Below are 60,948 nucleotides of genomic sequence, written 5' to 3'. Positions count from 1 at the left end.
ACATTTCTCAAGTCATCTTAAGATGCAAGACACTTTTGCAGTAGCAACTTCATAGATCAGTGAACGCCAACACTCCACAACCCTGTTTAAAATAATGAAGTCCATATGGAGTGACAGAAAGGAGACAGTACAACATTTTGTGCAGTGACTGGGATCATATTTCAAAAGTGAGAAAAAAAAAATCAAAGTTATTCAGCCATACCTCTCTTTCCTTCTTAATATTCTCCTTATGCATTCCAGCTCCTATCCAAAAATAATTACTATAATAAACAGAAAAGGTATCTGTAGGTTTTCCTATAAAAACAATGAACCTACACAAATAACAATTATTTATTTTTAAATATTCAAGGAAAACAGATCTCTATTTAAAAAAAGAATATATATATATCATGTAGACATGTTTCTTCAAGCCAAAATATCTTCAAAGTATAAATTCTTTCCAGTCCTTCCCAGTCCCCACATATTGCAAAAAATTGCTTTCATCAGGACAATTTCCATGGCCACCTTATAAGTTAAAATGCATTCCTTCAACTACCAGATACTAATATTCAGTAAAAAAACACTGACATTTATTTTTGATCACTAGTTATTATCCTGATGCTTCCAATTAGTTGAAACTGTGTTCCAAATACTTGCCAGGGCAAAATACATAAATTAGTCGAATTAAAATTAAGAATCCAGGTATTTATTTTCAATAGAAACTTTGAAGTTTGGGATAAGACCCTTATGTGTTTGAGCCAACTCAACAGTACCCTGCTGAATAGCTTTCCACTTATTTGATAAGACCCCAGCATTACTCCCACATCTGAAGAAATGGATGACATAGTGCTGAGGGATATGGTGTAGTTGGGAACTGTCAGTGTTAGGTTAATGGTTGGACTAGGTGACCTTCAAGGTCTTTTCCAACCTAGATGATTCTGTGATGAAAAAGTCCTGCTTCAACCAAATATAACCACAAACCAACTAAAACAGGCTTATTTGTGTATTCATCAGCCTAGAGCACTGAGAATTTAAGCACCTTAATGGGCTTCTGATTTTTTAATATCAAAAGTTTAATCAGAATTGCTTGCTGTCTCCCTAACCCCAAGCAATGTTTTTTTCCCAGAGCCACTCTTCCCTTCATGTGCTTGTCATGTCAGAGACATTTATCAAAAAAGTCCAAATGAAGAGGGCCCGACATGCTTGAACTGACTGGGGATATCTCTCTCCATCAGTTACATCTCATAAACGTCTTAATTTCTCACAGAGACCATGTATATAACTTGTCAGTAAAACACATAACAGTATTTCAACTGCTACCAACCATAAGATGTTCACTTTACAAGTGTACAGAAAAGAAGCATTTAGATCACACTAAACAACAAAAATGGACAAAGGCAGTTTTACCAATATTTTAATGCTGGCTACGTGTTTGCCAAATGAATCAGCTTACTATCTCTTAGCAACATACCTGAACTTTTGTTTCATCAGAACCACTTAGTCACAGCTTTGAAATTGCCAGAAATTCCATCTGTTTCCTGCTGATTTAGGTGTTATCACTTCATTTTAAAGCAAAAAACAAAACCAACAAAACAAACCCATGTATCTGAATACTGTTGCTAGTTCTCAAAACTGCAACAAAAAAATTCCCCCCATTTGCAGACAACCTAAAACAAAATGCAAGAAGCGAATATAGATTCTGCAACCGAGTATTTCAATATTAATTGGTGATTTCCTTACCTTCACAGGATTACCTTGAACTCCAAAACCATTTATTATGCTGCAACGGAATTCAAGTACCTCATTTGTTCCCAGTTTATATATCATAGGCTTGAGTTAACTTGAATATTCAAGTTTCAATTATCAGACCAAAAGCTCAAAGTATAGTGGTAGGTTTTAATTTCCATTTCTTGCAATCTCTGAGGGTCTTGAGAAGGTTGATTGTTCTGCACTTTGATTCCAGTCTGTAAAAAGGAAATCAGCTTCCTTCCCCACACTTTTTTCTCTTTCAAATTGTTAGCTTTTCACAGGCTTTTACTCACAGTTAATAGAGAAAAATGTGAATGTCAGTGAAACAGTAATACTCTTGCACATTGGGATCTACGTTGCACAGGTAATGATTTTACTATTTCAAACAGTCAAGCAACAATCACAAAAGTGCCCCAACACAACTATAGGTGGTTTATTTGAATGTATGCAGGTGTGAAGTTTTCAAAGTGAGCACAGGCAGTCATTATGAACTGAAGGAGGCAACATAGACTATGCTCATCTGATGCAGAATATTCAACAAAATATAGCTGAGCATGCTACAAAACCTAATTATAAGTAAAAAACTGAATCAAACATGAATAACCTTTTATTTAAACAATGATGTTTCTCAAAAATAGTCCTGTAGTCCTTGTAGCAACAACCAAAAAGGCACATAAGTACAAAAGAACGCAGAATACAGATCAGGTAGAATATCAAATTTTAAAACGGGCTTTCTTAAATCAAAATCCTGAAATACATAGCTATAGGTTTTATTTTATAAAAAGGTACAGCTTACTGTAATTTTTCCTTACCAGTTTCCTCTGACTGGTGCAATGTGTAACGTCCATCTGTGCTTATTGAAAATCCCGACAGCATAACCTCCAAATATTACCATCCAATTAACATGGGGATTTTACGTGCACATATTGAGTTGTGTTTCAGCAGTATTTGTACCACCTAAACTGTTATTAGATACTGTGAGCCTTCCCCTCTACGACATAGCTGTTTAGAGATAAAACTTAGCACACACCGTTTTAGTGCTTCAAAGTAGTTTGACTAAGCTATTATTTGGCTGCTATTTCAAAATCCTGGTTCATTCCTCATGTTGCTTATGACTCCTCTTTCAGACTGGTGCAAAGCCCCCCTGGATGAACATACTATTAATGGAATGACAGCAGTTTCACAGTTCAGAGGTTTCAATTTAGAAGTTTTAAAGTTAATAATGTGAAAAACTTCACCCATAATATCAATCATGCATATAATTACATATGAAATGCAGGAAGCAAATAGTATTTAATATTAATGGAATTCTCTGGCCAGGCATTCTTAAAAAACTATCTTCCAAAAATGGTTAGAGAAAGATATAAATGGAAAAAAAAAAAAAAATTGAAGTTCCTCCTATAGGTCAATAATAAATAACGTAATACAGCACTGAATTATCTCATAATGTGTTATTTTGTCCCTTATTGCAGTGTTATGAACAGCCTGTCTTCATTTGAGGTTGGGGGGGAAATAATTTCGTGAAATTTATTTCAAGTTCCTACATTCTGAGAATATGCAGAGAAAACAATACATTTCAGATGTTTTTTGGGGAAGAATGAATGTTCATATACATTTTGAAAAATGTTTAATGGTCTGAAGAAATAAATTTAAAACTTTTAAAGATGCAGCTTATGAAAGAGTCCTGTATGCAACAGTGATATCCCATTTTAATGAATGCTAGTAAATGGTAGAGTTTGAATTGCAAGTACAATGGATTATTTATTCACCAGTCCCAAAATTCAGCATTCTTCCCCTCACTGCATTTGTACCATTCTGGAACAATCCTATTACTCAGTCAGGTTTCAGTGCCATTTGTGGAAGAACTTGAATATCTAAAGTGAAGTCACTATAGTGTAAAACACTCATCCTGATAATTTGGGGAAAGAGGAATCCCAAACAACAGTCTAATTCAATACAGACTGTGCAGCTTCCTTAAGAAGTGATGCAGCTTTGTCCAGTTCTTGTTCTGTTTGTTCCACTGTTACCACTACTCGAATACTAGAAAAAGAAAACCAGAACATACATAGTAAACTTTACTCCTTGCCTGCAGCTTTAGACTTTTCTTGTAATTTTAACACATTAAGATCACTATCTCTAGGGAAATTATTATAAACTCAAATTCAACCAGAAACAAGACATATGACTAAACAGAAATAGTCAGACTACTCTTTTTCCCCCCCATACACACACCACAGAAATTTGATTGTTATCTTTTTCACCTGCAGATGTGCAGGTCATGGAAATACGCCTGGTAACAGGCAACATTCCAGTCACTGAGGCTCAGGGAATTTAGACACAGTTACTTCAGGGTATCAGCACTGTGTAACAGTCACTGAAAATGTACCCTAAAATGGAGCCTTTCCCATTTTTTACAGGACCAACTATTCAATCCAGTCTACTGAACAAAACCCCATCATTGTATGAAAAGATACAGAGAGTCATATCCAATCAAATGAAATAATGTATTGACTTTCTACTAACCTAGGTGGAGGAAGACATTTTTCTTCTTTCTCCAGATAGCGGGCCTGAGTTAACGCAATACCGCTATTCATGCACTATAAATAAAGAAAATACAGCAGTCATCAGTCTGTGAACTTCTGATCCTTTTGATCACCAAATACATACAACTAACTTTATGAGCCTGGTGTCAGGATACCTGCAAGTTCTTTCCCAAAGGGAGATTTTGAAGGCTGTGCAAAATCATTTCTAATTTTAATACAGCATAAACACATAAAACAGGTTAGGGTGTAGCATCCTTAGCTTTCACCTCCAAGTAATCAGACAAAAATGCTGTATTAAGAAGGCTATTATATCATATTTACGCATATTTCCAAGGAAATCAACTTCCCAGTTACTTTTTGTTGTGTAGTCTTGTCTACCTGCCACCTGAAATATAAAACTTTCTCATAAACCTTTATCTCGTTCATATGTGAGAAGGAGAACCAATGTGTATTGAAGACAGAAAAAATACTACATATAAAACATGAAATTCTTCACACAAAAAAACCAAGTTCGCAGATTCAAAACAAGCAAAATTACAGAAAGCTGGACCTTAAATGGTCAAAATACACCACCAGAACTCTGTTCAAATGATAGCCTTTATTCTTATAAACTTCATAAAAGTTTTCTAGGCAACCGTTCTATATGCAAATTTAACTTTGAAGTACATAACAGGAAATAATTATTTTCTGAAGTAAAAGGTCTAACAATATATTTTTTTCCACTGCTACTGACCTAAACATCTGCAGCAAGAAATGGTTAAAAGATGGTCTTTAATATAGCCCTATAGTCAGCAAAGAAACTGAGTTTCTTACAGCATTCCTGCAAGACATTCCAACAAGTTACCCAACAAGTCTCCCTACCCATATGCACTTAATTCGTTATTCACATTCAAAGGCAATGATATATTTTAGTTGTTATGGGGACACTTACGTAATCCACAACTCTTTTAAGTAACTTCACATCATTTTCTCGAGATCCACAGCTCTCTTCCAACTGTAGGTGCAATGCTGGGGAAAATGATTCTCCCACTACTTTTAAGCCAGAAATCCTAAAACACATAAAATGCCTTTAATGCACATCCTACTTGAACACATGTGTTAAACTTCTAGATAGTGTTCCCCTTTTCTGGGTGGTGAATGAGAAGAGTATTTCACTTCACTAATACTAATGCAGACAAAACATATGTGCATTTCAGTTTGCAATAGGTAAAGATAACAAAATTTATCAAGTGAATGTCTTTCCTAAGGAGTTTACTCAATGTAGTTTCAGCAAGTTTGTGTAACAATAGTGACTACTCACTCCTTCTGCAAAAAGATTAACGATTCAGAAATTTTGACAGGATCCTTATGAAGATGTAGGAGAAATGTTAGTGTTAGGCTTGTATATTGCTGATAAAAGCACAGCTAGCTAAGTCAAGTCTTTGGAGTCTATATTAAGAAAACATATAAATCTTTTTACCCACTTATGTGATAAGAAGAAACAAGGTTTATTTTTTGGCAAGACTTCTGATTTTAAACTATTTCTTGTAGAAAATCTTTACAACATCATCTGTCACTTAGAAGCTTCTCTAAAACTAGTTATATTACTAGAATTGCTCCCACATCTGTACATAAGGACAGTTGTTAATCGGGTTCTTAAAATTTGATTGAATGATTGCCATTTGATTGTCATTGTCCTGACACATCATATCATCATAGTAAGGACTGAGTTATTGCCCTCTAAAAAACTGTATCTAATATCCAAGCAAGATCTCTGATCTCCAAAATTAACAGGTCCTCTAAACACATGTGTACCATCAGCTGTAATTTTGATTTCCTGACTTTGATGAGCCTGCCACACACACACACTGTAAGTTTATGTGCTCATTTTCAAATAAGTTTTCTATTTTTACAATGTTCAAGACCCAGTCAGAGCAGAAAAGATGTTAAATACATAAACACCAGAACTAGAGCCTACAGAAGGAATTTGCACTACAAGCACACTGAATCAATTATAACCTTGGGAAAAAAAAAAATATACTCTAGCATCAAAAGCATCTTGCATTATTTCTGCAATGCTATTTCAATTCACAGTCCATTCGAGAAAGACAAATCAAACTGATAATCTTCTTCAGCCACAAAACTGCAAACATTCTGGTGTCATTCACCTACTAACCAAACACAAGGCAATTTCTTTAATACATAAGCACACACACTGCATTTGTCTCCCTACTGCACACATATCTAGGGATCAGGGATACAACATCTGATAGAAAGACAATACACAGTATAGCCGTATAACATATCTGTTCTTAGTTATGCTCCCTAGGAGTGACTTTTTAGTAGTAGTGTTCTACAAGTAGGGAGATAAGAGTAGAAGTCAGATGAAGTTTCACTGTAATTTAAATCTGCTTGCTGGAGAACAGAGTTTAAGATAAGCTACTAAAACAAACAATTGGGTTCTGTTTACAGAGACACAGTATTAGCTTCTAGTTATAAAATAGACATAATCCTTTAATTAACATAGAAAATCATAAACTGCCCCCCTCCAAAGATTAAACAAGGAAAGACAGGTAGGAAGCAACCTTTGTATCACTTCCATTCAAACTGAGTCTTTGCATGAACAACATGCTTTGTATTTGATATACACTTACTCATAGAGGCTGCTTTCAAGTTTCAAGCTTAATTTTAATCTTAAAACTTTTTCTGTCACTCACAGCTGTAGTAAACTGAACTACATAATTCATCTTACCCAACTATTTGAAGAAACCCAGGAGTTTAACATGAGATCTTCCAATGGCAATATATTAACTTCCATGTAAAGTATTAAGTAGGTTTTTCTGAGCCTCTGACAGATTAAGATTCAAGTATTTAAGAATCCAATGCATGCACACTGTAATCTTCCTGCAATAACAACTCACTTTCCTAAGAAATGCTGGGAAAGTTTCATTTTCTACCAGAAATGTACAACTTATAGAGAAAAAAGAAGTCTGAAAGATCTGATTTTGAAGTAACAAAGAAACAAAAGTAGCCTCCTGAATGCCAACACTCCTTTTAAGGTTAGTTCTATATTAATAAATTAAATGTGCCTTGGAATGTTTCCTGGCCCTGTGGTGAATGGGTATGGAAGGACTCACATCTATACTTTTAAAATCTAAGTCTCCACGTCAGGGTGGCCACATCCAAACTAACTACAGGGAGCAGCTCCTGGCTCATGCCAACTCTTGAACTATATCCAGGAGTCCTTTCAAACAGCGCTGCTTGGCCTGGGCCAAACCCATTCGACAGATCACTCCAACAATTTGACAGAGTAGACAATCAAGATCTAGTACCCAGGAATGCTTCCTGACATTAACGTACCAGTATGGATGTAGCCTCAGGGAGTTCCCTTCTCACAGCTCTCCATACCCCAGCTACAAGGCTGGGTTGCAGAACTAAGTGGCATGACCAGGCTCTTAACAGTAGGGAACCCTGTGTAGTCCGTTGCTCTGAACACCATAAACATTTCCATCAGTTTTGCTAACAGAAAACTAGAATGAGGTCTCATTGAAAAAAATCAAGTTTCTCTGGAAGGCAAAACCTTTAAAAATAAATCTGCTTTTCCCCAATGAAAACTTGTTTTATTGGAAAATTCTCAGCCAGGTGTAGGATATGCAATAAATAATGAACTATTTAAGGGATATTACCTACTACTGTCATGTTTTTTAAAAAACCCACAAAATTCCGTCCCATCTATCCTGTCTCCCTGCAACAGAGCTTCTTTGTTTCTATTTACTAAGACACTAGGTATTTTTAAATACAAGAAAGAAACCTAATTTAGATAAGATTGTTAAGAAATTTAAGAATATTCCTGATTTGTGTTAATCATCCTACTTGGTGGATAATTAATTGGCTGGATGGTTACACTCGAAAGAGTTGCAGTCAACGGCTTGATATCCAAGTGGAGAGCAGTAACAACTGGTGTCCCTCAGGGGTTGGTGTTGGGACTGGTGCTGTTTAACACATTTGTTGGCGACATGGACAGTGGGGTTGAGTGCACCCTCAGCATGTTTGCTGATGACACCAAGCTGTGTGGTGCGGTTGATACACTGGAGGGAAGGGATGTGCCATCCAGAGGGACCTTGAAAGGCTGGGGAGGTGGACCTGTGCAAACCTCATGAAGTTCAACAAGGCCAAGTGCAAGGTCCTGCACATGGGTCGGGGCAGTCCCAAGCACAAATACAGGCTGGGCGATGAGTGGTTTGAGAGCAGCCCTGTGGAGAAGGACTTGGGGCTGTTAGTGGATGGAAATCTGAACATGAGCCAACAACATGCACTCACAGCCCAGAAAGCCAACTGTATCCTGGGCTGCATCCAGAGAAGTGTGGCCAGCAGGTGGAGGGAGGTGATTCTCCCCCTCTACTCCATTCTCGTGAGACCCCACCTGGAGTACTGTGTCCAGCTCTGGGGCACACAGTATGAGAGGGACCTGTTGGAGCTAGTTCAGTGTCAGTGGAGTGCCATGAAGACCATCAGGGGGCTGGAGCATCTCCCTTACAAGGACAGGCTGAGAGAATTGGGGTGGTTCAGCCTGGAGAAGAGAAGGCTCTGGGAAGACTTTACTGTGGCCTTTCAGTACTTAAAGGGAGCCTACAGAAAAGATGGGGTGGGACTCTTATCAGGGAATGTAGTGATAGGACAAGGGGTAGTGGTTTTAAATTGAGGGAGGTTAGATTTAGATTAGATATAAGGAAGAAATTCTTTAGCGTGAGGGTGGTAAGACACTGGAACAGGTTGCCCAGAGAAGCTGTGGCTGCCTCCTCCATGTAAGTGTTCAAGTGTTCAAGTTGGACAGGGCTTTGAACAACCTGATCTAGTGGAAGGTGTCCCTGCCTGTGGCAGGGGGATTGGAACGAGATGATCTTTAAAGTCCCTTCTAACATAAACCATTCTATGATCCCACCTCTTACTGCATTTTCTTATGCTTTATAAACTGCTGTAGACAGTCAGAAGTTAGTTCTATGCATGATTCAGAAGAATTCTTCCACTTCTTCCACAAACTGGCACTTGGCTTGTACCCAGAACAGGAATAAACCCCAGTCATTCCTCTAGCTTACAATACTACAGTTTCTTCCCCCACCATAGTCCATATAAGACCAACATTTTTTTGGAATGCTAATCATGCACTGGTGCTTATGTATCAAGTCCTAAATTTCATGGATTAGTTACACTTTGTCTACAAGAAAGACTTCCTTTACTTTTAATTTGTTCCCCTCACTGTATTTGTTCCATTATGAGAAAGGAGAAAAGCTGTGTATTCTTTCCCCACTTCCTTTGTGTACAGTTCTACCATTTTACACTCTCTTTTAAACCAACAGTTAGTTTCACTCTGTCATAGTGAGAGCACTATAAAGAATTGAGTCAAGCAGCAGCCATGGTTAGGCAGGGAAGATGAGTGCATTTAACATTACAGGATTAAGAAAAGCTTCTTCTGAAAGCTGCCTCCTCTTCAAACCATCACACACTTTTTCTAGTGTGGTAATTAATTAGAACAAAGAAAAACACACTGCGCCCTGCAAATATTGGTTCAAATCTTCTCTCTGATACTGCTTTATGCAATTTTTAGGATAGTTTTCCTGCTACAGTGCTGCCCAGTTCCCTGGTGTTGTTAAATTGTTCAAGTTCTTTCCCAGTATGACCTAGAAGAATTATTTCCTTTGCGATTTTTTTGGACCTCTGTATTACCACACCTATTTTTCACAGGGCAAAAATACAGAAGTCCTATTACATACATTCAGGCATTTTGACTACTTGTTGATTTGTGACTATACTAATCGCTGAATTTAACTGGAAAAGTAGAATGCGTCACAGGATAGAAAAGTACCAGCCATGGCTTATTTGCTTCTGTTTTGCAGTGAATATTAACAAGTAATGTTAAAGTTGATAATTTTTCCTTATATATTTCTCCTGTATTTTAAACATATTTATAATTATCTCCTACAAAATGACAGGTAGAGAAGAACATTACATTTATTCTCCTTTTAGCTCAATCATAACATTCTATTACTAGCAAAGAAGAGATGCTAACAGTTTTCAAGTTACTCTGAAATTTTAATTTCAAGAGTAGAAGCTTGTGTGTATCTTTGACCTGAAAGCATATGCATTTTAAACCTGTGTTGAAACAGAACACATCAAAGGAGACAAGGATTATTTGATGGTAGGATTATTCTAAAGAAGTTGAACATAGCTAAAGTTCTAACATAAAACATCAGCTAAGCTGGAAACTGCTTATTTGAAATAACAAGCAACTCACACTGAATAACTAAGTGACTATACTACAAAAAAAACAGCCAGTATAATACACTATAATGTAATCATGCATTATAGAGTTGGTGTGTTCTTAAATGTTATTCATTTCTGTAATATGTAACAGAAAACTGTTGAAGAAAATTAATTGTAAAATGTCAGCTAACATATCTATTCTGCACATTAAACAGTCATTGAACAGTGACGGTAATTTCTATATTTTTTAGTATCAAAACCCGTCAGCAAAAAAAGCAATTACTCAGTACAGCCATCTTTTAAAACAGGATAGTGTTAGGAAATTTTAAAAAGAATCCTTATTTTTCAGATAAATTCTAGCAATTTTCTGTGTGCCCCCAGAAAAATGAATACTTTATTACTCTTTAACACTTAAGTCTCATATGTAAGAACAATATTGTATTAAAGGTGACTGCAAGGTGTATTGAGCTGTCTGAAATTCAGAGTATTTTCTAAGCTACACCCCAAACACTTTTACTTAGCCATCTTTTCAAAACGCTTATCAACACTTCATACCATTGAAAGCTGTGACACTCTCCTAAAGACTTATATGTGTAACAGCTTGCGAACATCCTCACTAGCATTAAGGTATAATCTCATTTCAATACCTGTAAAGGTATTTTAAAAACCTGGACTCTTTTTAGTAGCATAACAGAGACAATTGGAAAAGGATGACTTCATTACTTTAATACATACATAATTTAGTGTATATACCCCAGTCTAAGCATCTGTAAAACCAGAAATAGATTTGAGCAAGGAGAGTTCTTTAAAGTTGGCATTATAAAGACATGGTCAAAGCAAAAACAGGCAAAAAAGCCCCAAAAAACACACTTACCCCTGTAAAAGTTCGTGAATTCGCTCGCATTTAGCCCGGAGAGTCTGAAAAATGTCTATGCACAAACAAACAAACAAACAAAAAAAAAGGAAGCTGCTTAGATATCCTGTTTCTGCTTCACATTTCTGTAAGTCTAAGATTTCAAAAAAGCATTTGGAAGGAAAACTAAAATATACATATCTACTGAAGTACTAAGTCTCTTCACTACTTTTCATAATGTTCCCAACTCCCATTTCTGCCAGGAAATCACAGGCTTTTAAGATTTGACAAATGCATTACTTTCCTTTATCTCATTACTCCTGCACTGGTTCATGAACATATGGAAAACTCCCACCTGGAGTACTGTGTTCAACTCTGGGGCCCACAGTATAAGAAGGACATAGATCTGTTGGAGGTAGTCTGGAGGAGGGCCACGAAGGTGATCAAGGGCCTGAAGCACCTCCCTTATGAGGACAGGCTGACAGAGTTGAGGTTGTTCAGCTCTGGGGAGACCTTACAGCGGCCTTCCAGTACTTAAAGGGGACCTACAGGAAAGATGGGGAGGGACTCTTTATCAGGGGGTGTAGGGATAGGATGAGGGGTAACTTTTAAACTGAAAGAGGTTAGATTTATGTGGAGCATTTTGCTAACAACTGGCTACGTGAGAAAGGGCACAGCACCGAGGAACTGCTGACAACGGCGACGTGATGGGAAAATACCGAAAAGTATCAAAGAAGAACAAAGAACAGAAGCAAGACTATGTAGAAGGCCTTGCAGAAATCATAAGGGGTGGGATTGGTATTTAACCTTAGCAACCAAGGTATCTAACCTTAGCAACCTATAAGGAGCTCGCTTTTTGCAATATGTATGAACTAATTATTGTAGATATAAAAGAAGTGTGAGTACTAATAAAGTTGAGCCTTTGTGCATTAAATGATGGCTGGGCTCCCTCTGCGTTCTTTCAACAAATGGTGACCCCGACGTGATACGTGCCCAAGGACGTATAAGGCGCCACGAAGGATAAAGACCAGAGAAGGTGGTTCAGGTCCTTAAGCAGCGAGGACGGCGAAAGGCAACTGAAATAAGAGAAAAGGCCCGCGCCCTGGGTGTCATAAGAGGTGAACCCTGCTGATACGTGCTGCCGAGACCTGGAAAGGCTGCAACGGAAAAATTCAGGTATGGACAGGCAAGCAGCATACGATTTATTTGCATCCTGGCTTACACAACGCTGGGTTGAGGGAATAGATGTAAAAAAGGATCTTCAGGAGCTTTTAGCTTATGGGGTAGAGCAAGGTTGTTTTATTAATCCACATGTAGTTCATGAGTTATCGGAATGGAGAAAATTTGGAGATAAATTATGGGAATTAACATTGAACGATGATAAGACAGCAAAAAAGTTGGGAAAGTTATGGAGGGTGGTTCATAATGAATTGCTAAGGTATCAGGCTGAAAAAAGAGCTGCACAGAGCGCAGTTGCGGCAAAAGAGAAAAACACCAGATATGGGGAGGAGGAAACTAGGTGGCCATTACCGCCTACGTTTCGTGAGCTTGTTTTACCACCTTTACGTTCCGAAGAGACGGGACAGGAAAGCTCAGAACGAGCTACCGCTCCCCCCGCCCCCGCCCTGAGTAGCCCTGACGCGTCCAGCCACACTGTGACGCCGGAAAGCGAGAATTCTACTCCTGGCTCAGAAGATGGGCTGGGGATAGAGATCGCTAAAGAAAGGTGTCGGGCTTGGAATGCATTGGCACGAGAGGGGTTAGAAAAAGGGGATGAGGCGATGACTCAGATGGCGACAGCAATGGCTTTTCCAGTTCAGTTTCAGCCGAACCCAGCTGGTGGAATAAATGCTACTGTTACGGCATTAGATTGGAAGCTTTTGTCACAATTGCGCTCTACAGTGAGTTCTTATGGTGTTACTGGTGAACCGGTTCGTCAAATGTTAGATTATCTCTGGAGCACTCAACTTCTTTTGCCTGCAGATTGTCGGGGTATAGCAAAGTTAATTTTCTCTCCTAGTCAGTGGTTGTTGTTTAATGCGCATTGGCAAGCGAGAGTATTAGAATCGGTAGCGGTACAGCGGCAAGCAGGAGATCCATTACAAGGGATCACAATGGATGAATTAATGGGGTTAGGACCTTATGCTAGAGTAGAAGCTCAAGCATTGCTCGGTCCGGATAAGGTGAGAGAGGCAATGAGGTTAGTGAGAGAAGCCATAGAGCAAGTGAAAGAGCCAGGCGGAGCTCCAATGTATATGGGGATTAAGCAAGGGAGAGAAGAGACTTTGGGCAGTTTTGTAGATAAGTTGGTAAATGCAATTGAAAGAGCAAGAGTACCTATCTACATGCAGGGTGCTCTCTTAAAACAATGTATTTTACAAAATGGCAATCCTGCTACAAAGAGTTTACTGAATACATTAGGGGCAAATTGGACTGTAGAGGAGGTACTTGAAAAGGCGTCCTCGATACCCACTGGACCTCAGGCTTTTCTTGTAGAGGCAATAAAGAAATTAGGGGAAGGAATGAAAGAACAGGCTCAGGCTACTCAAAGTCAGGTTATGGCAGCCCTTGCGCCTCTCCAGACCTCGCCAGCAGGTAGAGTGCAAACACCTCAAAAGGGGCAGCTGCGGTGTTACCGATGCGGAGCTCCAGGGCATGTACGAAAGAGTTGTACAGCCAGAAATGTATGGTGTCAAACTTGCCGATCCAACTCCCATAATGAGGGGGTTTACCACAGACGGTCGGGAAACTCCACACGGAGCGCGTTCGCCGGCCGCCGCGCGACGACAAAAGTTGCAGCCGCAGCACAGTCCTTCAACCCGCCACCCGGGGAAGTCTCGGGTTGGACCTGGCAGCAGCAGTAGATGTTACCCTGTTAACAAATAATCCTCAAACAATATCTACGAACGTACGAGGACCTATCATCATTAATGGGAGAGCCATGGGAGCTTTATTATTAGGAAGATCATCGGCATCACAATGTGGACTATTTGTTTTACCAGGAGTTATTGATGCAGATTATGAAGGTGAAATCTATATTATGGCATATACACTGAATCCACCAGTAAAGATTGCACAGGGACAACGGATTGCACAGCTGGTGCCCCTGCCACAAGTGACTCAAACAATACGACCAGTAACTGAGGAGAGTCGCGGAAACAAAGGCTTCGGATCCACAGGAAGCCTGACCCTGCTAACACTGAATCTGAGTACGAGACCCAGAAAGACTGTTCACCTGTCATTTCAAGGGGATATCTTTGTGTTTCTACACCAACAGGCACCGCATGGGTTCCAGCGAGATGGGCGAAACCTGCCGCACCTCCCAATGACGCCGGAAGAGAGACAAGCTCATCGACAGCGACTGAAGATTCAGCCGGTTCTAGCGGGGATTGAGAGTCTACTCGGACATTCACTTTACTGGGCAACGCTGTCAGACGTTTGGAGAATTATTGAATGGTTAAATGTTAGGGTGACAAGTGTTAGTCATGTTTGCTTAGGACAGATGCAGAGACGACATCTAACAATAGGGAAAAAGGTAAAACAATGAAACAAAGAGGTATAATTTGTCTTTACATCCTCACACTAAGTGGAGCAATAGATGCATTGATGAGGTTTAATCAGCCAAGGGAAAATGTGTGGGTAACGTTGGCCAACTTGACAGGACAGTCATCACTCTGTTTGGCTTTAGGAAGTATCAGCCATCCATTCCGTACTTGTTTGGTTGGACTTCCAGTGTGGAAACCTGGAGAGTTTTGTAGTTATGTTGTGAATCAGACACTATGCAGTGCGGCTTATACAGAGGATGATGGGAAACATAAGTGTGAGCTTATATTATCACTAAATACAACATTAGAATCCCCACCTGAGGAATTAGAACTTTTTGGAAGTGCAAATGCTAGCATAACAACTGAAAGAACTGGAAAATGGGTCAGCTTTCTGCCAAAAAGGCAGGAACACCTTAATACACACAGGAAGATGTGGGCTTCATTAGATTCAGCATTAGACCCTGGTAGTGTGTATGAGCAACTATATTCAAGCTGTAATGGTAGCAACATAACAACAGCAAGAGAGCTACCAACAGGAATCTTTTTAATATGTGGTGACAGAGCCTGGAATGGTATACCGATACACCCACAGGGAGGTCCCTGTTACCTGGGACGACTAAGTTTATTTCACCCGAATATGTCTGCCTTGATGAAACTTACTAACAGAACCAGGACGCAGCGGTCCATACATGAACTAGATTGTAGTGGGATAGGAGAGCCACGATTCTGGGCAGAATTTACACAGGTGTTAGTTGCAACTATTTTACCAGGAGGAGCGGCTAATAAAGCCATGAACTTAGCAAAACAGATAGGATGTTGGGCAAAAGATGAGCTTAATCGCACTTCTGAAGTTTTAGATCGGCTTACAGCAGATGTAGAAAGTGTTAACCATGCAGTATTACAAAATAGAGCAGCTATTGATTTTTTGCTTTTAGCACAAGGCCATGGATGTGAGGAATTTGAAGGAATGTGTTGCATGAACCTGACAGACAATTATTCTTCAGTCCATGCAAAGATTAGGAAATTGCAAGAAGGCCTGCACAGCTTGAAACAAGTAGATGGATTAGGGATTGAAAGCTGGTTAAAAGAATGGGGACTTTCAGGATGGTTAATATCTCTGATCAAGTCTATAGGGGTAGTGATCTTGGTAATTGTGGTTGTACTTTTGATGTTGCCATGTATTGTCAGTCTTCTGCAAAGGGCCCTGCAGAAGACTGCCTCTGCAATATTTTTAGCACAAGTGCAAAAAGAAAACGGGGGAGATGTGGAGCATTTTGCTAACAACTGGCTACGTGAGAAAGGGCACAGCACCGAGGAACTGCTGACAACGGCGACGTGATGGGAAAATACCGAAAAGTATCAAAGAAGAACAAAGAACAGAAGCAAGACTATGTAGAAGGCCTTGCAGAAATCATAAGGGGTGGGATTGGTATTTAACCTTAGCAACCAAGGTATCTAACCTTAGCAACCTATAAGGAGCTCGCTTTTTGCAATATGTATGAACTAATTATTGTAGATATAAAAGAAGTGTGAGTACTAATAAAGTTGAGCCTTTGTGCATTAAATGATGGCTGGGCTCCCTCTGCGTTCTTTCAACAGATTTACATTAGATATAAGGAAGAAATTCTTTAGCATGAGGCTGGTGAGACACTGGAACAGGTTGCCCAGAGAAGTTGTGGATGCCCCCTCCCTGGAAGTGTTCAAGGCCAGGTTGGATGGGACTTTGAGCAACCTGATGTAGTAGAAGGTGTCCCTGCCCATGGCAGGGGGCTTGGAACTAGATGATCTTTAAGGTCCCTTCCAAACCAAACCATCCTATGATTCTATGAAAGGATGACACAAACACTTGGTAATGGGATTGAAATGGCAACTTACTTGTATCTATAAAATATCTACAGCCAGGCAGACACTGATCCTTGATCCTTTCACCAACTCACTGCAGATTCTTAAACAGGAAACTGACTCCTGGATCTGCAAACCTTGGTTCTTTTCCTTGGTAAATGTTGACCCTCAACTACAGCTAACAGTCCCATAAGTTACTCTTTTTTGTTTTTTGTTTTTTTTTGTTCTTTTGTTTAACTTCTGAGGACATGGACTACCCAGTAGTTTTTATTTATTTGTGACAAACTAAATACTGCATCTATCTGCAGATTTCCTCCAATCTGCTGATGTTAATGAAGGTCAAAAACAAATACACACAGATTTGGCCAATGTTGTCTCTCTGATATGCCTCCCACTCCCACCACCCCCCGCAAAAGAAATCTCTCTTAGGTTCTAGCAACTAGGGCAATTCTCCGACTCCTAGAGAAGAAACTCCTGCCTGCCAACTTTATCCAAATGTCCTGTACATGGCCCTGCCAAAATTGCACGTGTTTGCACCATGATAATTCCTGAGATTCTTGCCTGGATGCTTACTTGGAGAAGAAAAAAAATTATGTAGTGCAACTGGAAAGGAAAGGGTTGTTCAGGCCTGCAAAAATTTCCATCCATTTTTCTTTAACCTTGCCTTCCTCCTTTTTTCTTGAAGGAATTTGTTTTCAAGGGAGAAGCATACCACTGGTCCGTAAAGCAAAACAGTAATTTCTTATTTGCTTAGTGAAAACCATCTCTGTCCCTCCTAGTCTGAACCAACTTGCTCATTTTCAGCTGGAAGAAGGAAAAGGGAGGAAACACTGAAGAAAAGCAGGATGGGAAAGTATATGAAGAAAAAATCATGCATATAAAATTAATTAGCAGAAAAAGAGAAAGGACTTAAGAGAGTAAAAAGTGAGGAATCAAAGTAGGGAAAAGTAGGAGTTATTAGTTTTGTTTGAAGAAAGAATGAAGAATAAGACTTTCCTGAATTAAGTACCTGGATTATCTTCCATAATATTCAGAGCCTCAATAGCAGCAGCAGCTAACAAAGGAGGTAGGGATGCAGAGAAGCAGTAGCCTTGACCAGACAATCGCTGTGAGGGAAAAAGAAAAAAAGAAAAAAAAAGGCACTTTTTTGTTTATAGCAGTATAGGCAATGTTTCAAAAGTTAATTCACACATATTTAAACTACCTCTCCTCTACACTTACAGATTCATGGAAGGATTTAAAAGTAGGTATCTAATTCATCTACATTATTTCATAGAGCCAGATAGTTTCTGTATGGAATCAAATGTTGCGTACTGATTTATATAATATCACTCCTTGCAAATTGAGTAACTCTCATTTCTAACTAATTCTGCAACACCAAATAAAAATGAGACCTGGCTTACCTGATGGTCAATAATAAAAGATCTTCCACAACAAAATCCTCCAATAGAAGCCAGTGAATTTTCCATGTTTGCACTGATAAGATCTATATCATCAATCTGCCAGTTAAATTAATAAGTTAAGAGATATTTTTGATTACATCAAAATCATTTATAAGACAAATCTATTAAAGATGTATCGCTTCATATTATCATGAATACTAGAGAAGATACACCAAACTATCACATATTAAAATGAAGCTACAACTGAAAGTTTTAAGCAATACAAAAGGACTTTAAAAATTGAGATGTATGGATCTGTAGATAATTTACATAGGATCACTGTTTCAGGCCTTGCAGTTTGAAAACCACAAACAGAAAACACAAAGTATATAGATACTGGTGACAATTCCTCAGAGCAGTCAGTGTCCCAGTATCCTTTAAGAATATAAGTAGTCCCACTGCACTCAGTAGGAGTCAGAATCTGATTAAAATTGAGCATAAGCCTTGTTAAATCAGACTTTGAACCTTAGAGTCACAACTATCCTATTTCATGTTAGTTGCAAATGTATTTTTTGCCAGGCTCTGTAATGCACGCTGATGATCACTGCTACAAATTCCCATTCTTAACAGACAAAACTGAAGGATTATGTTTGTAAATGAATTTAACATAGAAGCCAATTAATCAGATGGTACTTGGCAAGCATCACAGTAGCACTGTTTGTTTGCTTTTCTAAAGCTGTTGAACATTCATTTTCTCTTTTCCACATTTCGTATTAAGACACTTAAAGTGGAAACAACAGGAGATAGGGGAAGACAGAATGAATTCTCAGAATTTGGTATTTCACTTCCAAGCTGAACTCCAACACTATCAGAATGTAGTGGGAGATGGTCCACACTAAGACACTGGCAACCAAAGGAGTACTTCTTCCTTCCTTCCCTAGCTCAGGTGGCTGTGGTATTAAACAACTGTAGGATACCCTTTTGGATTCCCAAAGTACTCCTTAGCTGAATGAACACCACAAACAGTAGACTTGGAAAAACAGTTTGGCTTAATCTGCCCGTGAAGTAGTAAGACAACATCTTTGAAAGGACCATCAAAAACTTTATCCTATTTTTCCCCACTGGAGTAAAAGTCAATAGAGAAAAGTAAGTTGGCTATACGCTGAGTAGATTTTTTTGACTTACCCCTAGCCCCCACATATTTCTGTGTAAGCATGACACTTTTAAGTGTATGTGGCTGTACATATGACAATCATCATCTCACTGAATGTCCAAAAAAAGGATCAAATTATGCAGTGTAAAAATTCTTTTGTTATCTTCCTCAATAAAGATAAGTAAAATTATTTCAGGTAAGCATGTGAAAGAAAAGTGCCAAGACCTGAACACTTTAAGACTGATAATGGAAAGCATGTTTAAGTTTCTGTCATACACTATTAAACATTGTTAATGCCACAGGTATAAGAAATCAATTGTGCAATTTATTTCTGTACAAGTCTCTTGTTCACACCAAAACTCACAAAAAAGGCACTTACATTTATTCCAAAGTGTTCAGTAATTCCTCTTCCATGTTCTCCAAGGACTCCAAAGGAAAGGCTCTCCTCCAAAAATATTCTAACTTTGTATTTATACTTCAATTTTATCTAAAACAGAGCAAATGATATAAAATACAAGTCAAGCCCATTAGAATTTGTAACAAAATGGGTGGGGGAGATAAGGTAAAGACAGACAAGTACAGTGTGCTGAATACTGCAAAAATGTCAGCTCTAGGCTTGTGTTCTGTCATTAAGACATTTTAAAAACCATGCAAGACTAGAGTAAATGTCATAAATGTTCATGTACCCCCAAAAAATTTTAATTTTTTTAAATAGGCTATCAAGTACTTTCAAGTTGATGCATCTTCACAGCACTTCTTCCACTACTAGAATACAGCCTGCACAAAAAGCCAATTTATGCTGAATAGCAAATGGTTTCCTTGGAGTCACTGTTTATGACAGCTGTGTGAGGGTTTCTTTGAAGCTTCCTTTTTTTTTTTTTAGATATAACTTAGTTTAACGATTTAGTATGACACAGCATAGCTGAAAATACAGTATATTTTACAAGTTAAAAACTAAGACCATAACCAGATATTCATTTGCAAGTCTTGTTGCATATAGCTTCAGAATCCTAATCCTGATCAGAAGTTTCAAGACAGTGTAAGACTTGGGATTGCCATTTCATGAACATTTGAGAAAGCAAGAAGGTAAACAAAAAAAAAACCACATGCAGAGCTTTTCTACGCAGGCTTAACTATATGATACTACTATTTAATTAGTCACAAGTTTTCATATGCAGAGTTTAAAAGTTAAACTGAAATCACTTACCAATTCTGGAAGAGGGCAAACATCTCCTGTGTTCATATACAATCCTTCCACTACAATAAACCTTCGAGTTACACGGGCCTTGCGAGGATTCTTCAGAAAAAGATATGATGATTTCAGTTCATATCAATTGTTACCAACAAGTAAAGCTCTGAAAATTTTTTTATGAGGAAGGGCAGTAATGCGAAGGAAAGGCAGATAATGTCTCTTTTTCAAGTAAGCTTTTACTTTAGTTTAAACTTAGTATTTATCATTTGTAACAAAAGTTGAAATGCCTCACTGGAATAGTTCTTTATTTTGTAATAATTTTAAAGCTTTTAATTAGTACACAAGGTTTAAGATGCCTTGTTTTGCAACAAATCATAATCAATCGTTTTGAACTTTATGAATAAAATACAAACAACTACAGAACAAGTACTACAAATCTTGATCTCTATTATATTCATCATTAGTCTGAGCATTAAGAAGGCTTTTCAACAAGTGGTTTTGTGCATCAGGATTCTCAATGCAGCACAAACCTCTGACAAGTAGTTTCTTCATAAAACACAATCCAAAAGCATTCATAACATTTAAGTTACAATTTCCTTGTCTGATCTCTGGACAATATAGGTCACAAGAAGAACCTGCGCTGGTTTCTGTTTAAACTTTAATGGTATGATTTGATTTTTGTTGTTTTAAAATGCCATTCCCCTGGTATTTACTTTAAACCTTATTGATATCTTCTAGTCAAGGATATTACATCATGCTTCTTACCTTTTCCAGTTCTTGTCAAAAGATTCAGAGAACAGCTATTTGATTCTTCTGAGTGGTAGGCACAGACCACTCCACAAGCTGGACGAACTCTAGTGTTAAGATCTATCCCTTCCTAGTCACTATGTCTTAGTTATACACACATGGTCTGTATTAAACTATTGGCCACCAACTTCATGTTCACATTCAGCTAATTACATTAAGAAACTTTAACCATGTAGCTAAATTAAAGCACTCTGCTCTAACAAACCAAATGTGTTACACAAATTGCATCACTAGTCTGTCAACCACATCTAAAACCTTTTGTAGATTATCTGACAAAATGTATTTTCTATGAGGTATGTTAACTAGCATGTTGTCTATAAATTTGCTATTAATCAGATCCATTACTGATTTAGACTGATGTTAAGATGATTGGTTGATTATTATTCAGTTTATCTACTTGAGTTTTTCTATGGATTAGCATAAAAGTAATCTTTCTTACAATTGCCTGAAACCTTCCAGCATTCTGTCAACCAGGCACATAATGGTGATAGCTCTTCAGCTAACTCTTATAAAATTCATTTAACCATGTTATCTGTACTTGCTGATCCTGATTTTAGTAGCTGCTTTTGGACACCCGTTTGTAATACTGTCAAAATGAAAAGCAAGCCATCCAACTGACCCAAATTTTTCAAGAGAGAGAACATCTTAAGAGTTGAGTGCAAGATACGGGAAGAGTCTAAGAAAAAAAAAAAAAAGAATCACATTGATTCCATAAATTGAAGTCTTAATTAGGACTAGCTGCTTTTGTGTTGATTTTACAGTGTGGCACGTAAAAAAGCTCTGAAACAGTATTTTTAAAAAAATAAAATAACCTCACACTTTAGTCATCTGCCCATAAAGATATTCCTCTGTTACCGATGCCTGTGAGTTCGCTTCCAGTGGTTATGCAAACAAATGCAAATAAATAAATGTTCTTTAAAAATAATCTGTCTTAATTACATAAGCAACATTAACTGCCCAACAGAGATTTATGAAAACCAAACAGCTGCTTATAAGCACTGCATACATTCAAATACACAACCCAGTAAAAAGAAGTGGAGGAGGAAGCACAAAAGAGTACAAATATTTCTTCAAAGGAATGGTACCTTTTGATCTTCAGTCTCTTGTTCTTTCAACAGTCGTTCAAGGTCAGCCATATCATTATGCTTAAATAACTTGATGTTACTACGAGATGCTTGTAATCCCTTCTGAATAGCAAAGCAGGCAGCCTCATCTCTGTAAATACAGCAAAGCCCTTCTAAGTTTGCACTCGGTTTAACAATTATTCGAAGAAAGATGGCTATTAGGACTGTCCTGCTTTTGAGCAGATATCTGTACTTCAGTGTAGTTAAAACCAGATTTATTAAAGCATCATATATTTTATTTACATTTTGAAAACTCATTTCCAAAGCTTCTCAACTTTCCTATGCATTACAGGCACTAAAAGCAAGCCAAGAGGTTTTTTCTTGAAGTGTACACTGGTCCTTTTGTTTGTACGTGACAACAGTTTATTGGAGCACAGCATTCCATGGACTGGGTACAACTCCATGGTAATCATCCCAGAACCTCTCGCTCCATTTACTCTGGGTCTTTGAAAAAAGCCGCAAAGATGTGCCTGTAACATTTACAGTGGTTCTCCAAGTATTCAAAATGTACTTTTTAATATCCTTTGGGAATTACTATCTCAGTCTTCAAAAAACTATCCGTCATTTTTAAGTGTTGGAAAAGCAAATCTCTGAGCATGATGGCATATGCAATTTCACAGCTGCTTAACTTGTGTAATCTTTTAAAAGTGGCAACTAAATCAAACCTTCTGCACATGTTAAATGCAGTAATTTCAACCAAGCTGCTTTTAAATATGGTGAGATCTCAACTTGTCAGTGAGAAGCTGAATCAGTACAAGATAGCAAAATCCAGTCATTTTGAATAGCATGCACAATCCTGGCCGTTCATCTCAAAAAAGCTGATCCAGAAGACGTTCAAAGATGACCAAAGAACATAATCAAAGTTACAGAAGAACTTCTGTAAAAGAAGTTAAATAGGTTGCAAGCTTTACACCTAGAAGAGAGCACTGAAGAAAGATTCTGGAAGACAAACACAAAAGCATCAGCGTGTTGTGACTTAAGGCAGCTAAGCCCCACATAGCCACTCACTCACTCCCCCCATGAAGAAGATGCATCAGTTCACTGTCTAAAAACAAATGCATCAATTGAAATTAGTAGGTGTTATATTCAAAAGAGGTATTTCTTCATATTTTTTCATAAAATGTTTAAGTTAAACTGTGAAATTACATGTCATAGAAGCACTGTGGATATTAAAGACTTTGACACTGTCCCACACAACATCCTTGTCTCTAAATTGGAGAGACATTGATTTGATGGATGGACCACTTGGTGAATAAGGAATTGGCTGGACGGTCGCACTCAAAAGATTTGCGGTCAACAGCTCAATGTTCAGGTGGAGACCAGTGATTAGCAGCATTCCTCAGTGGCCTGTATGGAGACCACTATATTTAATATCTTTGCTGGCGACATGGGCCACTCATGAATTGAGTGCACCCTCAGCATGTTTGCCAGTGACACCAAGCTGTGTGGTGTAGTCGACATGCTGGAGCGAAGGGATGTGCCATCCAGAGGGACCTTGACAGGCTGGAGAGGTGGGCCTGTGCAAACCTCATGAAGTTCAACAAGGCCAAGTGCAAGGTCCTGCACATGGGTCGGGGCAGTCCCAAGCACAAATACAGGCTGGGCGATGAGTGGATTGAGAGCAGCCCGGCAGAGAACAACTTTGGGGTATTAGTGAATGGAAATCTGAACATAAGCCAACAACATGCACTCACAGCCCAGAAAGCCAACTGTATCCTGGGCTGCATCCAGAGAACCATGGCCAGCAGGTCAAGGGAGGTGATTCTCCCCCTCTATTCCACTCTTGTGAGACCCCACCTGGAGTACTGTGTCCAGCTCTGAGGCCCGCAGTATAAGAGCAACATAGACCTGTTGGAGCTAGTCCAGAGGACAGCCATGAAGACTAATGGGAGGCTGGAGAACCTCCCTTATGAGGGGTGGTTCAGCCTGGAGAAGAGAAGGCTCCAGGAAGACCTTACTGTGGCCTTTTCTGTAGGCCTTAAAGGGGGCCTACAGAAAATATGGGGAGGGACTCTTATCAGGAAGTGTAGTGACAGGATGAGGGGTAACAGTTTTAAACTGAAAGAGGTTAGATTTACATTAGATATAAGGAAGAAATTCTTTAGCATGAGGCTGGTGAGACACTGGAACAGGTTGCCCAGAGAAGTTGTGGATGCCCCCTCCCTGGAAATGTTCAAGGCCAGGTTGGATGGGGCTTTGAGCAACCTGATGTAGTGGAAGGTGTCCTTGCCCATGGCAGGGAGCTTGGGCCTAGATGATCTTTAAGGTCCCTTCCAACCCAAACCATTCTATGATTTACAAAGGTTCTAAAAGAATAGGAAGACTTAAGAAAAATCCCATGAACCACTACTAAATCCAAACCCTCCTCTTTGGCTCAGAAAGTTTTGAGTATTGTTATTTGTTTCTCCTGGATTTTTGTTCTTCCCTAGACAAATTATGACTGGCTACTCTCAGAGATCAGATACTGGCCTTGCTGAATCCTTAGTTTGACCCTGCATAGCTCTTCTTGTGTTATTTTAATATGTACCAATACTTATCCAACTAATCCATTGCAAACATGCATGAGGGGAACAACTGTCCTGCAAGAAAGGTGAAAAGTCAGCAGTAAACAGAAGTAAATATGACTGTACAGTTTCTTAAGAAGAAAACTAGGTATTAGACTTCTGTTAGCTTTGGCATGCACACGTTTGGGTTTGAGGTTTGTTTTTTTTTTTTTAGTTGAGTGCTCAAGGCCACTCTTCCAAGATAAAAGTAACTGATTTGATTCAGAGTATTTGGCAAAGGAAAGATATCTGAGGTTTGTACAACAAAATACTTGACCAAAACCAGTACTGGTTTCTATGTGGGTAACTTAATATGATTAACAATAATGAAAAAGAAAAATTGAAAGGAAAACTCTTTAATCTGGATTTTCTCAGGTAGAAAACAATACTTACACAAACACAATGTCCCCTCTTTTTGAATATGCAGGAATAGCACTGGCAATTGTTGCAAATCCATATGAGTATATAATAGCTTCCTCTGTCCTCATGAATTTTGCTAGTCGTTCTTCTAATTCTAAGTGCACATCTATTTGAGAGAAAAAATGAAGAGATCTTAGACAGTTTACTTGTTTGCATCAGAAAGGCTATCATTGCTTTTAGCAATCATCTAATTGAAGCAAACAAAATGTTTATTTGTAGGAAGAGAGTTACAACAAAAAATTTCCCAAAAAACAGCTGTAACCAATCCAGTCTTACTTAAACTGACAAGTAACCCAATATTAATCAGAAGCTTTGATAGCTCTGAAAATATTTGTGTAATGTGGTTCTCTCATGTTCTTATGCAATGGTAATTAAAATCTACTTGTGATTAGACCACAAGTAAATGACATAGTGTTCCTGGACTGTAACTAGGGAGTACAGTTACTAGGCAACAAACAGATATGTAATTTATAGCAATTGATGAGGTCCTGTTGGCAGACTGTCAGTTCTTCCAAGCTGATGCTTCCACGGCATATAGCACAGCTATCATTATAACAGAAAACTGCTCTTGTCAGGCTGCAACCACGTATCTCCTGAACACACTTCAGCCAATTGATAAGGTCACCATCTCCATGCCAAAGATTACTCACCCTTAAGATAAATGGACACAATTACACACACAAGCATTTCCCAAACCAATTTGGTCAAAGTGACCCATGTTAGAAACAAAATACCACTAAATCAAAAGATTAAGAAGGGTAATACCACATGGTGAGTAGATTGCTGCTGCAGAAAGGTGACCACAGTGTTAAAGTGTTCTGCCTAAGCAAAATAACCTGTATCAGACAAATTGTTATTTTAATTGCCACTACCTGCTTCTGCTAGCAAATGTTAGTCAAAGAATTATGCCTTTTATCATCTGGAAATAAACAAGATTAAAGGGTCAATAGAGGTCCTTAATGTATGACTTGTAACATTTGGCCAATGATCATCTTACCTTTTTGCAATTATTGAAAGTTCATTGAAACTAAAATCAAATGAGGAAACATCAGTTCAAAATACAGATTCTTCAATAGCCTATGAGGCATGGTTATGTCAATGATGCTACTTCTAGCTAGGTACCAGGGTATAAGAAGAAAGGGCTTTGTAAAAATCTTAACTTTGCCATACTAAACAAATATCTAGCATAACCTTTTCCCAAAAGGGCACATCCACCTGATACATGTATTTATACAATAAAAGCATAAGGTATGTCTTCAAACGACAGCCTCCCACAGTCAAGACCAATTTTATCCATAGACTGCAAACTATAAATCTTCAACAATCCTGTCCCAATGTTTACCTGAGCATCAAAAAATTGAATGGAAAGGAATTCTTTTATTTGGTTTTCCAGTGGGTTTAAATTGAAACAAAAAGTTTAATCACGTATTATTTGAAAGTTTTCTTTTGTTACCTATCACTTTGATCCAGCTGTATTAAGACACACCGAATATTCGGAGAAACCTAGAACAGCCTTTGGAAGGAATGATACTGATGAAAGTTATCTTATAAAATCTCTATCAGAAAGTAGAAGGAGTCCTTCTTCAGAATCTTTGTATCTTTTTCTTTATTATTCCTGGACTTCAGGACCAATGAAACAATCTCCAGTCAGGTTTCAACAGGATGGATGAACTTTGATTCAATTATTGAACAAAAACCCCAAGAAAGATCTTTTTCTGGCAGAAAGCACCACAAAAAGAGGCTGGCCACATGGCACTTAAAACATACAAACAGCCAAAAATGTTCCTTCTTGAAGCACTGCCAGTAGAGAATAAAAAATTATGGGAAACTAGGACTGAACTACTACGTTGAGTGCCTAGCTATTGATATTTAATGGGGAAAAATGTTTTGTAGTGTAAAACACCACCTCAATCCTTGAACTAAAAAAAACTAGAAAAGATGATGAGACTATCACAACTGAAAATGAAAACTTGCAGTTGAAAACCACCACCACTTACACTGAGCAAGGGCTAGGTGAGAACAGCGGGCAAAAAAAATACTGTCAGCAATAATAAACTAAGAAATAGAATCAGATTTGTATTAAGGAGAAAAATTTTACAAGTCTAGTAAATTTTGGCAAGGGCAAGAACATTTAAGTTCAGAATGACATATAGCATACACAAGTTTGATACATCATTACGTCAGGGAATGAATGCTTTGTATAGTTGTGAGGTTGAAAAGCTTAAGACTATTAATTAAGGCTTCACTACCATTCCACCACGATAAAAACAGAATACTCTCTGACTCTCCTTTATTCCAATGACTTGCTTTGTCTGGTTACATCATTTGGAGTAGCCTAGCTTAAGTGAAAGCTGCAAACACCACCTAGAGTACCACTGCACAGAGGAAGATGTAACTGGAACAGCTTTCTAGATAATTATGAAACCTTAATAAAGCTATTATTGTCAAAAACTGCTATGAAGTGACAGTTTAGTGCCTAGCATGTGCTTGCATACAAGTCAAAAGCAGGAGAACTGAGACTAAATCCCACATCATCTTTTATATATTTTATTGGGAAGCCAGTCCTGATCTTCACAGTAGTACTGAAATTCTGGCTGCTAGGCAATCAACAATAGCCTGGAAAAAAAACTACCACCGAAAAAAAGTGATACACCCCTCAGTTGTCATTATGGAGAAAATAACCATAAAGCTTCTGTTATGTGCAAATATACTAGTATTTCAAACTTACCACAGGATAAAGGCATGGATGCAGTTTTCAGGGATACAGCATAAAGCAAAAATGTCTTAACAGGGAGTTGCTAAATCTACAAAATCCCTTCAAACAGGCAGACATGAAGAATCAAATCTCCATTCAAAATAAATTACAACATGACATCTACATTTCCAAATAAAGAGATCACTAATATTGATATAACAACCACTAAGAGGGGATAATTCTGAGTGACAACAATTGACAAGCATCAATTAAATCCTGTACAGTTAAGTAAGAGGAAACTATGTAGTTCTGGACACAACACGACTCGTTTACCAGTCAGAGCACATGAAAAATTGTGTGCAAAGTTTGAGGCATACAACATTACTGATGTAAGAAATGTTTCTTAGAGATTCATAATCCTGGAATACTCAAATGTTTAAAGGCAAGGAAAAATGGAAAGACAGTTTGGGATCCAACAAGAACAATATTTGTCTCAAACTTTACACCAATTCTCCACTACTTTATCTGTAAAAGATGATATCTCAAATAGGTGAGTATAATATAATTTCTTCACTAGTGATGTCATGCTGCAATACCACAGGTTATATCCCCTGCTTTGTGAAACAGAACATTTACCCAAAAAATTCAGAAGCCAATGAACAGCAACCAAACTAAATGCAAAAACTACACAGTTTGGATCTTAGAATTAGACCTCAAAAGAGGGCAGGAAACAATCCAAAGAATCTCTCACTTATCAGAGAAAAATCAACTTTTAACCAGTCTGTTTTGAATAATTACTGGAAAGAAGCAAAATGAAAAATTTCACAAAACTTAAAATCAGTCTGGACAAAAAAGGCAGGAGGCATTAGTCCACAATCTTCTTTAAGCTTTTCAGTGTTTTTGAGGAAAAAAAAAGGGGTCTGTATGAATTCTAACAGATCACTGCTGAACTGTGATTGGAGAGGGAATATAGTTTCCTAAAAGCTCTCTACTAATCAGTGGGCTACAATCACCTTCTTTATAAATGAGTTATGGTTCTAGGCTAATGAAGAGTATATAAGATTGATATCAAAGACTCAACTTTGTTCTGATATATAGACTTCTAACAAACCAAAATAGGTACAGTACCTGTTGATCATTTAAAGGACTAAGAAAAGTTCAAGTTAGTCCTGAATTTAAGTCAAAGATATAGGAAACTAACGCTATTAAATCATTTGAGTACAAACATGCTGTGAATTCCATCACGTCTGGGAAGAGACCGAAGAAAAGTTCACAAGATGGTAAGTCGATGGTTTTAGTCTGCAATCATGCAGCTATTCATGTATTGCTGTTTGGTTTCCATGCAGTATTTCAAACTATCAATGCTTGCAAGTAACTATTTACAGAGACTGATATTTAAAAACTTAACTACTTCTTAAAAAGAATGAAAAAACCCTTAGTAACAAGTTAACACCTACTTGAATCATAAAATCTCTTGTTTACAACACTAAAGTTATCAGTAAAGGAAAACTGAATTTTGACTACAACATTAGATAAACTTAACTTTTAAACTTAACCTTTACCATAGAAATCAGACTGCCCTCTTGTGGTCTACTTAGAAACTTTTACTAATTTCACTTATTTACTAATTACACTTAAATTTGCCATAAATTATTACATGCTAATATGTTTGTTTTCTTTTTCTACTATGGTGACCAGAACTAAAACAGATTAAATTAACTTTGCAACTCTCCTCCAAGACCAGCATTAGAAAGAGTAGGAAAATACATAAAACAAGTAAGAAACGAAGCTACCAAGAATTACAGTAAAAATTATGTTACAGGGTAACCGTTCTTCACAGCAATGGAAATAATTTGCTGCTTATATATAGAACTATTTTGGCTGACCTAACAAACCAGTCTGAACACCTTTAAAGGCAGATCAAAGAGTTACTCACCAAAAGTACCATAAAATCCTCTAGGTCCACAAGTGCCAACTCCGTATTTCTTCAGAGATGCCTGAGCAGCACTCTTTAACAGAAAATAATTACATGAAATATTTATTCCTACACTAGACATCTAACTCTTCTGTACACTGCGCACTGATAATTTTATACCAACGTACACAGGCCAGTTCTTGCATCATGTAACATGACCTGCTTTACAGAAAGTATAATAAGGTACTGAATTCTATAACTAAGCCAAATCAAAACTATTTTAAAGTGTTTAAGCATCATTCACTGTATTCTAATGATTAAGGACATTAGATACTAATCTAACTTGATAGTCAGCTACTACACAGTAAGTACACCAGATAAAACTTTATGAAAAAGACAAAATTAAATAGCACAAAATTACAAAGTTTGTGCTTTCTGAAGTCATTCTTACTTTCAAGATAACATACAAAGTAAAAGAGGAGTAATCTCACAAATACAATAACTGAAAGAACTCACCTTAACCTTTTCATTATCCAAAAGTCCAAGAAAGTTAAACGATGCAAAGTTTATACATTCTTTGCCATTAACAGTGATTATATGGGTGGGAGGTCTGAAAAAAAATTACAGACCTACTGTTATGAACGAACAATCACCATTTTCATGAACAGTCAAACAGTACAGGAGTTTCATTTTTCAACAGTAAGCCACACAGCTTTTAAGATTCCCTCTTTCCACATCTTCCTTTGCAGCTGCCAATCAATACTTATGTTCAGTCTCAAGTCACAAATATACTACCATACTCAGCAAAAACTGTATTCCTGTAGTTTAATAAAGAAACCGTCAATACATTTAATGATTTCTTGTTGAAAATTTAATTCATGCAAAGATGACTCCTGAAGAGATAAATAAAGCTTCTCCCTTAAAAGTGGTATCTATTTGAAAGAAGGAATACCACAAATAAAAAGGAAATTTCATTGCTACTTACTTCCATGATAAAAATACTTTAAAACCAATGTTTCTGTCATAAAGCAAACCCACAATACCAATCTTGCACTGAATAGGGCTCCTGAAATATTGGTACTAGCTGTAAGCAGACAAAAGTATCGCATTATCTGTCACCTCAAGTTTCCAATTCTGTTTAATCCATAACGGTTTGAATAACTCATGTAATCAGGAAACACAGAAAGTGTGAAAACACCCAAAACTAACAAATGAACAAAATGTCCTGGTTTAACCAGGATAGGGTTAAGTTTCCCCAGCAGTGGGGGGGAGCTCTAGCCGGGTTATTCAGATACCATGCGGACGTCACATCCTGGCAGGTCACATTTTCCTGGCGCGGAGCGCGGTGCACTCGTGGTTTTGTACATCGTGCTTCAAACTGCTGTATTTGGTAGCTATTTTGCTCTGTTCATTGCTATCACTATTACTGTTATTGTTATTGTTGTTGTTTGTTGTGTTGCTATTGCACTGTTGTATTAAACCTTTCCTTATTTCAGTCTTGGGGCTTTGTATTTCACTCCCTTTGTGGGGGAGGGGCAGCGGCCGCGTGGTCTCAGACCCCGGCAGAGGCTAAACCACCACACAAAAGCACAATATATATGAAGCAAAGGGCAAAGAAATTTTCTGCGCTAAAAAATGATGATTTAGATAAACAGTTATTAAAAAACTGAGGATAAAAATAGCTTTTACCCCTTTAAACGCATGCATCACATCTGTTTGCTGTACTCTAAAAGCAATCCTGTTTTGGCTTCAATTCTACAAAATCAAAAGTTTCAAATAATCACTCAGTGCGTTGAGAAGTCTCAAAGCTAAGCCAAATACAAAACCTTAGGTCTGTCCATTTCTGTATGCATTATCAAATATTACAGTTGAGATCCTATACTATTCCTCAAACACAACAGTTTCAACAAGCTTTTCCCATGTGGAAACTCGCACCGCGTAATTTTCACAATCAAAATTAAACAGGATGGCTTGAATGTCAAATGCCTGCGCGCTGCTGCTCCAAACCTGGTTGCTGACAATATTTCAATGGGTACATTCGGTGTGCAAAGCAAATAAACTTTAAATCCAAGCTTTTCACTATAAGTTAAGAAAAACACTGAACTGCCTGAACTTCACTTAAAAAAAGCAGTGATTTTCGTCTATGTCTGTTCACTTTAAAAATTAAGTACATGTTGCCTCAAACAAGCAATTGCAAAGCTTACAAAACAGCTTTAGAAAGCTTTCTACACAGTGCATATGCTGTGCACCTTCATCATTGTCATTCCATGACATTAAACTAACACAAGGTGAACCTGGCCCCACAAAGAAGCAGTCCTGCACTACTGCAGTGCACCTTCTGCGAAGTAGTAGCATTATACAAATGCGCAGCAAACTGTCTTGGGGAGCTGACTGCCATTAAAAATGTACCTGGATCCGTTCCTCTGTCGTGCTCATTAACAAGCTGTACCAAACACTGAAAGTCTATTAAGTGAAACAACTACTTAGCTTCACAGATACAGGCTCACAAGAGCAGACCTATACCTATGTATTTTGGCACTAACACAAGGTTCAGTATATTCCCAGCATACTATTAAACCTGTTAAATTTACAGCAGTTTGCCCTCACGGCTCCACCTTTCAAACCTAGAAAACACATTAATGTTCACCAACAACTTACCCTTGACAAAGCTGCAGTCCTTATGAAAACATGGCCACACTATTGCTATCAGAATTGTACCCAAATTTCTAAAGTAACACTCATGGCTAAGCAGAAAACAGTTATGGAAAAGCTTATTCCAGTGAGTAATTATATCCAAAACATGGATGCTAACAGTACCATAAAACCTTCCTTGAAAATCAAAACCAAAGTCTTTGGAAAAGGAAAACAGTGAAACACCTTATTTCCTTATAGTTTCACATATCTCCCTTTCCCTAGTATAACAGTTTGTTAGGTATCATGGTTAGGGACAACAGTTCCAAGATACTGAGTGATCCAGCTGAAACCATAAATGACAAGGTAATTTCAAGTTATATTCAAAGAACTTGCAAGCAAGTCCTTCAGAAATTGTGTCTTTTAAGAACCAAAAGTACTTCATCTGTACTTGGACCTCTTACTTATCTCTTAAAATGTGGCATATATTGAAAAAAAATCAGTCACAGAAGATGATAAGAGTTAAAAGCCAGATCATTAGTGCGTTTTTATTTTAAAGCAAAAAGAGAATCAGCATGAGAATTTTGCAGACATACTGTTTTAGGAAATAGGTTTACGTTTTCTGAATGAGATGATGTACAACCGTCTTTCACAGATTAATTCACAGAAAGGCTACCACAAGAAGTAACTAATTTCTGGGCAGTGACCAAGCCTTCATCGGTAACTTCTTCATTGCTGATTCAAGATTGATCACTTTTTTTGATTGGACAAGTCTCTGCATTACTGGCTTTGCAACGTTACTGGGATTATTCAGCATAAAGGAGCATACTAACATAAGGCACGAACTGCCTTGCATATTGAGGAAGGAGAAAGTCTGCCTCCCCCACACAGTGGGTCAAAATTTTTACTGAGATATTTAATACTTCCTAACTGGTTATGTGCCTATATAAACCCTACCCACACATTACTGCAAATATGCAATATTAAACCACCACATACTAAGATAATTAAATTTATGTAAATCACCATTCACAGTAGACATCAATACATAAAAACCATTGAAAGAAGACTACCTTATTAGCATAAATAGGGTCCCCCTAAAATACTAATTGAAAATGCAACAAAAATGCTCTTGAGCTGGAATTAGAATGCAGACACTTTCAATTCTGTATTAATTCTGAAACTTGGGTTAACTTTATAGGCAAAGTTACAATCTCATAGCTGTTGAGCAACTTACGGGAAGGTAGTTGGCAGTTCAAATCTCACAAGACAAATGCCAAGTTTTCCCCATAGCCACTATTAAGTTAAACAGCCACAACACATTAACATTCTGCCACAATACATTCCCTAGCATTTGAAAGTTCTAAATAATTTAAACATTTTCTGAATCAATCCAAAAGATGTATTTGTTCAGATTTTTTTAAACATCCAACACTTCCGTACTGCTCCACAGTATTGCTCATTTCAAAATTCCAAACAATAACAGAAGGATTGTTCATGTCACAGTTGATTAAAACAGGCATCCCTCTTCTAAGGCAGACTTTTCTGTGGAGGCAGAACCATCAAAATGGAGCTCCCCATGACAGCAAATAATTGTGCTTTGTCACTAAATTGTTTTAAATTATCAGTGTCACTAGAAGGATCTTAAGAATGCTTGTATCATAAAAGTTACTGACACAGACAAATCTGAAGCTTGTGAAAGAAATTTAAAGCAATTTCTGAAATACTGTGACTCTTGTCTCAGTCAGTACACATTTCAAAAGCCTTGTAACACACAAGAAAGTAATACTGACCCATAAGTTCCTCACAAAACAGCTTTGCCATCAAGCATCTCCACTTCTGATTGTCCAAAGAGGAACACCTTTTCATGAAGTTCCAACTGTCTAGTCACAAAATCAGTTTCTTGTGAAGTGATTTGTGATGACACAGTCTCCACCCAACCCCTACACAGAACATGGTAACCACTTTTGGAGGTCTAAGTCTATTTGAGTTGAAATAAAAATCAGAATTTATTTTGGTTACATTTACCCTGAAACAACGTTGTAGTTGAGAGCTGGGTGATCTTTTGGTACAGGAGGTACAAGAGGTTCTGGCTGCCATTCTTCAATCAACTCTTCTTTTTCCTGAACAGGAGAAAAGAAATACTGCTCAAAAAGGATTTCCATTAGAAAAGACATTATGTGCTAATAAACAGCTGGTAATAGTTGTATGAGAAATGATGCATGCTAATATGTGTCACCTTAGAATTTACATTATCTCAGTATGTCCAACTGAGGGGCTCTGAATTCTTTGAAAGGACAGAGATGTAAAGATAGTCCAGCTGTACCTGTTTATTAAAGATCGCATGATATGATAATCAAGAGAAGAGCTACTAACTTGGTGTACCTGACCAATTTTAATCAATATTGTTTCATTCAATCTATTAATTATGAAAATACTCCTCTACAGTTTATGTAACTGAATACAAATTACATAATAATTGAATATAAATTCTCTCACTTTACATTCTCAAGTCTTCAACAGTGCTGTTTAAACAACTGTGGCATTATAATACTTAGCAAAGTAACACATATGTGAGTAAGACACAATGGAGAAAAAATGTCAAATGCTCAAGAAATGCTAACAGCAACTACTAAATCACATATCCCCCACTTAAGCATGGAGGAATACTGAATGCACATTAATTTTCAGAGTGCTTTAAACTATTCAGAAAACTTAATTTGGATGATTTTCCAAAGCACATGCAGTGGACCAGCATAACAGGTGCATTAGAGTAGTTCCACATAAATTAGGAACCACTCACACAAATCACCAAAACCATCCTTCATACCATGAAAGCAGAACTTTCCTGGAGGATTATTTACTAGTACATCAATACACACCTAATAACATATTTGTTAACACTAACTTTGAATGGTATGACTACAATGGGTATATATTTCTCTATTATTTCAAAAAGCAGCAGAATATTTAAGGCTACTTATTTCAATACCAAAATAAAAATTCCACAATCAATTTTTGAAAACACACCAGCAATACATTTTTTTCCATTTTTATTTATTCCAAATACACTTTTCAAAGCCTTTGAAGTACAAAACCAAATTAAGATATGAAACCATCCAATGGAAACTACATGCAATTAGTCTCCTGCATTTTCATCACTTTCCTTTTACTAAGCTAATTAATATCTTGTACTTCCAGAGTACTAATTAATATCCCAGGAGCTCCATAAAGGTTGATTTCAAAATGGAAATTTCAATAGGCCTGTATTTCAGAAAAGATCCTTTTTATGTGAGCATAGTCCCTTGTGTTTCTAATATATTGCAGATGCACTTTAAATACTTTTTTATTTTTCTCATGTTAGATTTCTTACTGAAATTTAACTCATGGGGCATATATTTTAGAGGAAATAAAGTGCCATCAATATGTGCAACAGAACTGAAGATATTCAGTATTTTGAAAGGGCTACACTTATGTCAGAAAAAGTGCTTAGTTTCTTTAGCCACGGTAGGACAGGCCCCAGGTGGAGCCTTGCACACAGCTGTGTGTGCGCTGAAATGCTGTTCCACATATTAAGAAAAGCATTACAGTAGGGGGTTTTATTAATTCACTCCGTACTAGTGCCATTCACAGCATGTCAAATAGCAGATTTTAATGCTTTGATTGAAAAATCCAAACAGATAACTGAGCACCAGAGAACAGAACAGTAATAAATTAAGCTGTGTGTAAATACTACTGACTACTATTCATTACTGCATTCTATTACCAAAGCTCATGTTTGACATGACTCAGCAAATACCTCAAGAACCCTATGGGAGATGATTACCAGCCAGTATATCCTATAAAGATTAACGTGCAACACAGCACCAATATGGTGGAAAATTAGTACCCAAATCCAGGTTAATCTCAGAGTAGAACCACAACCATAACCCTGAATGCTAAACTCCATTGATCCAAGCCAGAAAGTGGCAATTCCATCCTTGTCTCAGAACACGTACTAGTATGCATCTCTTTACCATACTATTTGGGAAAAAAAAGAAAAAAGGACAATTTAACACTAAGTGTGCTGACCCACAGCACTGCAAAACAGCATCTGCTACAGTAGTCCTCTCCCAGCCACAAATACATTCCTGTTCCTTGTGTTGGCATAGGCAGATACAAAACCAGACAATAATCTTGTTCAGAAAAATGATCCGGATGAAAACTTAACTCAGGAAAAGCAGGATGGATATACAGCTAAACTACATCCCACAAAGCAGTCCCAACCCAGACTGACTGACACTACTGGGAAACCATATCCTGAGTTACAGTTGCCTAGTAGTATCTTACATGTTTTCACAAGAGTTCAAAAGGACTTCTGAAAATCGGCAAGCAGGATGTAGGCTCATGCATTGTTGAAAGGCCCAAATCCCTGATGTACAGTGTAGCTTGCATCAACAGTTTTGTGTGCATTTTAGGCACTGGGTCGGGTTTTTTTTTGTTTTGGTTCTTGTTGTTTTTTGTTTCAATTAGGAAGCAGAATGTATCAGGTGAGAAGTGGTGCAGACTGGCAGCTATGGAAAGATAAATAAGAAAAGCATTAGATGACATCGAATGCCTACAGGGGAAGGACCTGGGAAGCATTTCTTCTGTTTAAGATCTGAATGCAAAGAACATTTGTACAGCTTTTATACAACATAGTTCAAATGCAGAGCAGGCAAAGAGGGCAGAATTAAAGCTGTGCAAGCATGTGCTTAGCTTTTTCATTTAAGTCTAATTTTTTGAACTAAGGGTACAAAATATCACCAAGCAGCTTAGCAACTGATATACAAATTTAATATAAAATATTTTTGCCATGGAGTCTAGCAGAAAAAAAAAATAGTATTTATAGAAGGACACTGTAACTACAGTAAATTATCATAATACAATTGCAGTTAAGATATATGAACAAAAACATAATGAACAATTCCTAATTAGTACTTCTCTCCCCCATTCATACTAAGTTGTAAGAAGTTTCCATTCTTTTTGAGATGTTTGCAGCACACAAACTAACAGCATAGGTGACAAGCCACAGATGAGATGTGGCAACATCCTATTTTATTAACACAAAATAAAATATACAGGAGAAGACTAATACTCACTTCAAACAACACCGTTTCACTAATTCTAGCTCACACTGATTCTCGTCATCCTTTACATGGTGTTTTGCTTTTTGATGGACACAGGAACACAAACAACAAACAACTGCATCTTCACATCTTATGTCTTCCATTTCCATGTGAATTTAGCACAGGTAGTAGTTTACCTAAAGCTTCTGTGATAGAAGTTCCTTTATTATGGTGGGGGATTGGAGATATTGGTGATTAAAATGAGTACCAATCTCAATCTAAAATGGCCATACACTCTGCAGACGAGACAGTCCATACCCCTTCCTCCTTCATTTCACCAAATATGTCAGTACACTGGCCTCTTCTGCTGATTTACACGGTAAACATGACCATCTCCCTCTAACCAAAAAGACAGAGCAGAAGCAGGCTTTCATGCAGTGACCCCATATTCAGAACAGCACTTTTACCTTCTACATCCTAAATAGGCACCAAATATCAGACCAATATCAAGAATAAAAATGTTAGCTTTCAAACACATAAAGAAACCAGATTTTAATTCACAATGTAACATCCTCAATATACAGTTGATGCACGCACTTCTCTTCAGTTCACTGTAATGAAAATATCCACTTGATGAAAAGAATGAACTCAAGACTTTCAATTTCCACTCTCTTTGGCTGTAATGTAAGTGAACTCATCTTTCAGCTCTCCCTCCTTCCTTTTTATAATTCTTTTTAATTTATATAAACATAAATATCAATATAAAATGTATATATTTTAATTTTATGGCTAATATAAAATATACATAAAATATAAGATATAAAATGTTTAAAGTATTTTTTATAAATGACACACATTTATTTTATAAATCTGTGCATATATAAACTTTTAAAATATATTTATCTATACACACACATATACATCTATCTATAAAATGGTTTTGTATGGTTTATTTCCTTGGTTGTAGTTTTTACTTTTTAAATGTCAGATACCTTGGGTAAGAGAAATACTTGGGTGTAAACACATCCAGCCCAAATTATTTAAATAAGCAGCCTTGTTGACTCTTTTTTTTTAAGAAAAGGTAGCAATTATGTTCATGAAGACAGTACTTAGCTAGCACTAGTGTTTGGAAACAGTGTCATACACACACCTGTGTCAATATCCAAATATTATCTCTATTTTTTTTATTTCCTGGTCCTCAAATAACAGGTCTTTAATTTCATGGTATTTATAGAATCATATATCAGCACAGCATAAATTGGCCCAAACAACGGGCATACTAGTTAGAAATCTCTCTCTTTCAAACTGCTCTAACACTTAAGAGAACGTTTACCTACATAGAGTCTTGGCTCAAAATGACTAAAAACCTTTACAAGAACAGACTACATCTGCTCTTCCCTGCAGAGCAACATCTGATCAATCTCTGAATGCTGTTCCTGCAAGAAAGTGCTCTTATGGCCTACAGTATTTCTCAGACACGCATTAAACATCCTGTCTCTGACAGGAACTTTCCAGACTCCTGACCAGTATCGCTCTAATAAAACTGTTCCCATGCTACTACTGCAGTGAAAATTCTAAAATCAAAGAAAACAACTATTCCTCCCACCCACAAATGGTAAGACATGGTTCCCAGCAGGACTTCAGAGATTTTGAGAAAAGCTCAGTATTATATTACCGCAGAGTGAAAGACACATACATCTGGAGGGCACCTTCCTTTCACACAAGTGGTTGTTCAGAGAGTGAGCTTGTAGCTAAATGATGCCACACAATCTCCCACAGCCCACTCCAGTCCTCAGTGGCATTTTGCTGCTTTTCTGTAGATTTTATTTTGGGTAAAAAAAACCCTCTCTGGCCACAGACTTATTACTTCTCAAAATCCCAAATTATCAGGAACTTATAGACACAGAGAAGTACTCTACCTTTTTAGTTAATGATTTGGGAGATTACACTGTTTTGGAATAGAACCAACAGGAATACCTACAAACACTGTTATTAAAGGATGACAGACAGACAGTTGAAAGCTGATTCCTGCAGCTGATTTTGTAGCGCTCTTGTACATTTGACTAAACCCAGAAGCCACCATTGGGGTGGATTTCTTCGCTGTTCTGGAAGTGTGACTCTGAAGTACACTACGTGGCACAATATATCATCTACCTCTGGTTCCCCAGGATATACTGGTCCTGACAGATCACATCAAGATGGCTGTGCAATAGTGGTATTCTTCAGCAGTATTTATTATGCAGAGCCAGCTCTGCTCTGGCAGCATTCCCAACCATAATTCACAGAGAAACTCCAAGTATCAGTACATGAGTGGCTGACATAAAGGAGTGCCTGAGCAACACTTCCTGAGCTGGCCTATTTCCAGCGTCTGTACCTGAGCAACGTAGTATTTCTTTATGGTGTGGTAAAGACTGGACACCACAGCATGAATCAAACTAGAACAAAACAGAAGGCAAGTCAGCAGTCTCCTTGCTGAACTGCTGGCATGTTACTACATGCAGCTCAACATGCACACTGAAGCCTGGCTGTGTGCAATCCCATATTGTATGAAACAGACCATACTGCGTCTGGCTGGGATGGTGTTAATGTTCTTCATAGCAGCTCAGGTAGCACAGTGTTTTAGATCTGTGACCAAAACAATGCTGATAACACACTACTGTTGTAGGTCTTGCTGAACAGCATGTGCACAGTGTCAAGGCCCTCTGTTTCTCACTATGCCCCCACAGTGAATAAACTGGGGGGTGCACAAGAGGTTGGGAGGGGACACAATCAGACAGATGACCCAAACTAAACAAACAGATATTCCACACCATATAACATCATGTTCAACAATAAAAGGGAAAAGTGGGGGGTTAGCTATCTTTTGCTTGGGAACTGGCTGTGTATTGGTCCACCCATGAGAGGTGGTGAGCGATTGCCTTTGCATCGCTCATCTTGTTTCTCTCTTCTTCCACTTTTCCTTTGTTTATTGAAAATTCTATCTTCACTCACAAGTTTTCTTGCTTTCACTCTTCCTTTCCTCTTCCCCTGTCCAACAGGGGGTGGGGGAGAAAGCGAACAAGCAGCTGTGCAGTGTTTAGCTGCCTACTGGGGTTAACCCCCAACACAGACCAGTGTCAACTCTCTGTGGATTTCTAGTGAAGATTAAGGTGGGGTGTTTTCTTCCCCACAGCTATTCCCCTACACAACATAAATAAGTTCTTTTCACAGCAATTACCTACATTGTAGAAAAAGAGATGGAATCACTCCACACCTCTGATGTATCAGTCTGTTTAAGTCCTCTAACTGTAGAAGACTTACTGACACTTTCACTTCACTGCTGTATTTATGCTTACTTTCAATAAACTATCTGTAGACATCATACTCCCTTCCAAATACAGTTCTTCCTATGGAAAACACTGCTTCCATCTTCAGAGGTCCATGGTAAAGCCAACTAGACTAACTTAAATCTCCTTCATCGTCAGTGAACCTGAAAATACTATCAGACAAAAAGAACATTCCCCTGTATTATTCTTTTTGCCATCAAGATACAGGTAACAAAAAGCTAGAAGTGTTGATGTCTTTAACATCTCAAGTTAAACCATTTGCTGTAATACAGCTCTTAGCACTTTGCAATTTTTTTCTTCTGTGCCTTGCAACTGTGAATGAATGTATCCAGTAGCCATATAGTGCAATTCTTGGTCAGTTTGGATTTTTGCTAGTATTCACATTCTTCTCCACCCCTCAAGCTCAGTAAAGTTTGTATAAATCTCATCAAGTATCATGGCAATAATGTATTTGCATGCTTCTATTCTTCATGCTACTGCTGTCCTGCCAGTGAACTCCTAGTAATCCTTGTAAGTGCAATCCTTGCTCTGTAAGGAAGAGATAGGTTTCAGCCTTCTCAGGTCACCAATTATACAAGAGTAGCAAAGACCCTTTTCCCACCATCTTCCGCAGAGAGAATGAATCTTTTAAAAGAAAAAAAGTTATCCTACAAATTACCAGAGATCAAAACGATCTGATGCAGAAAAACTCTGATGTTTTTCCTAAATAGAACTATCATAGTTTCTGAATGGACGATCAGAAGTTACTTTAAAGCTGCAGAATGTCTTCCTAGATGACCTGACCATTCAGTGTTTCACCACACTGGACTTCCCTTTGCGTTCACTCCTCCTCTGTATTCTTACCAGAGGCAGTAAACTTCAAGAATCCCAGAATCAATTCAAATCCTTCCAAGGACAAAACTGAACAGGCCTTTCTTGATTCCTGCTCAGCTAACTTCTTGACTCCAATATTAAATGCCTCCAACAAATACATGATAAAGTATTCCCTAGAATACTCTAAGCTCATTTAGTAAGTAGTCCCCAAAAGATGACACTGCCTGCAGATCTGCTCACATTTACAGTCTTGCGCCTGCCTATAGTCCCTGCATTCTGTTCACTGATGCATTACACTGAGCCCACATGCTTAACATGTATCTTGTCCTGGTTTCGGCCAGGATAGAGTTAACTTTCCTTGGGCTGTGAGGGAGCACAGCTTTAGTGATAGAATAAGATCAAAAAGCATGCAAGCACATGATATAGACAGGAATGACAAGGTAAAATACCCATAAATCTGTTTCACAAACCTTCCTCGGTACCACGAAGAAATTCCAGTGTTTTATCCCATTCATAAAGGATACCATTCCTCCAAAGCTCGTTTGCTATCTGGGACTTCAGACCATTCAGATCAACTCACATACGCAAGCTGGTTGTCACATTGCAATACATTACTATAGTTTATCTTTGACTGAGAAAAATTAGTGTGTCCTTGTTCACCTCATGATTTTCACATTCAGAGAGGGCATCCCATCATCCTTTGAATATCCAATGACATCCTCTGACATTGTCCATCAAGCCAATTACAGACCATGTCTCAGACAAACTGGTCAGGGACATCTTCAAAACAAACTACTCATTTCTGAGAGTCTCCAGCCAGAAGTCAGGGAGAAATTCCAATCTTCACAAACAATTACAGCTTTTTTTGAGACAACTATGTTGCAAAAGAAGAAAACTGCCGCTAAACTGCAAAGTTTTCTGGAATCCACTTAACACTGTAAACTCTCAAAGTTATTACTCACAGATATCACATGTACAGATTGACCATTTTCCTACTCTCTACACTCTTATACTTCATTTTGTTTGGCGTGGTTTTTTTAGTACAGTTTCCATTTTTAAAACAAAGCCATCCATTGAGCACAGCTAATGCCAGCTTTTCACAGCTTAGCAGTCATGGTCACATCAGTTCTATTTCTCAGACTCTCAAACACAGTGTTACTTTAAAAGCACAAACTAAAGTTTTTAAGCAATAAGCAGCTTCTCAGTCCAAAGTAAACTTACCCTTCGAAATCCTAAGAAAAAACACCACAATTTGCAATGCAGCAGTGGTTCAACAGCTAAGATCAACAGCTATGAAATGTTTCTCTAAATAAAAGTATTTTTTCACCATACCTTAGGTGTTAGATCAGATCGCTCTTGAAGCTTGTATGTCTTGGAGAAAAGAAGTCTGATTATCCATAGAATTAGAATTCCTTCCAAAATTAGATGGTAAGCAGGAGCCTGAAAATATAAGCATGAAAATTAGTCTACACAGAATTCTATTTGAAGCAGTGTGACACTATGTAACAGGTTTGCCTCTACTAGCACACAAAAAAAACCCAAAGCTGATCATCAGCTGCTATGTATTTCTAAGTCAGTAAAAATTATAATTACATGAAAGTGGATTGCTTTACAACTACTACTTGTAACTGTTAACTTCAGTTGGAATTGGTTTATTCTGTTGTTAATAAACAAGGCACACTCTAAACCGATAAGCAGCTTCAGTTCCACAGATGCACATCAATTGAATACTGAGCATAAAGACAGATAAGCTGTACGGGTTCCACCAGTACCTGTGAAGGCAGAAAGCTTTCCCAAGAAGCGGAAGTCTCCCGAGAGCCTGAAGGTGTGTATCATCTATACACACCCACTTCATTCTTAAAACTTACAGTCCACCGGCGGCAACAGCTACTATTATTTACAAAGAAACCTAATCCTGTTCTCATAGCCCATCTTTGTTAGTTTCACAGGCACTTTGAGCAGGTATATCCCAACACAGTCACCAGAAGCAGTTTTGCCCCTGTGTTGTTTACTTTCTTGTGTGGACATGATATTTAAGAATATATACACCCAGCCAGAACAGGGAGCATATCCAAGTTAAAGTTATCCTCTGTGGGTACCTGGAGGGAGAAAAGTTAGCTTCCTCTGGCAGCACAGCTAGTTTAAAGTAGATGTGGAGTTACGGCATCAGCATTTGACACCAATTTTGAATGATGGGTTTAGTTATTCCATTTCAGAAAGGCTCCTACGTCCCCTGTGGATGTCTGCTACTTTTAAAAGACTCAAAGTGTGCACACATACTAGTGCATGCCCTCTTCAACTCAGTGGAAGAGCTCCCACACATCAACATTTTCTGGCAGCATCTGACCTGCCAACAAGAGAAGTGGAACATCCAAAAACTACAGGAAATTGAACCCAAGCTTTTAAAACCATTCAGGAGTCCTATGGCTTATTAAACTGTAAATAACGACTTTATCAGAGTACTTTTCAGTTCACCAAACATAGTAAGAATACATATGTACACCATGACATCTAAAGAACACATAGTATAGTAGCAGTAGAGGTCCACACAAACTACTTCGCTGTGCTTTTCAGAGCCTACAGTTATCCTGAATTTAGTGTACTAGACTGTGCTACCAGCTGGCCCACAGGCAGCTGCCGATTCGAAGGAGGAAAGGCACTGCACCACCCTGCGAGCCACCACCTCCCATCGCCACCGAACGAGGCTCACCGGTGACCAGCCCCGCGCCAGGCCCGGCTCTTGCGTTCCCGCTCCCTGCGCCCGACATCAGCGGCCCAGGGACAGGGCGCCCTCACACCCATCGCCCAAGCTCCGACAGTCACGGGGCTCTGGGGGCCCCGTCCGCCCGGACGCGGCTCAGCTCGGCGGCGAGACCCCTTCGGCACACCGCCCCCCCCCACCCCGTCTCCAACCCCGGCGGCGGGCGCCAGGCGCCCAGCTCGGCCCAGGACAGCACCCAGGCCCGCCCCCCAGACCGCACCTCGTAGAAGGCCTGCACCATCTCTACCAACACCCACTGCTGTCCCATGCCCGCCGCCATCGCCGCTCCTCCCCGCTTCCGCCTCTGCGGCCCGCCCGGGCGTCGCCTCCGCCGTGCGCCAGCGTCAAGGGCGAGGGAGCAGGCCCCGGCCCGCGAGAGAGCTCCCCCTGCGGCCCGGCGGGGTCACGGCGGGCGGCGGCGGGCCCGCTGTGCAGCCCTAGCAGCGGCCCGGGGAGCGGCGTGGCTGCTGGGCACCGCCAGGGAGGGCGCGGGAGGAGGAGGAGGTGTGTGCGCCTGGGCCGCTTTTCTGAAATTCTGCGAGGGCGGCTTATAAAGAGCCGCCTTCTTTGGCAGTGTGGCTGGCCGTCCCGTGCTCCTGCGTGGATAACTTTAGAGTTGCCGCTCCCCATCGTCGTCACAAACTGCTGCTTTCTCTGGCGGCCCTGAGCAGGGAGCAAGGCCCGACTGGGAAGAATGTGCCTTTCAATGTTAAATGAAATTAGCTACAAATTGAACTAGCATAAGAAGATAAACTGGGGTGCGTTGGTATGTACTTCCTCACTACATTTCAAACCCGGTCCTGTTTGTTGACCGTGCTGGTGTAATCTTGGTGTTGCTTTTTTCACACGCATAGGTTTCCATGGCCCCATGATGTCCCAGGCTGGCAAGGGCCGAGGGGCAGGGCCTGGGCTTTGGGACCTCATCAACACACGTTACACTCTCTGCCTCTGTACCTGTAACTAGTGACTTCGTTGCTGTAGGAAGCAGTTGTTCAGATACTTGGATAATGAATTGAACAGCAAGAGCAAAACCACAGTATAGTGGAAATGAGAACATTCAAATAAAAAGAGAAATTACAGCTTTAAGTACATTCAGATAAAAAGAGAAAATACAGCTTTAAGAGTCTGTCTAAAGTGAGCAGCCATAACAGCTGGATGTTATGGGGAGAGAAACCCCATGAAGAGTAATGGTGAAGACCTTGCACAGATGCACCTGAGCGTGGGGAGGTGACTGAGTCCCTGTGCACAGCTGCGCAGGACTTAAGCGACTACCTAAAAGGCAGTGGAGGGGAAGGGGAGCTGGGAAGAGGTTTGATTGGGAAGTGAGGTAGTGTTTGATGAAAAGGAAGTGAAGGACATTGCACTAAAGGAGATGTTTGGGAGCTGCTTCACTGAAGGTAAACTGTGGAGGGCTTCTGATGGTCTTCTGGGAGAGCACCATGGAACTGCACCCCTTGTGGCTTCGCTCGCTAGTCTTCACTATGGTTAGAGGAGAGGAACCTGGGGCAGCAGTTGATTAAACAGGTGATAGTGCAAACCTTGGGTGCTGTGGCTAACTACAAGCAAACAGTAAGTTATAGTTTTACAGTAGCAGATGGTCACAAATCTGTGAACTGCAATTTCATGCTGACTGAAATGCATAATAATCTTCTCCCTAAGTTTCTGAACTTAATGATACACTCCCCAGATTCCAGGCTCTACACAGGAAAGAGAAAAGATGTGGTTTGAGGCTATCGGAAAAGTCGGGACAGAGACAATAAATGTCCCTTGTGTTTTTTAGCTGCATGAAGATTATTGTTTGTTGTTAAGTACTTCTGTGGACATTGCATTGTGCTGGAGAGGGGTCCTGGGCTCTCGGGAAATGGCTGCCACTACCAGCCTCAAAGAATGTGTCTGGTATGCATCCCAGTCCCAAATTGCCCCTAGATGAGTGGGCCACATAACTTGTCTTGGTGGGCTGCAAATTAAATTACACTCTTGCTCTCAACATCAGATTCTGCATTTCAAAGTTTATCATACATGTGTATGATTGGGAGACTAAGAAACTGATTTTGTGAAACACTGGATGAATTGTTTCCAGCTTGAAATGCAGTGAAGTTAATAACGTACTAACCAGTAAGTCTTCTGGCAGTGAATTCGGAGTTCCTGGTCTGGATTATCATAGGGCTGTGTCTCTCATAATAACGAGCCTATCCCTATTGTTCAGCAGCTTCATTGTTCCAACACAAGGCAACTGCTGCTAATTGCTTAAGGCTGCTGTACTTCTGACAGCAAAAAAGAGGAGGAGGTGAAGGGAGAAGTCATCTGCAATGGCAGTTTACCGCTGCGAAGAAAGAGGAGAGGAAAAACATCTTGAGGCTACCTCTGAACTTAAAAGTCCTGACAAAAGCTATTGAGATAGTGCCCTATGGAAATTCTTGCTCTGGAAGTGCTGAATTTTGTTTTCCCCCCATATCCTCCAGCTGCACAGTATTCCTCTTATTCTGGACCTTCCTCACCAACCCACTCATTTCCCACACCCTGCTTTGAATTCCCAGTTCAATTCCACATGGTCAGCACTGGCATGCCAGTTATCTACAGTTGTTCTCTGGTCACTCCAGAAGCATAAAAATGGGACTTGGTATGGCTATCAGGAATTTTATATTTCCTAAATATCACAGAGGTAACCACTGCCAGTTATCTTCAGTCTTCTTTGCTCTATTACCTGTTTCTCTGGCTTCTTCATTCTTACTCTGTTGAGTATGAGACAGATAGTAGGAGCTGGAAGTGGAAGTGAGGGAATGATGTGCACGCTCCTTCTGCACTCTTGGGTCTCACCCCCAGTTCCTTTCAGCCTGGTACTTTATCAACTAGGAAGGGGGGAGAATGGCAGTAGGAAGTGATGCATAACTGTGTGGGGATGGTGGTGGTTTCTGCCATCCTACTGTGTTGGATGTTACATCCGTTGCTGTGTTGAAGATATGCACATGGAGGAGAAGGTGGGAACAGAAATTTGGGAACTGGTAGAAATAGGTCCTAAGAGTCATTCATTTCCCCCCTGCCTCCTCCAACCACACACACAGAAGGGGGATGATGGCTGAGATTAGAGACATGAGGGAGTCTTTATAACCATTCTCACACATTCTAGGTGGTGAAAGCTTAGCTTATATTATTGTGTTTTTAGTGTGAGTTGTTACTTGTTGGTTCTGTGGCTACTCTCAAAAAATAATAAAAAAAATTCAAGTGTTGGGAAAGCAATCCTGTACTGGCAAGGAGAATAGCAGGATAGTACTAGTTAGTCTTTTTTTAGTTTTTGTTGTATTGAAACCTGATGCTCAACCAAGATGATGCTGGCAGCAAACACAGAAGATGTCCAAAGTCAGTTGGAAGCTTGGTATTAAGCCCAAAAATTGTGTCCCAACTCCTAGTGAGAAGCAGAAAGATGTTGCAAGAATACTGCGCAAGTGCCAAGAACTTGAATATCAAGTTCTATAATTTGCCTGATGTGCAGAGGAGTAATTGTTCACAAGGCAAGCAGAGCACAGGAAAAATTTAGTGTTATCTCAAGCCATGCACTACTGTACCTTGGAAATGTGCTTAATCCTAGTTGTATAGTGAATTAGCTCTGGATTAACTTCACCAGCAGAAACCTGGTTTAGATCTGCCTGGGAAACATCTGGAGATTGCAACCTTTGACACAAGCTTTATGTAGCAGTAGGGGTACCTACTGGTCAGAGCACTGGTGCATCCTGGCTATCCCGGATTACCATGTCACCCTGAACAACTGTAGTGACAAAGTGGCATAAAGTGGAAATGCCACAATGTTTTCCCAGCATACAATGGGGACCAAATTTAACCTCAACTGTTTGGAGTTAATGACAATTGTAACTGAGTAAGAGTGGCCAGAGTCCTCTTTTTAAAGCATATGTAGTCAAAGGTGGACCTTTGGAACAAAAAGCTAATTTATCCCAGAGATGGGTGTAGGCACGGCAGTCTGTCTCCTGCTTACGCTTCTTCTCAGTGTCTGTTCCCCAGGTGGGTGTGGCAGCGCTGGACTAAGTGTCCAAGTTTCCAATACATGGCAGAACCAAGTGTCTCAAAAATGGAGTTGACAACAGATAAGCCCAGTTCTGTGATGACTAAAGAAAACTTGTATTAGAAACTTGTAAGAGCTGCACATCCAGGGTGCTGGGACCACTAACAGATCAGACACTATTTAAATGGGAAGGTTTGCCTTTCAGAGAGCCAGTTACCTATATGTGGTGTTGCAGAGCTGGATTTTGTATCCTGTGTGGTTAAATCCCACATATCTCTGATTCAAGACTTCAGACATATTCTGGTTGGGGATTTGCAGCCCAGAACTTTCTGCTGGGCTGGTTGCTTGTACTGCAGGAGGAAATAGATGGGTTGGTCACCTGTTTGTCTCCTTCACCTCAATATGCAGCTGAGTTCAGCTGTCCAGCTTTCATTTTAAAACCTTATTCCAAACAGCACACAATTTATGCCAAACCGTGTCATTTTAAATCTCATTTCTTTTAGAAACACAAGCACTGTATTAAATAGGACAGCTTGGAATTTATGTTCTTCGCTTCTTGTCCCAATTTTGCTCACACTGAATTGACTAATTGCTGTTTCCCACAGCATATTTGAATTAGAAACATGGCTGACACAATGGGCAGACTTGTACCCAAAGTCATTCTGATGGAGTTAAAGCAAGTTGACTACCATGACGTTGGGATCACTTCAGGAAGAGTGAACTTATTTATTCAGTCAAAATAAATAATGCAGTATATTGTGAAATACTATCAGCTCTTCACATGCAAATTGTTCAAACTGACTAGATTCAAATGTGTATGCAGAGTGATATGTCATTGTGGTGGTTGCCCACCCCGTCCCACTGTGGGGGGGAAATGTCGGAAAGAGCCTTGGTGCTGTGTAAGCACCACTCAGCAGTAGCCACAACACCAGTGTGCTATCAACACCCTGCCAGCTCCCAACATAAAACACAGCACCAGGAGGGCTGCTACAGGGGAAAACCAATTCCGGCTCAGCCAGACCCGGTACAGTCATAAAGGTGATGTGTCTGCATCAGACTGACTTTTTCTAGGCTGAAAAGTAAGTTTCATACGTTATTTTTAAAAGTGGTCTAATGGGCTAACCTGACATGAATTTTAGGTACCACACATAACGTGCACCATATGCAAGGTAAAGCTTGTGACCTGCAAGATGAGAAAAAAGTACACAATTGGCATAAATTCTAGTCATTGGTAAGGTGGCCAACACAAACTCATGGGGTTTGGCTCTGAAGGTTCACATTCCACAGCTCCTTTAAATACTAACATGCAGGCCTCCTCTCTTGAGAATGAAACTAGAAGAGAAGCAAAGGGATATTAACCCTGAGTCAATTCAGCTTATTTACCTGAAGATTTGGGGTCCAGTCTAAAACAAAATACCTAAGACGCTTTCTTGTCAGCAGTGTTTTCCATACTTACTATTTTGTCACAGAAGTTTTAAAGGACTTCATCTTCTGATGCTCTTGACTAGGTAGAAGGCTGTCTCCTAATGCAGTCCATATAGCCCTTTAACCTCTGTGTGGTTACATGAAGGTCACACTGGTTTGTACAAACCCCTCTGCTTTTACAGTACTGTTATCCACTGTCAGTCTTACATAAAAATGGGGTCTCTAATGGTGCTTTTACAACAACAAACAGCGTAACCATCATTTGCAGGTTATTCTGATGGCACAGACCCTTAGACATTGCAGTACTGAGAAGCATGAAAGTGTGATGTATGCAGACTTTACTTCATACAGTTGCAACGAGATGCCTCAAAAAAGGATCCATTAAAAAAAGTAAATGATCACGAAGCTGCCCATTTGAAGTTGTGAGGGTATTACCATGCAATGAGTCCTAGGCAGAGGTGAGAATTTGATTGTTCTAGTCAAATATTGGAATCCTTTGAAGTAAGATAATTCAGTCCATTTTTTGAAAATGGAGCAGTGTGTACTGTAGATTTCATTCACCTGCAAAGAATAGGCAGAGGAACAGGCAATTGCACAGTCATGATGTTACAAGTAGGTGACTACATCCTATTTCAGTTTCAAAAGAGATCTTACACAGAGCCTGTGAAAGATTGTGTCCGTATCAGAGAGAAGCTCTTTCCTGCACTGGAGTGTGACCCAAAATTTTAGGTTTGGAGTGTGGTCCAGATGCAGTGAACCTTATGGGAATGGTGTGTACTGGATTTAAAGCTGCATTTGTAAGATTATGGCAATTTTGTTGTCTTGATACAAAGAAATTCAATAGATACCTATCTTCCAGCACCAGCCTTAATGAATTGGCTTTGTATCAAGTACCACAAATCCAGTTCCTAGTCTTAAATTTGAATGCATATTAAATCCATTCAGATAGCCAGTTGTATTTAAAGATTAACAACAGATTTATCCTCCTCATTCTTCCACAGTTAATTGCCAACAAATCTTTCAGATGAAAAGTGTAGAAGAACTATTGAACTTTTTCAGGCCTACAGTATCACAGAACTCAGATCAAGACTGGGATGAAGTTGTGCTCTGTGCAGTTGCTATTTTTGTTGGCCTTAGGAAGAATGGAATGATGGCAAATAGTTGCAGATTTTGGTTAAAGCAAAAGCTTTCATATCTCCATTGTGGTGAAAGCAAAAGCTTGATCATACCTTCATTGTGGTGCACATGGCTCAATTTCTGGTAGTTTCCATCTAACACTGTGGGGCATTAAAATATTTTAGTATCACATGCTGTCTTAACATCCTCAGGCTAAATGTTTACTTCAAGTTTTAAACAAGCTGCAAATCTTCACAAACCATCTCTGGGAGCTTTGAGAGCAAGGTTGAGCTGTCTATGAGAACATAATCTTTGTTTTTCTCCTTAATGACTGGGGTTCTTCACTAAGGTCTGCAGAATATTCAGTGCTTTCACAACTCCATTGTGCTGACTGTAGCAAGCATTGATTACTAATGCATTCTTTGACTCGTGACACCTTCTACAGATGTTGGTGGGGCTTCTATTTGTTCAGCTCCTTTGCTGTTTAGGTTCTTCATTTTAATGGTAACAGTGTAGTCTGAAGTGTGTGACTAAAACTCTTACTAGCATACTTGAGTTTAGAAACAAGAGACTTCAGATGGTGTTATCAGAGTAGAGAGAAGTTTGAAAAGTTATGGTAACTTCAGCATTTTAATGCCTGATTTTCACCATGGAGTTTGCTCTCTTGACGATATATTTGTAATATTGCATGTAAAAGAAGCAACTAAATTTCAGCCAGAAAAAGACAAAGTAGTCCTTTGCCAACTCATTGTTCTTGCCAATCTACTGAAGCACAGAAAGCACTGTATTATTTGCAGATCCATGTAATGCATACCAGAACACGAGCTGAAATTCTTTGTGGTTATAGGTAAAACGTGTGTTCATGTGTTGGCAGAGCTAGTCAAGTCTGACAGGCAACACCTCGCATATGTTTGCTACCCAGAGAGTTGCAACATAACTGCTAAGAATTCAGAACAGATGTGGCTGAAAACGTTTTTGAATTGACAGAGCAATGCTCTTTCAAGTTCTGAAATTCTTACCTAGATTTTAAACTGTATGATTATACCTGAGTAAGGCCTGAGAAAAAACATAGTTCCCTATTCAACTGGTGTTTCATAGCCAGTTGGTGGAATACAGGCTGTGTTCTCCATTGTTAAGCATCCATAGTCACCCCAGATGTTTCACAAAACTAAGTAATTGTAAGCAGTAGACATCTAAAAGATAAAATTAACTGCATAAAATAATGCCATGAAATAAAGTGACTGAGAATGCCTCCACACACTTTTCCCACAAAAAGTAATTGTTGAAATGTATCTTTCAGAGGGACGTGAACAGTAGGGTTGAACAGGGAATTGAGACAACAATGTAGTCCTTGTTAATGGGTGAATGTTGGTGGCTTTATAGGACAGATTCTGATCATTCTGACACCACTGCAAATCTGAGTGAAAGTCTGCTGGAATCAAAGAAAATAACTTGTTTTTTGAAGCTCTTCAGAATTTCTCAGTGTACTCTTCAGCATCGTGAAAAACTGTTTTTGTAGCTTTACTTCTGTAAGATATTTGCACTGGAAGACAAGTCTGCTACTGGCAATTGTTTATGTCAGCTGCTGAAGCTAGTGTGCATTTTCAAGTGAAAAAACTGGCACAACTTAAGCTTGTGCTCTGTCTGAATTTTCTCCTAATTACTCTTGATTATCCTAATAGATTTCTCCCTTCTCTTGAAGGAAATGGCTGCAATTTTGCAGCTACAATGGTAGGATATTTTAAACCTAAATTCCCATTCATACCATTGTTTCACTTTAAAATTCATATTAAAAATAGGATGGTCTATGTCTTAGAACAGTCTTCTGAGAAATACAGTGGACTGGAGCTTGCCTAGCTTGTGCCTTTTTAGTTTGGAAAACAAGCCAGTTTTCAGTTGCTATTCCTTCTTTGTGACTTTTATTTCTGTACTCCTGGGTTATATTCTGATTATTTGAAAAGATGACACTAGTCTTAATTAACATGTAAGATAATAAAGCAGCTTAAAATCAGCTGATCTTTGCTTAAGTATAGTAGTGAAATTGAATAACTCTCCAAAGACTCTGATTTATTTTTCCAGAAGGCAGGAAAGGACAAACATGTTCACTATCTGGGCAGTTATCAAAGAGAGGAAAATGTGAGATGAGAGCTTACTTTCTCTGGCTAGTATAAATAACAGAGACCACTGACTGATGCAAATGCAAACACTTGATTCTTTGGGGGAGGGGAAGAAATCTGGAAAAAGGTCTGATAAATGTTTCATTCTTGAAAAAGATACTTTTTGCTAAATTTCTGTGCAAAGAAGCTGAGTATTAGCTCTGATGGTTGCTATCAAAACCAGGAAACAAAGTAATCCAATCACTTTCTAACTTTGTAGTTTTGCTGTGTTTTTCAATTATAATACATTTACTTTTTGTCAAAAAGAGAAAATCGTCGACTACCTTTAGAGGTACTTCTAAGCAAATCTTAGTTCCTTTTGTATCTGGGAGGTAAAAAGTCTTGGTCCGATTATGTGCATTTTGTCTGTATTTATGTAAGAAAGAAAATGAAACAATTAGGTAGATTCTACGGCATTTGTCCTTCAGTAGTTCCTTGGGTTTCTGTGTTCAGTTTTGTGATGCTGTAACATTACCTGTGTTTCCTTCTGCTCCAAGCACAGCTGGTGAAACAAGAATCATACATTGTTAAATTGCCCAACAGTCTTATCATGAAATGGGTGGCTTGTGCAACAGTTTTTACAGTCAATTCATATTTCAAGGCTTTTTGTGTATGGATCTCATCAGGAAGTGAGCGAGACAATAAGAATTTGAAGTTGTGGTACCAGCATTCCCAGACGCATTTCTTTATTCCATATGGAGAAACAAATGTGTAAAAACCATTTGCAAAATTACAGTACATTTTCCAAGTGATTTTTCTGTTAAATATTTTAACCAAAATTGGACATGTGTGGCTAGCTACAGAAACAAGGCCTTTTTTCCCCCCTTAACCACACTTGTATTGCCTCATAGAGAAACTTGTGCAGAACTTCTGTACCAGATTGTTGTCCCTAAGACAGGAAAGTACATTGCAGGGTTTGAAAGAACATCATTATTGGCTAGATCCTGAGACCATGACACCAAAGCAATTCTTGGTGAGTGGTGTAAATTTCTATAACTCTGCTGAAGTAGCTCTGACAGTTAACAGTGGCTGTCTGCTGTAACTGACTCAGGAGGATGACTTCCGCTAACTTAGAAGAGCTGTAGTGTTCTAGTATCCAAAGCTGTGAACTTATGCTTACTTAATGAACGCTCAGAAATGACTTCTGCTACCCTCAAAATGCAGAGTCAATTGCAAGATATCAAATCCCAAATTTTCCAGCTGTTTTACTTGCTTTCTGATTTAGATCTCTAACCTGCCAAAACCAGGATCTGAGAATGGATATTTAGGTGCTCAATTACAAAAACCAAGTTCTGTGTTAGAGAGGGAGTGTATTTAAATCCAAGCCAAGAAATCCCAGTGGAGTGTCTTTTATGGATTGACTCATGGTTTTTATGGTAAATTGGCAAAGCTAACTAAGAATAGTCATCCTAATTTTTGTGTTTGAAGGCATAAAAACTGAATTGAGATTCATTGAGTTTTGATATTTTCTCTTGATCCTTCAGTCTTGCATTTATGAAAGCATAGAAGCAACATATTTTACGTATTCCCAGACCTGGAAATAAGAGAAGTCAAAACATTATGCTGCTCAGCAGATGAAAACGGTTCATGTAATTTTGTAACTGCTAGCCTTTTTTACAAATGCAAAGTGATAGGCAGAAGGGGACATCTGCTGCCAGCGAGAGGCATTGCACTGAACCTCTAGCTGCTAGAGTTCATGCAATAGTGTCGTAGAAATAGTGTCGTAAAAATAACAGAGTTGATTATGCTTACCTTACACTTTTATGCCAGACTCCAGGAAAGATCTGAGGACTTTTGTGTGTGTGTTAGGAAAAAGCGGCAAGAAAGCAAGATGAGATAGCTGGAAAACCAGATCTTATTTATTGATTCATTCACCTCAGAGCTGTAAGAATGGCTTGCTCACCCAGATGCTTCAGCAACTGTTTGAAGTGGTGGTTATGTTCTTTGGTGTAGCTGTTGCAGTGCCTAAAAATCCTGAAAGCCATTTCATTCAGCCAAGCAAGGTTCTAGCCTAACCATAGAAAGCTCCTACATGGAACAGTTGTGCTCTGCAAGTGAACAGTAGGACCAGAAAGTTATTGGTTTGGGTCTGACCTGGCGGCGGTCCCATCACAACTAAATTATTTTTTAAAATATATGCGACTTGCATAGGATTAGTTAGCAGTCTTGAGCCAATCCCTAGCACATATATCAATGAGTAAAAGGCAACAGTAATACTGACAAACTTTTCTTAAATCTATTCAGTGTGGAAAGGGTGCTGTCAGAGGGATTGTCAGAGGGATTTTAGATAGAGGCACACTGATATTTCACTGGAAAAATGATGCACTGTTTATTCCTGGCACCTCATCTGTTTGTAGTTATGTAACTTTCAATGACACGGTTACATTAGTTTTCCATCTGGAAAATCTGTATCACAGTGTCTATCACTTGACAGCTGCTGAAGCTTCTTTCAGACATACATTTTTCTTTTTTTACAGTATTTACTCTTGGGGCGGGGGGGGGGGGGGGGGGGCTAAGAAAGTGCTTTTCCTATCAGGAAGAGTATTCCTATTAACAAGAGCATTTAACCTAAAAGTCAAGAGACAAAACAAGTTACTGTAAAGACAAAAACTGTGCCTTCTAGCTGATGCCTGCAAGCAGTTGGTGCTAATTGCTGTAAGGCGCACCCAAGGACACAATTGCTGTAAGGGACCTCAGATAAGAATGTACCCAAGGACATAATTTTTGCAGCTGTGATGGGTACATCCTGGGGAGGGCAGAGAAACCAACAGACACCTGTGGCAGTCAAAGATAACAAAGCTGAGAAACTTTACAGACAGAGCAATGAGCCAAGACGGGGCCTTATATGAAAAAAACCTCAGAGTTCATGGAAAGGACACTAAGACACCTCTTCAACAACCACTAGGGACCACCACAGACCACTGAAAACCCCCATGGAAACCCCTCAGAGACCCTTCCCCAAATTTTAGTACCCTTGCGCAATGTATTAACATATGCATTAGATCCTCTGGAAATAGGTGTGTACTTTTTGGGAATTACATGAATATTCATGTCTTTTATTGTATATAACAAGTGTGCTTTTATCTTTTGATATGCACGTTAGGTGGAATGATCCACCATGCTTCCAGTGCTGCAATAAAGAATGCCTGCCTTCTAAAACTTCAAACTAAGTCTTAGGGGGTTCTTTGGAGACCGAATTTGCAGTAACAAAATGAAGATGCTAAAAATAATTGTGTTGCTCATGTCCACCATAGGGATTTTTCAAATACCTTTTGAATTCCCAGTGTAACACTATCACAGTTGTAGCAGCATTTCATGTGCTTTACCAATGAAAATATTATGGTAGTCAGGAACTGTTTAGCTAGCTAAAGCAACTTCAGAGAAGGCTAAACAAAATAATCATAGGGATCAGAAAAAATGTGAAAATGATACTGATGCTCTGAACTATATGGGCCAGCTCTGGTTTATTTTAAAAAACCCCAAACAACACAAAAGACAAAACAGTATAGGAGAAGGTTCAGGACACCACACATCCCTTCTTTGCTAGATGTTGATCTTGTTAGATGGCACCTGTGATTAAGTGTATTTCTTGTATAAGTAAAATGAGTCATTAATGACAGAAAGAAGTTGCACACACCACAAAATTAGGCTACCATTGCACTATACATAGATCTTAACCTTAATACTGCTCAGAAATGAACATGTCATTGCTTGGTGCCTTGCACCAAGTACCTGTGATACTGAGGTAATTGTGTGTCTCTGGGTTTCCACATGAAACTCAGGGTACTGGGGTTCGATCTCTGACACTCCTATGGATGGGGATAAGACCATCTCCCACACAAAAGGTAATACTGCAGTTGTGCTCAGGAGGCTCTTGAGGTGTGCTCTGCCACCGACAAAGGGAACATTGCTGACTTGGCGATGTTTGTCAGGCTGAGTCTGAATGAATTTCCCTTTTCTTGGGGCAAAGGTCTGATAACATAATTTTCTACGTGCTACAAAAAAAAAAAAAAACGCAAAACAACAAAAGCAAACCCTCTTGAAAACAGAACTCTTTACGGCATGTTTCCTGCCTGGGGGAAGGATGAGAGTACAAACAACATACAGCAGGTGTTAACCATGCTGTTTTAAGCCCTAGCAGGAGCTCAGACACTGGGGATAGGTGCTGAGTGAGAACACACAAGCAATAGAAAGGTGGTATTCTCCAGGTGAATTCTGAGGGAGGGTTGCAAGGTGCTGAAATGGAAAGATGCACTGATGTAGCAGAAAGCTCTTACGCTGGGGTTGTGGGGAAGTAGACTGTTGAAGAGGGAGCTTAACGTGTGAAGAATAATTCATTCATTACCTGTTTTTTATTATTCAAGTCATAGCAGTTGGCCCACAAACACTTATTGGCTGTTTAATACATTTAAATTTAATATGAACTAAAAGTTTTTCTTGGGTTTCATTGCTGGTTTGGTTTTTCTTTTTTGGGGGGGTAGTGGTGGTGATTTGTTTATTTTTTTTTCAGGAGCAGGAGAATTGGGATATTTTTCTTTTTAGCACTATTGATCCACATTCTAGTTAAGAAATTAGTAAAAAATTTATTTGGATGAGGAAAAGTGGGGGAAAAAAATTGCAGTTGCCAAATTTCAGTTTTGGTAATGAGTGGGGACCAGAATGAAAACCAAGCTATTGTATAATTCCAGGCCCAGTTTTTGGGGTTAGACGGTCAAGACAGTTTTCCATTCTTCTGAAACATGCTTTATATTTTCTTATAAGACAGTAAAGATGACTGTCCTAAAGCAATGAATGCCCCCATCATCTTTTATCATTGATCTAACTGCCTATTATAGTGTCAGGAGCAATTTTTTGATAATAATTTAAAAATTAAAAATAACTGGTTGAAGGAGGAAGATCAAGCCAGAAAGAATTAAATGCTGACACCATTTCACTGGAAAAATGTAATTCCTCTATCTGACATACTGCCTTACATTCTTCCTGTGGCTAGTAATTCATTCCCGACTGTCCTGCTGTGAGGCGTGTTATCTTAACCACGGGGCCTTTCTTCTCCAGTATTCAGTGTTTCTGCTTTTTGATGGTAACCCCCTCACCCTCCCAGGTTTAATATAAATGACAGCTTGCTCCCCAGATAAAAGCTTAGTTTGCATAGATATATATATATCTTCCAGCACACTAATTACTTCTCTTTTTGACCTCCTGCAAATCATCAGCCAAGGATGTTTTGACCAATTTCTGCAGTTAGTCACACTGTGAGCAACACTTCTTTGCCTCCGTTTTCTCAAGTCTTTTAGAAATGGTGCAAGTATGTCCGACCCAATGCTTCCTAAAAGCATCAGGCTGTATCAGTACTAATCTCATAATTATTGGAAACTACAGCTGTGAAACAGTGACTTAAAAATGTGTTAACTTTAGACTACTTTAGCTAGGGACAGTCTTTTATGGTTATACAAATCTTTTATGGTTATGCAAATACTTTTAAACAACATCGTGCAAAAGGAACAATGTAAAGTAGTAATATCCCATTATCAGAGGATGTAAGTAGAAGTGACAATCCTTGATTAAAAAAAGGCGATGTGTAATTTGAAACTGAGCTAGATTGTTGCCTCATGAGGGCAGAGTATGAGATAAGCCAGGGAACAGCAGGTGCATCTGTTTCCTTACCACCTTAAGCATCCTGAGTAGTCCAACTGGAAAATTCAGGTAAGTTATCCGAACTGTTTGTTTTGTAGTACTGACTCCATGGGAAATAATCTTCATTTTTACTTAAATACTTGCATCTCAGATTTTCTTAAAAACTTGTGTCTTTGAATTTAACATTAGCCCTGATGTAAATATTTCCATAATCTGTGGAGCAGCTCAGGTGGTACCTGCTCTTATTCCTGTAAGGCAAATATATCATTATAAACATTAAGGAAGAAGACAAGCTTCAGCAAAATTTATGCCCATTATGTCTAATTTAACCATATTAGGGCTTTCAACTGGATGTAGATGGTATGGTTTAAGTATTATCACTTTGGTTACTTGCCATGCATACAGCCCTTACTACAAGGATGGCAGAACAGACCGATAGTTTGCATTAGTCTTGTGCCAGAGCTGATCAGACTGGTCCCAAGTGCAGCCAACTCATCAGAAACCAGCTGTTGCCCTGAAATACTTGTAACAGTGGAAAGTGTGTTTGGTTTAAATCAAAATGGTACTTCAACAAATTAACGTTTGTTTGTGCACTAATAAAATCAGATCTATGGTGCTGAGTAGGAAGCATGTTACTGGGCTTAATTATAGTTACAGTATGGGCAACTACCATTTTTTCCCCACTTTAACATTAATCACAAGAAAGTGGGGCCAAGAGGGACAGTGTTCTCTGATTAGAGGCTTTATAATTGTAACTCTATTTATGGCCATCAACACAGTGGCAAACTCTGATTTGAAAAAAGGAAGCAAAACACAACTTCCTCCTGTCTTACACTATCCAGCTGAGGTTTCCAATGTTTGCTACTTTGCAGAAGCTAGAATCCTAAGCCTAGTCACAGAATCACAGAGTCGTGTAGGTTGGAAAAGACCTTGAAGATCATCCAGTCCAACCATTAACCTAACATTGACTGTTCCCAACTACACCATATCCCTCAGCGCTACGTCGACCCGACTCTTAAACACCTCCAGGGATGGGGACTCCACCACTGCCCTGGGCAGCCCATTCCAACACCCAACAACCCGTTCTGTAAAGGAATGCTTCCTAATATCCAGTCTAAACCTTCCCCGGCGCAATTTGAGGCCATTCCCCCTTGTCCTATCGCTTGTTACTTGGTTAAAAAGACTCATCCCCCGCTCTCTGCAACCTCCTGTCAGGGAGTTGTAGAGGGCGATGAGGTCTCCCCTCAGCCTCCTCTTCTCCACACTAAACAACCCCAGTTCCCTCAGCCGCTCCTCGTACGACCTGTGCTCCAGACCCTTCACCAGCTTCGTTGCCCTTCTCTGGACACGCTCGAGTAATTCAGTGTCCTTTTTGTAGTGAGGGGCCCAAAACTGAACCCAGGAATCAAGGTGCGGCCTCACCAGTGCCGAGTACAGGGGGAAGATCACTTCCCTGTCCCTGCTGGCCACGCTATTGCTGATACAAGCCAGGATACCATTGGCCTTCTTGGCCACCTGGGCACACTGCTGGCTCATGTTCAGCTGGCTGTCAGTCAACACCCCCAGGTCCCTCTCTGACTGGCAGCTCTCCAGCCACTCCTCCCCAAGCCTGTAGCGCTGCTGGGGGTTGTTGTGACCCAAGTGCAGCACCCGGCATTTGGCCTTATTGAAACTCCTCCAGTTGGCCTGAGCCCATCGCTCCAGCCTGTCCAGATCTCTCTGCAGAGCCTCCCTACCCTCGAGCAGATCAACACTCCCACCCAACTTGGTGTCATCTGCAAACTTACTGAGGGTGCACTCGATCCCCTCATCTAGATCATCAATAAAGATGTTAAACAGGAGTGGCCCCAAAACCGAGCCCTGGGGGACACCACTTGTGACCGGCCGCCAACTGGATTTAACTGCATTCACCACAACTCTTTGGACCCGGCCATCCAGCCAGTTTTTTACCCAGCAAAGTGTGTGCCCATCCAAGCCTCGAGCAGCCAGTTTCACCAGGAGA

General features: G+C 39.2%; 1 protein-coding gene across 2 annotated transcripts; it reads right to left on the bottom strand.

Annotated features, from left to right (window-relative positions):
• Window positions 1-2,137: 2,137 nt before the first annotated feature.
• Window positions 2,138-44,919, bottom strand: SPTLC1 (serine palmitoyltransferase long chain base subunit 1). 2 transcript variants are annotated; one of them, XM_074855636.1, is made up of 15 exons: window positions 44,821-44,919; window positions 43,172-43,279; window positions 34,642-34,736; window positions 30,499-30,592; window positions 30,004-30,076; window positions 25,346-25,478; window positions 22,371-22,500; window positions 20,494-20,583; window positions 19,666-19,773; window positions 18,155-18,250; window positions 17,761-17,857; window positions 11,386-11,440; window positions 5,203-5,320; window positions 4,252-4,325; window positions 2,138-3,768 (listed from the first exon to the last, which is right to left on the bottom strand). In XM_074855636.1, the coding sequence occupies exons 1-15, from the start codon at window positions 44,878-44,880 to the stop codon at window positions 3,675-3,677; spliced, it is 1,425 nt and encodes a 474-aa protein (XP_074711737.1). In that variant the 5' UTR covers window positions 44,881-44,919; the 3' UTR covers window positions 2,138-3,674. The 2 variants fall into 2 exon arrangements, with proteins under 2 accessions (XP_074711737.1, XP_074711738.1); XM_074855637.1 differs by lacking the exons at window positions 2,138-3,768; window positions 4,252-4,325; window positions 5,203-5,320; ... (3 more) ...; window positions 19,666-19,773; window positions 20,494-20,583 and adding an exon at window positions 21,250-21,961.
• Between the last annotated feature and the right edge of the window lie 16,029 nt (window positions 44,920-60,948).

Source organism: Strix uralensis, chromosome Z (assembly GCF_047716275.1).
Source record: "Strix uralensis isolate ZFMK-TIS-50842 chromosome Z, bStrUra1, whole genome shotgun sequence".
Lineage (NCBI taxonomy): Eukaryota > Metazoa > Chordata > Aves > Strigiformes > Strigidae > Strix > Strix uralensis.
Note: the sequence above shows the minus strand (reverse complement) of the source record. Positions and strands in the feature narration are given on the sequence as shown.

Excerpts from the sequence above, each read along its gene's own strand:
- SPTLC1 (XM_074855636.1), bottom strand. The coding sequence starts at position 44,880 with ATGGCGGCGGGCATGGGACAGCAGTGGGTGTTGGTAGAGATGGTGCAG. Across the intron at positions 43,280-44,820 it reads TGGTGCAGGCCTTCTACGAG|GCTCCTGCTTACCATCTAAT; the intron begins GTGCGGTCTGGG and ends TTATATTTTCAG. Across the intron at positions 18,251-19,665 it reads CTGAACACTTTGGAATAAAT|ATTGATGATATAGATCTTAT; the intron begins GTAAGTGCCTTT and ends TTTAACTGGCAG.